Here is a 72,089-nt window from a genome sequence, read left to right as displayed (position 1 = left end):
AGGATTGTAGTTCTTCCCGCGGCGCGCTAAGGATTGTAGTTCTTCCCGCGGCGCGCTAAGGATTGTTCTGTCTGCCTTCGCCCTCGCGCACTCAAGCCTTCTCGCGCTTGACACTTAAGTCTTTTCTCCAGTTTAAGCCAGCCTGTATGCTTTTGAAATATCTTATCTTCTGTGCTATACCTGCCAAGGTATGGGCACAGTAGGCCAGATCTGACATCTGTCCGAAAAGTCACTTTCGGCGCAGCTTGCTTACCAACCCTCTTGGTTGTTAGAAAAAGTAACTGGCATAATCTTTTAAAATCTTCTTTTCCATGTCTTGAACAGTACTTTGACTGACCCCTCCCATGCTATGAACAGTAACCTGTCAGCCTTCCCCATCCCCTGCAGCTGCCACCATATCTCTTGCTTTTGATATCTTTTGCTTTGATTTGATAAGATCTTTTTCCCAATTCAAGGGATGTGTTCCCTAGGGTTTTCCTATAAATAAAACTAATTTCTTGGATAATTAAACACTACACTCAAACACTTAAACACTCCCCAAAATCTTTCTCCCTTACTCTCAGCCGAAGATCCTCAGCGACGCCTCCACTCCCCTCTTTGCAATCCGTCTTCTCTTCTTTTCTGCCCAGAAATCTCGGTAAATATATAATATATATTTTTTTTAATAATTTGTTTAAGTGACTTGCATATATTCAAGACATAAAAACCAATCGTTAAACCAATAACCTCTTATTTATAGGTTAACTTTCGCTTGTTTAAAAGTTGGTTCTTGCGTTATCTTTCAACGCACTTTTTACAAGTGAGTAATCTCGTACCTAATCCCCTTTTATTTTTAACGTTTTGGGATGTTCATGTGTTCGTACAACTTGAGTCTTAAACTTGTTTATGAAATTATGTGCGCAAAACCCATGTGATATGGACGTTTACTAGTGTTGTATATTTGTATGTGTTGATCATTAACCGCTTTGATCGGCCTATTCCGAAGTTTTCATGGATCCATTAGATAAACACGGGAGACCTATTGTTACGATTTTCTTGATTTGTTTGCACATACACGAATGATTATTTGTTTTTGCTCGATTTGGAGCACGCTATGAACTATGAGCTATGATCTATTTAGGCTTGATCACAATCTGTTTACACACTATGTTGAACACCAGTTATACACATGTTGCGCGCAGTGCTTTGTTATTATCTATTCATACTTATTAAACTTGATTTCTCACCGACACGCAAGTGTTGACGTTTTATTTTAACACATGTTCAGGTTTGCTGTAGCTGCTTTTGGAAACTCGAGGACACGTAGGATGTTTTCTTTTACTTTGGACCTAGTTCAAAATATAACAAGACAAATTTATGTATTTGAATATTATGAGTTATGATATGTGATTTGTTACTTTATGGTGTGTTATGCGCATGCGCAATGAAATGTATTTATCAAATATTGACACCCAAATAGTGTCACGAGTAATGAAACAATTCGTAGCGCCCCGATGTATAATCCGCCATCGGTCGGGGTGTTACAGAAACCCTTCACATACTTAGCACTCCGCAGGGAATTGAAACCAAGAAGGATCTTCTGGGCCATGCTTGCGGAAAGGGATATAACACCCTCGCATAGCGGGAACGTTGAGAACTAGATTGTTGGAAGCTCCAAGATGGAATTGGTTGTTTAACATAATTGATCACTATGTTTAAAACTACCAAAACCCCGTGGAAAATCTACACAAGTGAAACTCAACGCTCCCGACTTACAAGGAGGTTACACACATACCCGCATCATACCCAAAGATCAAGCAGAACAGTGGGAAATTCTGCACGTGACATTAGGAAACCCGCGGGAAGAATCCCCGCGGAGAACCTTAAAACTAAACCCTTTTCAAAACCCCTTGCTTAAAGTCCAAAAGTTCACCTCACTTATTAACAATTCATGAGAAAAACATTGGACTGGGGGGACTTGAAGAGGTAGGTCCCAGCAGAGCCCAGTTGGACCCGCAAGACTCACCTTCAAGAGGGACGTCTGCGCAAAGACTAAACTCGCAACTCACCTTGAAGAGAGACGTCTGCGCAAAAACCAACTGGATCCGCAGGACCCACCATGCTCAGAGACGTGACGTCCTTACGCGCAGTACGCAAGCTGTTCCCGCAGGAAAAGCCTCCCAATGGTCGACGTACTCCGCCTGTTCCCGCAGCAACGGATACTAGCCATCAGAGAAGGCTACCCGCGCAGCAAGGCTACACGCACAAGGCACTAACTCTTAAATAATTCAGCAATGTCACCTGAAGAAGGAGTGAGCAAGCCGGGAATACTCCCGCCCAAAGCCGGGAAAACTCCCGCCCAAATGAGCCAGTCCGTACGCTACTGGAGGATCTTTTGTACTGTACCTGCCAAGGTATGGACAAAAGATCTGACCAAAGCTGCGACAGCTCACTGACAACAGTACGACAAGCAGCACGCTCTACTACTTAATGTCACTATCAGCCGCTGCCTACTCACCAACCTGTCGTAGCACGTGCATAGCCTGCAGTTGGTGGAAAAGGAATAGTACACAGCCGGCCTGGTCATTATCAGCCGCTGCCTACCCACCAACCACCAGCATGGCACGTGCGTAGCCCACAGTTGGTAGAACAGGAATACTATTCAGCCGGCTGTACCTGCTTGGAAACCTACCTTCGGCTATAAATACTCCAACACCTTGGAACGGTATCATTATCTTCTCTCTAGCTATTTCTCTTAATATACACTTATATTCAAGAGCAATCTAGTCTGATTCTCACGCCGGAGGGTGGTCACAAGGAGGTACCCCCCCTTCTCAGTGACGAGCTCACGGTGTCTGTTTTGCAGGTCATCAGAACAACCATCTTTGCCGGAATTAACCCTCGTGGGAAACATCTATTTAACCCCCAGATTATCCGTAATCAGCCCGGGGTCGATTAGTGTTTCTTCAAATATCTATGAAATTAACTAATATAAGTCTATGGTCGGGATGTAATGGGTGTTTTTCTAACATTACAGGAAGTTCTGCACAAAATTTGTGCAATGAGATGTTACAAGCCTTACAGTAGTAGTAGCACTTGTGAAAAGACCAGATACGTTCCATACACATGTCGCATTCGCCACCATGTTGCTCATCCTCCACAAATTCATCTTTATCTTTATCTTCATCTTCATATTCGTCCTCGTCATTTTCTTTCTTGTAATTCGGCTGCATTTTCACAAGGCTGAACGGATGATCATGACTAAAGTGATGAAATTCGTCCTTAGCAACTACAACAATGAAAGATGTTTTGTTACAGTATGTTAAACTATGAAACATATATTTCTTGCAATTCAATATTTACTTTAGTTTATAATATTTCTTTGTGTGTTTTGTTTGAGGGCTGCATATAAAGTCTTGGGTTTGAGTAAAGAGTTACTGGACTACTAATATGGCCATAATAGCTTTGGAGGCTTAACAAATTGTTATAATAAAAGATGAGAGAGATGGATGAGTTTCTCTGCTGTAGTTTTTTTCAATTACAAAAAATAAAATGTTACGTACGAGTGTTCACAGCCCAGCTTTGACGGTTTTTATGTTAAACCTGTGAGCCAAGTTGTTAATTAGAGACAAATTTTTACATTGAAAATCGAAATTAAACCAATGAAAATTAAAACCGAAAGTTAAAGAGAAAATACAACTGTGAAACCTAACCATTGATCGGTAAAAACGGTTTTAAAGTTTCTAACCGAACCATAAACACACATAATTGTTATGCGATTATCAGACTATATTCAAACACCTGTTGTATCGCGTGAACACTCGTCTAGTCAATTAAATGTGTAAGAACTATAAGAAAGCAATATCACAAAGGAATTTGATTAAATTTAATTAATTGTAAAAGCATGTGGTGATGTAATAATTTGTCGAAATATGGTGGTGTAAAAGATATAAATGTTTTTGCAAAAAAGATTTTTTGTTTTGGGTGATATAATTGAAGTTGAGTCTCTTTGGAATCAGTCTCTTTATTCTCATAAATAGAGGTAAAGTCTGCCTACATCACATATTCCTCATACTATATTAATAGTTTTTGCTATTGGTGTGATTTAATGGGTAGATTTGTTATTATTGCATTGGGTGCTATAAGTTGTAACATGCGTATCAAACTTTGGACACGTGATGCCACAAAAATATTTATTTTGAAGTGTTTCTTTTTATATTATTTCCAACACCAATGTATAAAAAGTTTAACTGACTTGGCTAGCAGTCTGAGGAGGTAAATTAATATAATACGCAAGGAATTTGAAAATAACTCACTCCTGTTTTCTAATAATCTTATGGCAAAAGCTACTCTATTCGGGCCTATCAGTAACAATGAGGATCGTAATCAAGACCGACAATTCTTACATGACTCAAGAAATGATAGGAAAGTAAACATTTTTCATAGTTGGTTAACATTTCATGTTTTATTAACAATGTCAATTCAAACACGGCATGTTTAATAAATGACTTAATCTGAAAAACAACTGTATAGTAAAGAAAAATTGGATTTCAATTTCGTTACTAATAACAATCTTAGTTTATGATATTGCTAACTCCATTTATTTTATGATAATGTGGCATGTCATGCGGCAATTGTTTAAAGAAAGAACTATGATTTCGTTGGTAATAACCAAAGAGAATTCCTCAAAGAAAAAAAAGTAGAGAGGTCATACGAAAAAAAGGAAAAAGGAAAGACCGAAAGAGTTTTTATCTCTCATCGCGCCTAACACGGGAAGCATACATATTACCTCTCGATCGATCTGTTTTTTGATGTCTCACGTTTGAATTGAAAAACATACTATATAAAATAAAAGAGTAAAGGCGTACCAAGTGTCATATCCATGAAAGTAATTTCGTTCTCAGATCGATGAGCAAGTTGAATACCATGCAAATTACAAACATACTGATAACGTTTGAGAATCAATGCACCATTATAAAGGAATGAAAAAGAATATGTTTGATTACACGAAAGGAATTAACCATTCAACACTCACACTTTGATTCTTTCCTTCCTCAACATGCATGCTTTTATTATATTTCATTCTTGGATTGAATGGAAAGAAAAGTAAACTTAATATTATACACTTTAATAGTTCAATTATGATGCGTACAATAAAATAAAGCATGTAACTTTTCTAGTAAGATTCTTTATAGTAAATTAGTAATGTATTTTTATAATGTAAATATATATCTCTGGCATGCGCATGACCCTTAAGAATGGTAGGTCTAAAGTGCTGTCCCACTTGGTGTACTTAAAAGGATTCAAAGACTGTATCACCAATACTAACGTATGAACACATGTGACATCCAAACTATTCTTACACTTTTACAAGAAATAATACTAAAATAATGTATGATGTAGTTAAGAATATGAATACGCTAAGAGAATTCTCATCCAACCCCTTATATTATATGAGAGAGTGTTTTTTATAATGTAGAGAGTGATTTAAGGTGTTGTGAGTGAAAAGTTTTTATATTTTATAAAATGTAGTGATTTTTCTGTATATTTGAAAAGCTACTATTCACCCCATATAATTTTTTAATATATTTTCAAAGTGATTGTGAGTGAAGGAAGGAGAAATTATAATGATAAATGTATAAAAATATTATTTAATTAAAAAGAAGAGAAAAAATGTAATGTGTTTTAATGTAATTTTGGATTTAGAGATAGGGGGTTGGATGGGAATGCTCGACAAATGTAGTGTGTTTTAATGTAATTTTGGATTTAGAGATAGGGGGTTGGATGAGAATGCTCGAGCTCGAGCATTCTCATCCAACCCCCTATCCCTAAATTCAAAATTACACTAAAACACACTACATTTTTTCTCTTCTTTTTAATTAAATAATATTTTTTATACCTTTATCATTATAATTTCTCAATCCTTCACTCACTCACTTTGAAAATATATTAAAAAATTATAGGAGGTGAACAGTGGCTTTTCAAATATACAGCAAAATCACTACGTTTTCTAAAATATAAAAACTTTTCACTCACAACACCTTAAATCACTCTCTACACTATAAAAAACACTCTCTCACATAATATGAGGGGTTGGATGAGAATTCTTTAAGATTATTGTTTGCGAACCCTATCCCTATATATTATACTAGTTTTTATCCCACGTATTACAGGGGTTGTTTTAAATTATTTGTTCTAATATTTATTTATTTTTTGATTTATATTTTTTATTGTATAAAAGTTAATAATATACTTATAGTTTGGTGATAAATTGTTTTCACTAATAAATGAGATGTTATAACCCGATTTAAAAGCTATATGGTTTTGATGAGACCCAAGACCCGTTTATTTCTTTTACTATAAAATTGATTTTTTTAATTATGAATAATATTTATAAAGGTTAATAATATACTTATGGTTTGATGAGACCCAAAACCCGTTTATTTTTTTTACTATAAAATTGATTTTTTGAATTTAAATAATATATATATATATCTTTTTAAAAATAAATAAGATATTAATTTTAGTATATCCTATTTTATAGGATTTTTACATCAATAATATTGTGAGAGTAATTTTTAATTTAATGAGATGTTATAACCCGTTTAAGGGATATCTGGGTTTGGTAAGACCCATACCTATAAATTCGGGTCAAATACATGAGAAGCCTCCATTTACAAATCAAGCAAATCTGGTGACTCCAAAAAAAGGGGGAGCGACCACATCGCGACACAGAGGATTTTTATGTTTTCGTTTATATATATTATAGATTGTTATATTTATATTGTTTTTACTATTATTATTATTATTATTATTATTATTATTATTGTCATATATATTTAAAATTTACATCATGAGTGCATGCACATTTTTAATGAAACATGATCATTTCTTTATATAGACGTATGCCTTCGTACATCTATATGCTTTGACTCCTTCACACTTCACATAATCAAAATCCAATATTCACACACACACACACTTTGTCAAAATGAGTGTCAACGATGATTATGATCATCAAGAAGTATTAGATGCACTTGACACACTTTCCCTCACAGATTACCCCTTAACCGAAGATCCCTATTCCGGATATAATCAAAATCCACAATCCCCGCCCACATCCGAAGATTTATTTGAGTTCTGCAATGGGACATCCGATGTGCTTTCAGATACACACCGGATGTCCCATGCAGAAGACATGTTTTCTGGAGGAAAACTCGTACCAATCAACGATATTCAAATTACAACCCGTAAAAGAAGTAAAGTGAAACGTATTCGTCGTCGTCGGTCCGAGTCAATGCACGAGTTAAAGAGCACAAATAATAATATTGCAAGTGGTAAGAAACTTGTGAGAAACAGCTACTCTTTGGATTACAAGAAGCTCAACCGGAACTCAAGATTAAATCATGAACCGACCGCGAATAATTTGAGTAATAAAACATCTTCTTCAAGGTGGTCTGATCTTGTGTTTGGACCATTGAAAGGGCCATCAGAGATGGACCTCCAAGACATCAGGAACCGGCAGGTTGTTAATACTTCGAAAGCGGTTGAATCAAGTAATCGGTTTTCGGGTTATCATCGGAAAGCTTCATGGGAAGTGCTAGGGATTCTTAGTTGCAAAAGCTCTAGTAGTGTTGAAGTGAACATGCCATTGAGTTATGAGAGATTAAGTTTAAAGAATTGACACGTTGGTGTGCTTTATTTTCTAAAGAATACCATATGGGCACAAAGTGAATTATTGTATTAGATAATTTGGACCTTTTGTTGTTTGATGGTTGTATTGGTGTCAGTACAGTCACTCCATGCATAAAGGTATAACCCATGATGCAATTTCTTTATATTATAGTGGTTCAGAAGCCATTCTAAATTATTGAATGTGGTTATGATTTATGAAGTTGTAAGATGTAACATTTTGTTTTTTTTATTTAGATGTCTACAAATTTGTTCTAGAAAGACATAAGCATAAGAATGTAGTGTTAGTTATGTTATTTGATTAATTTCCAACTTGTTATTGAGTAGTAGTTTTCGACTTTTCTCATTACCATAGACAATGTGCGGAAATACCCAGAGAAAGTAAATGTCACGTCTTGTCAGCGTAGTAGGGGTGGTCCGGGGGGGGGGGGTGTAGAGTAAAGTGAAACTTTAGGAACTATTTTAGTGTTATCAAATGTTTTAAACGTATTTTTAATGTGTAATATACGAAGAATGACTTCGAATTATCAAACATATTCAAAGAGTGATCATTAGTTGAAAAAAAACCTGGGTTCTGTAGTGAACATGGCCACGTGGTAGATCTTGGACTACCGTAGGCTTTGTGTCTTAGTTCATGAAGCCTTTAGAGTCATCGCATACCTTGTTGATTCATTGGACAACGAGACTGTTTCCTATTAGAAAGTTATATTCACTCAACTAAATTTAACTTAGTCTAATATTTTGGTTTTATTCATAACGTGTTAAGGTCACGCCCATAACTTATTTGGTTGAAAACAGAAGGCGCCGTCTAGCTAGTCTATGTGTCTTTAAATTGGCTAGGTATAAGTGTATAACATAACGATACCCAATTTAGGGTTATAAATATTTTAGTTATATACATTGAATCTTATTTCATATGTGCATGCATATGGTTCTTAAGATAAAGCCATTGTAGACTTGTTTCTTTTAGGAATTAAGTTAGATTTACTTAACTAACTCAACTAGTCATACTATTCGGTTTTATTGCATAAAGTGTTAGGATCACGTGCATAACTTGTTTGGTCGAAAACAGAAGGCGCCGTCTAGCTAGTCTAGGTGTCGTAGGATTGGCTAGGTGCAACATTTCGATACCCGATATAGGGTTACGAATATATTAATTCTTAATCATTGGAATCTTATTCCATATGTGCATATAGTTCTTAAGATAAAGCCATTGTAGACAGGTCTCAAGTCTCTTTTCTTTCAGGGTGGTTGGATTGGATATTGGCTGCTAGCAAAAGCTTTTTATTCCATAAAAAGGTTGAAGGAGCAATGTGGTAATTATTTAATATTTTAATTGTTGAAGGTGTGGTGCTTGTGGTGTCGTAAATCACTATGGCCAATCTTTTTCTCTATATTTATTTTTTTAAAGTGATAAAGACGGTTTTGCCCTTGTCAAATGTTTTTGCTGACCGACAATTATTTTGAGAAAGTTAGTTACATTGCCACAATATTAATATATTATTTTAATTTTGTAATCGTGCAGCTATGCCGTAACTCAAAAGTTTCAGATTGGCTGAAAATGGTTTAGCTGGCAACTCAAAGGTGAAATAATCGTGTCCCCACATGTTCATGCTATGATCGCGACCCCAATCCGAAAGACCCTTCCTTTAACTTTCTTTTTACGTTAGTGTTTCTTATCTTGAAGAAGGGAATGTTAAGCTGGATGCAAAGCATGAACGCATGGAGCCAACTACGGTTCAGGTTAGATAACGAACGCAACTGAACTTATTTCTATTACGTCATCTACTTAAAACAAGTGTTTGAATTAAGATGAAGTGAAACGAGTAAAAGTACAGCGAACTAAGATTAAATGTGTCACTGTATAATTATTTATAAAACACTTTAAATATATCAAAATATAGACGGGTTTTTTTAATTTTCTTCGATGTTTTATGTTGTTAAATAGGCCTAATTCTTTTATTCAAATAGGAGTTTGTGTCATTGGGCTAATAGGTTTCATGGGTGTTATGAGGAGGAGAGCGGTTGAAACTATTATGTTGGTTGTGGTAAGACACCCGAGGGTATTCTGGTTAATTATAGAGGGACGTGTATATGAGATTATGGGATATGGAATAAAGGGGGAAATGGGAATTATGTGTAGCATTGCAAAATTACAAGTACAAAAGTAGCAGAAAATAAAAGCAAAGAACAAATTCAAAAGTGAATAACAAAGTGAGCTAAATGTTATGGTCAAACAGTCGGAGACTACTAATATGAAACCACGAGCTCGGCCCATGGTGTGATCTTTCATGACCTCTTATTCAATTTCGGTTGTGTTTTTAGGTGAATGAAAGCAAACAGTTTGTTGGTGTTGCTGAAATGATCGGGCTCGTGGATTATGAAAACAATATGGATTGTTGGCAACTCGACAAGTGGAACAATTTTCCCCACATTGTTAACGGTATTTCTTTTCCATTAAATGAATAATAAAAAGGTATGTATCTTTTATGTTTAATGATTATAAGACACAATTGACTTAACTAAAATTAGAAAGAAAATGAGGACATGTTATTATAACTTTGGGCCTTACATGGGAATCCAAGATCTTTGTGTAACTTAAAAATGTCAAATAAACAGCATTCATTACTAAAATATATGTCTCTGTTCTTTATTATTTATCTTGTTTTTAATTTGATAGGATTTAGTACTAACTAAATGCAAAGTTGTTATTGTATGATAGAACAAACAATTAAATGGTCATTTTAGGTTAAGCTTTCTTTAATTTTAATGGGTTTATAGTTAGCTTATAAAAAGGTTTTAAAAAAAGGTTCAAAAGTTTACTATTGTTCTACAGAGGAAACCGATCACATGATTGTTATAATAATATTATTTTTCATGTTAGTGTTAACTGTTGAAGTGTTGAGCAGCTTCTTGTGATCAAGTAATCAGCTTTATATCTGCCACCAAAAACTGAATTATGTGACCAGGATGTAAAGTTAGCTTAAATGTGTTCTTTGTGACATTTGATGCATATTAGTGTATGTTCATTGCACACAACTTTGATTATTTTTTTTATCTGGTGACTTGTTTTCTGTAACTTAGATTTACACTAAGCCTTTAGGTACTGGTTCGTTGCATGAAAAAGAGATTTTTTAAAAGCCCTTTGGACTCTTTTTTTTAGTTTTGCTGATTCGGATATGTACTTGTTGTTCACTTGCATAAAAGTGTCCTCTATCAATAACAAGTTGTTTTACAAATATTTTAAATGAATGTAAAATTATCATTTGTCTTGCCCGTTATAGATAAAAGCTAACCTGAATCTACCTGTTATGAGATAAAACCTCACCCGAATCTACCTGTTATGCGATAAAATTGTAAAAGTTATATTGTACTAATACTTATTTTTGTTGAAGTTTATATAGTTGGAAAATTTCATTGGTTAGAAATGGGTAAATTGGCTACAAATAAAGATGATGGAAGAGAGGGTCATACTGGTCATAACAAAATTATCGAATTGGAAAACAATCTGGGTAAAATTTAGTCTTGGGGCAAGTTTGACTTTATAAGATTCAAATTGTTTTCTGGGGATTATTAATTTTTTTATTCAACTTTCACTTTTTGTGCATGTTTGACCTTTTTCTTTGTTATATTGAACTGACTTTTTTTTTGTCAAACATGTGAGTATTATTTCTCTTTGTTTGACTTTCTTTTGGACAAAGGTAAAGCTATATTGGACTGTACATGCGTATTTGCTTATAAAGTCTAATTGATCTCTTTGAGTTTCATGTATATATTCATAGGATGTGTATAAATAGGGCATCGGTGTAAACAGATAGTCGTTTCATGTAACAATGTTTTTTGATTAATAGAGTTTGTGTTTCGGGTTAATCTCTTGTTATGTTCTTCTTTGTTATGAACTTGTTGTGTTATTAATAAGTGTAGGTACCTATGTCATTCATTTTAATGAGTAATGTTACTTGTGGCATATCGACAGAGTATTTGACATCATCGAATGTAATTGAATGCGGTTCGAATGGAAGGATCATTCCTTTCTTATTTTGACTTCCCGAGTTTGCAGAAGATAACTCAACGGCGGTGTCACTTTCATCATCTGTTGATACGTTGGCTTGAGTTTTTTTGAAAGTTGTAGAAGCAGAAAATAAACGTTACAAAATGGTAAGCTGTTTGGGTAGCGGGTCAAAACGGTTATGGTCAAACTGGGCGACTTTTGCTCAAAACCTTTAGCTTCTTTTATAAATTATTTGTGTGTGTATATGTTTACACAATTAATTTTATTTGAGTAGTAATCTTTTATTTTCAAGAGAATGATTTAGCATGCTATATTATTTACATATATATTTTCAAATAGTATGACTTCTGACCCGTTTGACTTGGCTGGCCCGTTTGACCGGTTTGACTTTGAGTTGAATGATTTATCTGGTTATATTATCGCATTTCTAAAAACGGTTTATGTGCAGCTCTTGGGGTTGGATATCTGTGCAGACACCATGGTAGGGGATCAAATGATAAGGGGAATATCGGGTGGACAAAAGAAGCGTGTGACGACGGGTGAATGATAGTGGGACCGTCAAAGGTTCTTCTTATGGACGAGATATCAACAGGGATGGATAGTTCCAAAACTTATCAGATTGTGAATTCACTTAAACAGTTTCTTCACATTCTCGAGGGTACTGCTGTCATTTCACTCCTTCAGCCCGCTCCAAAAACGTACGATTTGTTCGATGACATCTTACTCTTCAGGTTTTGCGCAGGCTTACCCAGTAGGATTAAATATTTTTGTATGAATAAAACAATGTCATTCCACATTATACCAATTTTCAGTTAAAGTGTTAGCCTAACAATAATATTGGTCTTAATTTTTTTAGTTTGTTACCAAAATCTATCAGACAGGTAGGCCAGTAATGGACAATCAGTTTTTGGGTAAAAATTATAGAAGGGCCATTTATTAGTGCTCGTTTTGGGCACTCGGAACTTCGGAGATGACCCGTCTCCTCCCCCCCCCCCCCCCCCTCATTGAAATTGATGATTTTAATGCCCTTCTTACGACACAAATATATATTGGTGAAACCGTGAAAACATTAGCAATAATAAAAATGATATGTTTCATGAACAGTTGTTTGATTTTCCAATCTTACCCTTTTCAAGAGTGACCATCAAGATTTTCTTAGGGATCTTGCTAGGTAATTCCTTCAAGCATTATCTGACTTATGACGTATGTAAATTTTTTAGTAGAAACTCATGATATATATTTAGTAAAAAATATGAATTAGTGTTGGTATTCTTTGTTTTCGCAGACAATGGAACGATCATTTAAGTTATTTATTCTTAGGATACTATGAATCTTTATGCATATTTTAATCTTTTTTTTGTACATTACAATAGTAATTATTTGTAGAAAATAATAGAAAAAATAGGTGTATGCAGTTTTACTGTTTTAGTATTCTAATATTCATTTTGTTTAGTCTTCAGAATTGCTTAAATGGCTTGATCTGCTATTTGCACAAGGTTCTCAACTTCACTTTGAAATGGTATGAGCCAACTTTACTTTCAATTATGTGCCCGGTTCTTATAGTTGATGGTCAAGTGAACCTTTTTTTTGTTTTATAATTTTTATTTTCTTAAAGCTTGATTAGAAATTTTCTATAGAGATATTTGAAGATCTGCAAATTTGGGTTCGTCATCATATTAAGGTGAAATGGTTATATATCAGTATGTTACCATTTGTTAAAGTGTAAATTAGATGTTTCCCATTTGATTTTCTTTTTCATTTTGGTTCACTTTCTATGCAACAGGGGTCATGGCGGGACAATTTTGGCATTGGCTTACCAAAGAAAGAGGACGAAATACTTTTGTTTCCCTCTTACGGGTTAGACTACAAGCATAAAAGAAGTGTTTACGCATATGCTTTAGTGTCTTTTAGTTTAGAGACTGTAGTGTCTTTTAGTTTAGAGATTGTAGGGAGATGGCACATACATAAATACTAACGTGCAAATTGTACTTACATTGGAGAACCATTCGCATGCACGATCCATGTTCTTGACGTTTAAGTTAAAGTATTTATTAAATTACTTTTTGACTTACTTCATTATCTATTTTGTTCGCCATTAAGAAACGCAAACATTAGACTCGCCATTTGGTATATTGAAAGTATCATTTTGGAACGTATAGACATTAATATATACAGATTTAATGTAAAGGTGATCACTTCCAACCTGACATGAACCGGACCTTGTAATGCTCATGTTTTGGGAATTTGGCACTATAATATTCATGTTTTGGATTATCATGTCGAAAGTAATTTAACACTTTGTAATATCATATGTTTGAATATACCTCTTTAATCCATTTTATTAAACAACTTACTTGTGGACTGACATGCAGTATTTATTATAAAATAATAAACATAAGCTTTTAAACATTCACCCATACTTAACTTTCTTTTTAATATATAAGTAAATAAAAAATAGTTATCTACATCAATTACCTAACAAACCGAACCCCTACTATCTGAATCTTTGTTGTTTCCAACGCGCGGGCACACATACTAGTACTAAATAAAGACTATTAAGTGAAAAAAATGAATTGTGGGACTAATATGTAAATAATAATAGTTAAAGGAAATTAGTAATTTAAACAAAAAGTTAGGAGCAAGGGTAAAAAATAAAAAGGGTGTGTTTAGAAATACTCATTTAAATATAAAAAATAACCCGTAAATTACATTTTCAAGTATAAAATTTATATTTGATAGTTCATTTTTCATAAAATTTATATAAAGTGCTAATAAAGTAAAGGGATCACACTATTATAGTTAGGGTTGTTTAATAGTATTTTAATGATTAATTATTATACTAAGAGACAATTATTTTTCAATTCATCAGAGATAGATAGAGTTTATTTGGTTATGCCTTTTAATGACTTATGAGACCTCATAACAGTTAAGTTTCAAGGACATAGTAAATGATTCATAGTCTACCTCCTAATCAATTATACATGTTTGGCTATGTGTAGTGAAGGAACTACAAAATATAGTGTTTGTATCATGTGACGCCCAGTCAGTAAATGGTAAGCTTTTGTTTAGGGGTGTAATAGTGTTGTAGTATCTCTCTCTCTCTCTATATATATATATATATATGTGTGTGTGTGTGAGAGAGAGAGAGAGAGAGACACATTTGAATATAATAATAATTTCCAAAACAACATGAGAGGCGACAAATACTCGTTCTCCAATATTTATTGCCTAGGGGGGGCGGTGTTCCAAAAATTTGTAACCCCTTATTGATTAGCTTAAGAGTACCAAATAACCCTACTTTTAAAAGCAATATAATATGAAACACAAATTAACTAAATCTAATTTATAAAAAAAAACACTTGGCCGCATATTTTTTCTATTTGTTAGATCTTTGAACCCCCCAAAGTTTGGAAGAGACTAATACGTTGTCGACCAACTTGACCCTTGGATATGTTCTGGAGCTGGTCGATGAATTAGGTGGCATATTATTCGTCTCATTTGTCCATGGTTGTTAAATAGGAATATTTTGATTCTCATTAAGTAGTAAGTAATTTATACCTTTTCCAAAAGTATTAACTCACATAAGCTAAAAATATGGTTACACCTCTTTGTCTCACGTTGCTATATTTAAATTATGTATCATTTAGAAAAGGTTATGTGCTGTAAAGGGTTACACGCAGAAGACATTTACCAGAAATAATTTCAATTTTAAAAACTTTTAAAATATAAATAAAATTGATTGAAATGCATTGTTTGTTCACCTTTTATAACATTCCAAAAAATATATAAACAAGTAGATCATGTATAGGAATGTATAAATTGCATGTATGCTTTCATTTGGTTTCTGGTTACCTTACGTACACTTGAGAAGAATCCATAAATGAATTCTTGTCTATATCAACCGGGGCCAGGCTACAACTTGAGAAGTGTTAGTATACACGATTCTGAGGCTTTTAGGAGGATATCAACTATTTTTGTGAATATATCACAACTTGGTGTCTGCTTGACTCGAACCCGGATTCGCTTGCATTCTTGACCAATGTCACATTTGTTCTTCAACTCCCCGTTGACACGAGGCTGTTGAAAGTGTCACCAAAAGCCGTAATAAACCGGACCAAGAGAGAGTTACAATGGCATGTGTGAGACATTTAATGTGATGGTGTCTATACTTTGATTTACAATTCCACAAAAGTGTTAAATCATTTTGTTTTTTTTGACTTACAAATGTTCAAGTTAAATTTTTTGTTCTTTTCTATTTGTGATAATATCTGTTAATTAGTTGATACATTAGGACAAAATGACAAATAATTCAGGTGGGCCGGATTTATTTTGTTTGAAGAACTTCACTTAATTGCTTGTATGTCCAATCCATCATGTACTTTGGGTTCATTGAATATGTTCAATCTCATAAAAGCCTAGTGTTTCAAAGCTATAATAAGTGTTGCTTATAGGGCCACCCTAGGTCTAGGACGGTCCAACTATTAAAATAATAATAGTAGGTTGATACTTGATACAACTATTCAATCTCAAAAGCCAGAATTAGGATTTGACTACGTTTGATTTCGCTATCGTTGTATGTTAAACTTTTTTCTCTTTAATCACTATTCACAAGTCACCCAATTGTTCTCAAACCCACATAGACTTAAAATCGTGTAACCTGGACACGATCCGTTTATCTCATTTATCTAAATCATCAAACAAGTTGGCGGTGGAGCATGTAATAATAAAGTTGTAAACGTGTTACAAAAATATGGATGAAACAGATAAACCTATCTGTTTAAACATGTTAACAAGATCATCATCCTTTTCTTCTAAACATGTTAAATATGTCAGCCCAAATTAATCCTGATTGTTTTAGTGTCATGTCATCCCAGTCGTAGCTTATGTCGCTGTAGTTATAGCGACATATCTATAACTATAATATATCTATAATATATGTATGAATAACTACTTTTCACCGTTTAAACTCATGTAAAATGTGAAAACAATTTGAGCTTTATGAGAAATGTCAACGGGCCCACATTTCATATATTTGATATGACTAAAAAGTAAAAACATCAAGAGTTAAATAATGTTTTGATTTGTTTGATGAACTAATTTAGATAGGAAAGTTTGAAAGGGACAGAAAGAACAATGACAAAAAGTTTGTAACTATGCTATTATTATAACTTATGCTTAGCCACCTCAACCACCCAATAAGGCTGAGGGGTGTGGGGGCTCTAACGGGGGCGCGAGTGGGGGCTCCAGCCAATAATATTGTGATGTGTGGCAGAGAGAGAAACTGGATAAGATGGGTGTTGGAGCCCCCACTGGAGCCCCTGGCCCTGGTGTGGAGGGGCTCCAGCAGGGGCTCCAGCGGATTTTTTTTTTATTTTTTTATAAATGTATTAAAAAACGTATTATTAAAAAAACTCATAAATTATTTAAAAAAACACACATTTTTTTTAAAATTCAAATTACAAAAAAAAACATACTAAAAATTAAACAAACAATAATACTTAATAATAACACTAATCTAATACAAGATCATCGGGTCGCCCCGCCCACAAATGTTCAACCAACTCATGTCGAAGATCCCTGTGTATCTCACGGCTCTTGATATTTGCTATGTTATGAAGTTTTTGTTGATCACTGATTGTGGACGGTTGTGGCGGAATGTCACCTTGGTAGTTTTGGCGGATAGCTTTGCCCTCGTCTTCTAACGTCATGTTGTGTAGGATCAGACACGTGTAGACGACGTCCGTTATCCTCTCCCGAGTTCAATAACGTATCGGGTTCGCCAGAACATAATATTGTTTTTTTATAGCTCCAAAAGCTCTTTCAATATCTTTTCTAGCAGACTCTTGCTTCTTCGTAAAATACTTCCGTTTGTCGGCGATCGGATCTGTAAAAGCTTGAACTAACAAAGCCCATTCGTTGTAAATACCATCGACCAGATAGTACCCATACTTGAAGAGTTCTCCATTTGCAACAAAAGATTGAGGTGGTTCAACCCCGTCGATAAGGTCGTTGATCAAATTTGACTGATCGATAACATTAAGGTCGTTATTTGACCCAGTAACACCAAAAAAAGCATACCAAAACCAAAGATCCTGTGACACCGCCGCCTCAAGTATAAGGGTCGGCCCTTCATGATCACCACGGTGGAACTGACCTCGCCAGGCCGTTGGACACATAGCCCATCCAACATGCGTACAATCGATGCTACCTAGCATCCCAGGAAAACCATGTTTTTCAGCGTGCACCTCATATATGCGTTGGATGTCATACATTGTAGGTTTACGCAGATATCTCCGAGCGTAAGTCGATATGACTCCTACGTATAATATATATTACAAAATGTAATAAATATTTAATAAAAAGTAAAATTAATGTTTTTTACCTTGGCAGAAAAAATGAAGGGATTCACGTGCAACCCTTTTCGACATCTGTAAATACTCATCCAAAGCGTCCGACGAGATGCCGTACGCTAATTGACGGATAGCAGCCGTGCATATTTTAGAGGGGTAAAACCGGGGAGACCCCTAGCATCCTCCCTTTGTTGAAAAAAGGGATACCGTGCCTCTAAATCACTTGCTATACGTATGAACAATTGTCTGCTCATTCGGAAACGAGTTCGAAAATACGACTCCCCATATACCGGTTGAGGGCTAAAATAATGCCTAAACAAAGTATCGTTAGCACCCGATCGATCACGATCACGAGGTGGTGCTCTAACCCTCGGGAGTCGAGGTTGATGGGCTTGATTTTGCAAGAGATCGACCACGGTTGCGGTCAAAACTCCCCCTACATGATCGACCACGGGAGTTTGGGTTTTTTTTTTTTTTAAATTATTGACCTCCAACGGCTCTTTCTCTCGAGCCCACCATCCTTTCCTCTCTCTTCTCCCGCGAACACACTCACGCCTTCATGGATTTCCGCGCTCGCGCCCCGCTCGCGCCCCGGCTCGCGCCACGGTGGTGTGGGGTTAGCGCCCCGAGGCGCGAGCGGAGGGGCTCTCGCGCCCAGGATTGCACCCCACACCCCTCAGCCTAACACTAGCTAAAACTGCAATTCCGTCTCACATTTATTTATTTATTTCTTATATTTTACAATATTCTACTTTATCAAAAAATAATAATAATATCTACCAGGTCCTCTCAATCGTACACAAATCATGTTTTTACGTGATGTTATGTGTCACATCCATGCACATGAACACAACGTGGGTTTCTAGTAGTTTTGGTTACATGCATTTTCTTTTGATAAATTAGTGTAGGTTATTTGTTTAGTTAGTGGATAGTTGTTAAGTAGTTGGTCGTTACTATGTAAGGTTATTTATAGCTTGTTAGCATTTGTTTTTTATTATGAATGAAAATTATGAAAGTCTAATATTCCCTCTAAATTGCTACTCTGGCTTCTCTATAATTATCTTTGAGATTGATCCGCTTAACGGGTTACCTATCCCATGTTCGACTCTACCTAACCGTGGGTACTTAACACGTGCATATGTATATTTTAAACCTTGATTATTCCATTAGGCATGGACAATAACAAGAAGGGAAACACAATTATTTACGTATTAGGGGTGTTCTTTGGGTTAGTTTTTCGGGTCGGGTTTTTCAGGTTTTAAAGTTTTAATCCAGACCTTAAACCCAACTCAAATATCTCACAGTTTCTTCGGGTTTTAGTTTTTTCGGGTTAGGTTAATCGGGTTTCGAGTATCATAGGAAAAAAAATTATATGTAATATATTATTCTTTACTCGTAATGTAAAAAAACCAATAACAAAACAAAAATAAACCGACAAACATCCTAAAAAGGTAAACTTACAAAGTTCAACTATAAGATACAAGATCGACATAATCGTTGCTTTTAAGGTGTTGGATTATAGTTGCTTTTAGTCATAAATTGAAATAGTAATAAACAATAAACAATCGATTCTTTATAGGTGGAATGTGAACAGTCAATTTAGACTAAATTTTGATAACGTTAGCAGCTAATGCTTAACCTATTATACCTAAAAAAATATATGGTTTTATAACTAAAAGTTTATTCGGGTTTTTCGGGTTGACCCGAAACCTAGAATTTGGATTCAATAACCAACCCGAATTACTTCAGTTCGGGTTAGCCTTTTCTATGGTTCGGGTTTCTCGAGTCAGGTACGGGTTTTCTCGGGTTGGTTTCGGGTAAAAGTGACAGCACTAAGTACTGGTACTACAATTAAAATTAGTTTTGTATTTAGCCGTTTAATATATATATATATATATATATATATATATATATATATAGAAAAGAGTTCAAATAAAAAACAATTGTTTTGTGAGAAGTGTGAAAAAATAGCTTTAAAATAAAACAAACCACCTAAATATGACACTATACAATGTAAATATGAAACAATACAATTATTTAGAAACTACCAATCTCAACCACTAGATCATAGATCCAAGGGACTAGATATATTCTTATTCTTCTCACAAAAATATTATTTTTTACACTAACCCTACCCTATATATATATATATCTATAATATATATAAACGAAGACATAAAAATTCTACGTGTCGCGATGTGGTCGCTCCCCCTTTTTCTGGATTCACCAGATTTGCTTGATTTTTAATTGGAGGCTTCTCATGCATTTGACCCGAATTCATGGGTATGGGTCTTACCAAACCCAGATACTCCCTAAACGGGTTATAACATCTCATTAAATTAAAAATTATTCTCACCAAATTATTTATGTAAAAATCCTATAAAATAGGATATAATAAAAAATAATATCTTATTTATTTTAAAAAAGATATATATATATATATATATATATATATATATATATATATATATATATATATTATTTAAATTACAAAACCAATTTGATAGTAAAAAAAATAAACGGGTCTCGGGTCTCATCAAACCATAAGTATATTATTAACTTTCATAAATATTATTTATAATTAAAAAACCAATTTCATAATAAAAAAAATAAACGGGTCTTGGGTCTCATCAAAACCATATAGCTTTTAAACCGGGTTATAACATCTCATTTATTTGTGAAACAATTTATTATCAAACCATAAGTATATTATTAACTTTCATACAATAAAAAAATATATAAATTAAAAAATAAATAAATATTAGAACAAACAATATAAAACAACCTCCGTAATACGGGGGGATAAAAACTAGTATATATATATAAACGAAAACATACAAATCCTACGTGTCGCGACATGGTTGCTCCCCTTTTTTAGAGTCACCAGATTTGCTTGATTTTTAAATTGAGGCTTCTCATACATTTGATACAAGTTCATAAAATTTCTATAAAGTAGGGATATACTAAAAATTAATATATGATTTATTTAAAAAATGATATATATAATTTATAATTAAAAAACCGATTTTATAGTAAAAAAATAAACGGGTCTTGGGTCTCATCAAACCCATATAGCTTTTAAACCGGGTTATAACATCATTTATTTGTGAAACACTTTATCATCAAACCATAAGCATATTATTAATTTTCATACAATAAAAAAAAAAATAAATATTAAAAACAAATAATATAAAATAACCCCCATAATATGGGGATAAAAACTAGTATATATATATATATATATATATATATATATATATATTAAACCGAGATTAGGAGAAAGCTTTTGAGCATGATTTAAAACAAAGACACCAAAATGGAAATAAAAAGTCCAAAATGAAAGAGAAGCTTTCCAACTCATAATCCGAAATCCAACAAACAAATTACGTCAAACTCTTATTATTTTTCTTTTAGGCTTCTGGAATCTAAATCTTCCTCTTTTTGCCTACATAAAATCAACAAATAATTTCATTATGTTTCCTCTTTTTGTTGTTTTTACGACACTACCCTTTCAATCTTATCCACTAGACATCTACATCTTTTGGAATGTGTCATCATGCCTCCATCTTATTATATAACACTCATTGACTTATTTAGTGGGATAGTTTGTTGAATAAGAAGCAAACTACAATTCAACCCCTTTTTATTTCAACTAATTGTATCCGCATATTTCGGCAAAATGGATTAAAGGCATTACATGTTTGAAAGCTACTATGCATTATGACAAGTATGTGACGGAAAGTCTGTCAGTATCGGTTTAATTCGTTACGATAAAAGTTTTGTAACAAAAGTTTTATTAACAAAGTTGAAGGGCCAAAATGTTAAGATGTAAGTTGAAAAGACAAAAGTTAATTTCGTTAACATTGCCAAAAAAATAAATATGTCAAACAAAAAGTTGAAGGCTAAAAGGTATATATGTGGAACTTGTGTGGCATGTTCGAAAGCTACAGTGCGTTGCGACGAGTACGCGGAGTGAAGTCGGTTGATTCATTATGGTAAAGTTTTGTGACAAAGGTTTCATTGCCAAAGTTGAAGGACCAAAAAAGTAAATATTTAAGTAAAGAGAATAAAAGTTTCATTACCAAAGTTGATTAGTCAAAAAATAAATATATGAAACAATAGTTGAGGTCTGAGGAGCCAAACACACACACACACACACATATATATATATATACATTTGTGTGTGTGTGTGATGGATATTGCGAGAAGTGATATTACAGCGAGAAGTGCGAGAAATGAATGTGTAACTACATTAATCCCTAATTTTTCACTCCCTTGCTTATGATGTTACCTACATGTATGTAAGTTGGTTGTATTTATGTCTTAATACACATTCAAACCTACCTACACACATACAAATGTACCGAGCCACATTGAAATCTACTTACCTACACACATACAAACATACATACACATATACAAACATACGTACCTACACACGTACATATGCACCTACACACATACATACGCACCTACACAACACACCTACACATAAGAAATTGAGTGAAATTAGGGATTAATAAAGTTACACATTCACTTCTCGTAGTTCTTGCTGTAAAAAAACTTCTGAAATAATCCAATACCTATATATAAAACTTGTAAAACAAAAGTTAACGTATATATACATGGTTTTAAAGTTAACAGGAAAAAAATTGTATATGTGCAAATTGATTCTATATAATATTATAATGTGTTTCGGTGGTGATAAGGTATAAATCGATTAATGACGAAGCTATTAGCTACGGACCACATTTGTAGCAAAAATGTATTGGCTATTAATTTAACCATCGTACACATGTTTTTTTCAGTGAAATATCATCATCATCATCGTACTCAGTATATCCCACTAATAGCAAAGTTATGGTAGGGTCTGAGCAGGGTAAGATGTAGACAGCCTTACCTCTATCCCATATGGATAGAGAGGCTACTTCCGGTGAGACCCCCGGCTCGATAGTAGTTTTGCATCAAGTCTTGGACATAAGGCACATAACACTCAATCATCGGGAAACCGGATGATCAGTGCATGTACCCTTGTCTTTCGGCTATCAACGCCACCACATGATGCCTGATTAACTTTCCGCCACTTTTAACGTTATTTTCACGAGATTAGTAAAATAACGTCAAAATTAGTGCAATTTCACTTTTGCCCACCCGAGGGTTCACACACATATACATTATATGCGCGCACCGCAAACATGGCGTATTTTTAGTGAAATATGAAGAATCAATTTTCAACCATACTTAACTCTAGAAAGTTTTTGAAGAAAATCATATATTTTTTAACTGATACAATTAAGTTAGAATTATTAAAATCTAATTTTTTAATATTTTCATTTAATTTGTTATATAAGTGTGTGAGTTGTTAGTTGTTACTATCATTTTTAATTTTTTTATGTAATTTTTGTTTTTTGACGGCAGTTGTTACTATCATTAATAAGTAATAAGTAACAAATAAATAATAGGAGGAAGTTTTTAAACACGCTTCTTGTGTTTACCACTACATACATTAAAAAGAGAATATTTTAAGAATTTGGCACAAGTTTTAATTCACCGATTATGCCTATAAAAAAAATTAAAATCTTTTTCAAGAAAGTTAGCTTTGCTACTTTTTAAACCATTAATTACTGGATATCAAATCATAAGAGTAATATTGTGTTACATTATGGAATGGCTAATGCTATAGTGTGTTTACATGCTATAAACACAAGTACACATGTGCCTAATCCTGATTATAACGTAGCATGTGACTTGTCTGATCATATATAACGTCCTATGATGAGTGAAAACTGTCAAGGATTTTAGGCCCGAATCTATATTATGTATAACTAACAGTCGAATTTATGTGGCTGGGTTTACAATTTTGTCATTGATAGTTACACAACCCTAATTCACACCTGAACCTCAAAGTGAGTTACGAGAATTTTCTTGGTGAAGAAAACATCATGTGCTCGCACACATTTTACCAGACATATTATTCATGTTCATGTGTGGATACCATTAAAGGACAATTAATTTGGTGTCCTCACATGCATATTCATATACTCTTATCAGTTGTGGTTGTATTACATACATCCTATGATGTGTTATATGTTCATTCTTACAACACTAATTGAATCTAGTTAGGGTTTTTTGATCAAATTTGATTTTGTTGGACTTTTACCTAGATACATCTTCCCTTGATCTTCGTAGTCCTTCCTATGACACTGCTACTACTACCTCTACCACCACCACCACTCCCGCTACGGCTACTGCTACGGACTCACATAACTTTCGTCATCCTAAGTTTGAAGTTCGATTTAACAAGAAACAACTCCAAAACTTAAAGGGAACACAAAAAAGTTTTTCTGTAAACTTTGACAAGATATTTTGATTTTTGATACATAAATACTTGATAAGATACTTTAAGAAATAAAAGAAATAGCGGTATAGGATTCCAATTTCAAAATTATAAAATATAAACGATCTAACACTCATTGGTAGCACCAATAGCTTATATGTTGATACTTCTATAAAATGATATAAATTTTGAAGATATAAATGTTTTTTTTTTAAACTTATTGGCAAACAATGTATGATATACAAATTTATAGAAAAATCAATCATTATATTTCACGATTATTTACTTCAATTAATCGCTTTATATATTATCATGGTTTAATAACTACTTCAAATATATATAAATAATTTGAAGTGTCACACATGTAATGTAATAGTTATCTACATACAAGAACGAATCTAGGATAGGTTGAGGGTAGCATAATTTGCGTCTCAACTTTCTTAACTTTTTCATACAATTTTTTTATTTGTTTAAACAAATACATTATTATCACGCTACCCCTCAATTTTTTCTTTTAGATCCGTCGCTGTAATCGTATAATATACACCAACAATTTTAAATTAACATTTTAAACATCAACTTTTTTGCCTTGTCAAGATCACACTTAAAGTACTTTTGTCAAAAGCATATAAAGGTGTGAATGTATGATTGGTTTGATGGAAGAGGAAGTAAGAATCTTTTGAGGTGCAATATGCACCGTTATTGCACATTGTCACCATGTGTTTTTTTCTTCAAATTTCAACATTTCTAATCAAAACAAACTACATCAAACACACTAGAGACTATAGAGGTTAGATATTTGATCATGTGATTGACATAAAAGAATATATATATATATATATATATATATATATATATATATGGTTAGTATCATTTAAGAACTGTAAAAAAATTACGAACTATTAGGAATTCTAAACAACCAAAAAATTTTTAACTTTTTTTACATATAACATTATTTAAGATTAGTTTTATCATATTTTATATAAAAAAATTTGATTACGTATATTAATTACAAGATCACACATGTGTAAATTTATGTACTAAAAAATTTACATTGGTGTAAAACAAAACATAGATATGCATAAAAACTAATTTTAAAAACTGTAATCTTAAACATAGATATAAAAAGTGATAAAGCTACACTCAAATAAACTTAACATACAAATTTTTTTTATAAAAATATTAGTTTTCAAGGGTTCGTTCAAGTTCTTAAATAATTTAATAGTTCTGTAATGATAGTCATCATATATATATATATTCGTTTTGCTTGGTTAAAATCAAACTACACCTAATGTATAATTTAGTGAAAAAAGATTTTCATTAAGATTGAGCAGGCCCGGCTATGGGGGAGGGCTGGGAGGGCTCAAGTCTCAGGCCCACTCCCTCTAATGGGCCCATAGACTTTAAAAGTTTTGTATTGGGTATATAGTTTTTGACCCATTTCATAATAGACTCAAGCTTATCTAGAGAGTAACACAAGTACAATTCATTTGGGCCTCTACTAAACATAATGACGGTATTAGGTCTTGTAATTCACAACTTTTATATTTTAAAAAAAATAAATTATAATAACAATAATCTGCTCACATGTACAAGACAATCAAAAGCTTCAATAGTTTGACTAGGTTAATATGTTTTGTTGTTTTAGAATTTAAACTTTAGTATCAAATTCTGAATTTTTATTATTTAGTTAGTAATAATTTAGTATTATCTATTATTCTATTAAATTTGTTTCACATAAATCAGTTATCTATAATATAAATAAGTTATCTATAATGTGTTTCTATGTTATGAATCATTAAAACAGTTATTATGTTATTTTTATTTTTTTATATCATACATCCTAAGCTTAAACACTTATCCGGTAGTCAAAAACGTAAATAGAAGAAATGAAAGAAGAATAAAGACACAAATCGAGGAGAATGCGATGATGCATACATTTATTCCATAAACAACCTCAAAATTCTAATGAAAAAGATGTCTATTTTGAGAACGATGTTTTAGAGACAACAGATAACAAAGAGTTAGTTGAGGGTTTCGCTTCTAAAAATGCTAGAAGACCATCATGATTTGGTTTTTTAGTTAGATTATTTTGCTAAAAAAAAACTTTTGTTTTGTTTTATTAGTTATCACATGTGTCTAGTAATATTCTAGGGCTTTTGTTTTTCATGTCCCATGCCTACTCATTTTTTTGTATTCTCAGAGACGGCCCTAAGATTGAGATATACATGTATATATGATCATGAATTATTGGGTTTGTATTCTCTTTAAACAGGACCGACTCAGGACAAGTGTGGGGTGTGTGAGCGAGTAAGCCCCTTTCCACTAGGGGTGTGCATGGGTCACTTTGGGGCGGTTTTAAGTCAAACCCATGACCATAACCGATATGTCAGTTAATGGATAACCATAACCTACCCGTAATGGCGGTTTTTGTTAATCGGTTTTGTAGGTTATAGTGAGTAAGTTATGGGTCGGTTAACTGTAACAAAAAAAATGTAACTGGCCCAGAATTTGGTACCAATTATTACAAAAAACAACATGCCATAATCTAATAAACTATATAATCCATAATATTAATACCAAATATTAAAAAAAAATGGCATTATATAATTCAACATTGAAATTCAACTTAATTTGATAACAAACATTGAACCTAAAACATCAAAATGATATAATCCAACAACATGTTTGGAGGAAGTTAATCCCAAACATATTAAACATATTGTTGATTAAATAAATGAGTTGGTTAGGTTATAGCGGTTTTGGATTTATCTTAACCAAAACCGACCCGTATTTGACGGTTTTTAAAAATTCATTAAACCGACCCACCGGTTATGTTGGTTATCGGTTAAAATCGGTTCTGTTATTTCAGTTATGGTTCGGTTTAACAGTTATGACAGTTAAGTTGCTCACCCCTACTTTCCACATAGCCCAAAACTTTTTAACTTTTTTAGAAATATATAATATAAAACTAATTTAAATAATTGTGTTTAAAATTTAAAATAAAATAACCTTTTTCAAACCTAATAGCCCATTTAAACCCAATGGCCAATGGCTAGTTCCAATTAAAAGTATAAACTTTTTTTAATAAATTAACAAATTTAATTTCAAATTAAGGATCCAATTACAATAAAGAGGCAGGTAAGCGGGCAACAAGCTGCGCCGTCAACCCCTTTTGAATGGCAAAAATGATCCTACTGAAAACAAAATTATCGTTCTTCGGAGTCGTTGAGTTACTGTGCACGACCCGCTGAACTCTTTTTAGAAGCGTAGCAGCATCGGGGACAAAAGACACAAATGTATCAAAAGCAAAATGAATGAAGGCGCGTTGATTCTCCACACACGCTTTCTCGTGCTTAGCAATTTTTCTTGCTTCTGCCTTTAGCACGACCTGCCTAGCAACAAACCCGACATCCCTAAGCCCGACAAGAGGGGATTGAGTTTGAAAAATGGTTATTGTCTTATTTGCTTTTTAAAAAAACCATTTTGAAAAGCAAGAATTTAGGGCTTTTGGAAAATTGTTTTTTAATCATTTCAACAAACTAAAATAAGAAAGTTTTTTGTTATTACCAAAAACATTTATACTTTTTGGCTTTTTAAAAACATTAATAAGACAATAAATATTTTTCAAATTCAATCCGAAACACGCTCTTAGTGTTTTCTATTGTTAGCATTTGAACATAACATAACAATTAGGATTAGCGAACATAACATTTGAACGACAGTGGAGAGGGATTTTTAAATATTCGAATTCAATATGGTGGGATCAAGGCATCGAAATTTCGGTATGTTTAATTTTTAAACATTCAAACTTAGACCATCCTTCGTAGGGCGCGAAAGGAAGGGCACTGACCCCCACACAGACATGGTTAACCATGACATACCGCCCTCGGTGCTAGCGCGATGGGGGTGCAAACAATAGGATTTGAGAAAGGTAGTGGGCACGAGAAAAGGTTTATTTATTTTTATATTTCTATTTATTAATTAACAATATAAACCAATAAATTATCTCCACGTCAACCGTTTCACATCACCGCAACAAGTCTTAACTAGGTGTGACATGTGAAAACCCTCGATCACTGTCTATGTCGCATATTTGGCGAACTCACATTTCACCCTTATCACGAACGATGGCCTTATTATCTGCTTAATATAACCTTTAAATAACTAGCAAATCACAAAATATTACACTATTATAAAAATAACAATCCGCATTATACATTTGTATCATTTATTTGTTTTTCTTGAATGCTTGATTTAGCCTACTTTAGATTGTTATTTGTTAAAGCATGCCTATGACCCGAACACATAATGTTAGACAACTCTTATTTTTACAACAAAGAAGATACATGATAAACAATACACAAACGTATTATAGTCGCAAAAATTCATACAAATTGCATATGATTTACCCTACTTTGATAGAATCGTGTTCATCACAAGCCCTCACCTATTTTTCTTCTTCTCATTTTGTCTTCCATTTTTGTTTATATCTTTCATGATATTTATTTAGATTTAATGTCATTGATATATGTCATATTGCCCCCTATTGTATGTGTACATCATCATCATCATCATCATCATCATCATCATCATCATCAAGACTTTAACTTCATGAACTTAGATAAAGAACATGCTACTCTTCATTGTTAGAATCAATTTGTACAATGAGAAGTGACATGCCATGTACAATTTTAATTAATCTTTCTCTATTTGTGTTTCCTTGCACTTTATAATTTGAAGTAGCAACATGCCAAATCTCCACAAGCATCTTGTGGTTCCTGGTTAGAATATATGGTCACATGAAAGCCTTCAACTCATGTTAGTATCCATATTTGCTTGCATCACCTGATTTGCTTGTAATACTATTAATATGGTCCACATCATAATAAGGGTGTACGCAAGTACCAATGTACCATACCCTCAAAACTTGTTCATTGTCACTTCCTTTGCTACAAGTCTACAACAAATAATGAACCAACGAACGATGGGTTAGATTGCTCCGGATCTTAATAGCTTAAACAATTCATGCTAAGACGAAAGAACAACTAGCTCACCACATGAGGAGGTCTCTTGCAATTAACATCCACGTGAGAACAAGTCAATATGTTTTTTGAAGGTGATTATAAGAGAAGAGAGTCGAGAGTAATTAAGTATGAATGAAAGAGGGAATGAATTAGCCGGGATGCTAAGGCACTATACATAATGGGAGATTTTGTTCAAGCTGAGTTGTGGCCTATGAAGCTATGCCAGCTCAATTGCTCGAACGAGCATGGCTTATCCCTTCTTAGTTCCGAGTTGCAGAATTTGACCATTGCCTTTATGGTGAAAGCGGCTAATTAGCTATCAGCCTTTACCAACACACACATCACATTTATTCACATGCAAGTCGCCTCCCTTTTTAGATAAAGGGAGTTGACATTTCTGATGGTTACTGTTTACGTCACATTAGGAGGCTTCTAAGTGTTTAACTGTTTAACCTCGAAGCTGGCAAGGTGATGTATTTACTTGCTTTTGCTTCGGTGGTTCGTCTACCCCCATGATCGACTTCTATAGGGTATGCATAAAGTTCATTCGTAATGGTAGCAAATAAAAAGATTCTGGTCCACCAATGACTATTACACGATAGTTATCTTCAAGCCAAGTCTTTAATATATGTGTCACATCTACGTTTTAATCTTTCATGTAATCATCACTCATTCAACATGATCACAATGCATATAATAAGATGGAACAATGTTTATTTGTTTTTGGTCTAACCAAACCTTAAAATCATCTCTTCTTGGTTATGATTATTAAATGTAAACTCTCTTTTGTGTAATAATATATCATCGATCATTTCTTTTTACAATATAATTATGTTATGTTGATATCTTATGGCATGCAAATGATGTTTTGGATACAAACTAACATGTTTTTATGTTAAAGATTTGGTAACTTAAATTAATAGTTACAACATGACATCTGAAACACACATATGTGTTCATGATACCTTCGGCTATGACTATTTAAGAAATAATCACTCAACTAAAGACATTTCAATATACTTCTCTTCGGGGTCAGAGTAAGAATAGTTCAGGGCAAGTTATCTGGCTCGACTTCTTAGTTTCATCATTAAAGCATCCGAATGTGTTTGTATCGCATCTCATCTATGTTTATTTTGGTTGCGGCTATCATGGAACGGGTTATGGTAAGTTAGTTTCAACGTTCAAGTCCTATTTCACAAATTCACTTGCAAGCTATGTTTTCATCTTTCTATTAACAACATAAGAAGCTAGAAGTTGTTCATCCAATCTTTAAAAGATGAATTATTGGTTGCTTAAATGCATTACAATCAACATTATAACACTTGCTAGACAAATGTTAGCAGCCCATTGTCACATAAATCATTATACTTTTGAAAATAATAACAATTATTAGATTCTCAAAACAACTTTAATTATGCAAAGAGATTGGACATTTTCTTAGTGTCTTAAGTCTTAGCCAATAATATTCCTCCATATGTTCCCGAAATATACTTAAAATTGTTTTTGAAATATACTTAAAATTGTTTTTGAACCATGGAGTTCACAGAGAATCTAAACTTTATGAATAAATATAACTAGAAAGTATGTCTATAGTTATTTAACATGAAAGTACGCCCAAAACATTATGAATATTAATATATATGCAAATTTGAAATAAATAAATTTACCTTTTATGCATTGACCGATAATAGTTTCATATTTAAAAATTATTATTAATGGCCCAACATTTCAACTATTTTTGTCTCAATAGACGTCCGTTAAAAAACACTTAGTGTCATTAATTTTTTTTTTCCGAATTCAAACTTATGTTTTAGGGATTTTGATTGACAAAAATGATACGAGTCGAATGATGTAAAATGTATCTCAAAACGTTGTTTTTTAACGGATGTCCTTTGAAACAGTAATATATGTAACAAGTTGTATTGTTCATAAGTACTAGTGGTTGACTAATTAAAAGATTGAATAAAATAAAGCTTAAATGAGACTGTGTTTGAAATATAACTAGCTCTTTAATAAACGAGCTTAACCCAATATTATGTGTTGAGTTTTACTAAGTTTGTGAGCCTATAAATAAACCAAATACTTATACAAGCATAATGATTATAAATTATGTAATAAATAAATATAATGACATGTACCCTTACATTCCATTGATAATTTAATTAAAGATAGAAATAATTACATGTAAATAAGATAACGAAATAATAATAGATGATAAATTAAACGAGCTCGAGTTTAACACTTTTCATGAGTCAAACTCGACTATTGCATGCCCCAAACAAGCCTAGTTCGGGCTGTGTAAAGTAAAAAGAACCAAGCTTTAGTTTATACTAGCGCAAGCTTAACTCAACTCGTTTACGATCGCTTCATAATTTATAAGATTTATAATATAAATAAATAATAATTAAAGTTTTATGTATTAAGTAAATAAAATATTGAAAAAGAGAGGAGCAAATACAGGACGCACATGGAGATCAGATCAAGATCAACTAAGCTCATATTGTACAGTCGATAATAATATTTTATGGTCATTATTTCAATAAACGACTAAACTACTTTATTAGATCACTTAAATAATACAAATTTGATCATCATATCAAAGTTCCTCCTGATAATTAAAATATTACTACATGCTATTAATAAATAATTAGTTTTTAGTTTACATTTAAAATACCACGTAAAATAATGATATGAAGTCCCCCAACGTAAGAAAACCCTAGCTCCGAAAATCTTGGGCGATCCACGGCGGCATGGATTCAGAAGAATGGGAACAACCACGTAATCGGAAAGGGAAACGGAATGATCATAGGCTCAAGGTAATAACAAGGTTTTATCGAAGTTTTTTGTCTCAAATCTTCCTCCAAAGTGTTCTTCGCAAGACTTAAAAGATGTTATGGGTAGCTTTGGTCGTTACGAAGGTTCCTATATAGCTAGGAAGCTGGATAAATGGGGCAAGAGGTTTGCTTTCGTATCGTTTTCCGAGGTGAAAGATGTCAAACGGTTGGGAGATGAGTTATCAGATGTATGGATCGGTTCGTATAAGTTGTTTATTGCGATTGCTCGGTTTGTGGATGGTGAGAATATAGATAGACCCGATTCTGGTAATAGGAGGAAGACGGCTTCTGTTCCTGTTAATAGCCATGCAAAACCTAGTGGTCATGCAAACCTTAGTTCCGAAGGATCCGATAGGAATGGGGTTCTTTATGCATCAGTTGGTAATGGGCGTTCCTTTGCTGATTCTTTGTTAAATCGGAACAAAGTAGATGAGATTAAGGTGGATGATTCGGTGGAACGGTTTTCTCATTGGAAGGGATGTGCTCTTACGGGGAGGGTGGTGAATCTTCACACGTTAACTTCTTTGAAAAAGTTGGTTCGGAAGCATGGTTGGAGATCATTAGATATTAAGTATCTGGGAGGGCTTTCAGTGGTGTTGGTATTCTACGTTAGTGGGGATAGGGATGCCTTCCTGAATGACAAAGACAAATGGTCAGACTGGTTTGAGTTTTTAGAACCTTGGTCTGATAGAACTAGTTTGGAGGAGGGTCGGATCGCTTGGCTCCAAGTTCATGGGGTTCCGGCTCAGTTGGTGTTAGACGAGGTATTCGATTTGATTGGAAGCATATTTGGCAAGGTGGTTCAATCGGCTTCCTTATCAGCTGAAGAGATAAGTTCTTATCGTATACTCTCATCGATGTGTTGAGTAAAGAGTGCAAACGGATTGTGGATCGGGTGGACATTAATTGGAGGGGAAAAATTTTTAAAGTGTGGGTGGATGAAGATGTTGGGGAATGGATACCGGAATGTGTAGTAGAGTTTGAAGAGGATGATGGTTCCGTTTTACCGGAGGAGGATAAGTGTGATGATAATATTGTGCAGGATGAGTTTCATAATGTGCATCGTGAAGAGGGCGAATGTTCTCAAGCTAATGAAGTTTCTGTCAGGGAACATGTTGTTAATGGGTTGGATGGTTGTGTGAACGATAATTCTAACGTGATGGTCGGTGAGTTTTCGAACTCTTATGAACATTCTAATGAGGAGGCGGTCGAGAATGGTAATGTTGATAGTACAAATGTTTCTGCGTTGAAAGGCAAGGGACATAAGAAGTTCAGACGGAAGTCTTTATTTTCTAATCGGAGTGGGGGTAGTGGTTCTAGGGAGCGTCCTAAGAAGAGACCAAGGGAGGATATAGATATGTTTGATCTTGATAGGTTTATCGGTATTATGCACTTGCCTTCGGATGTTACTAGGGGTATCGAGACAGGTGTTGAAGGAGTGTTCTTAACACCGGATCTTAACAAAGGGCAGTCTACTAATACGGAGGTGGTTCGAGACATCGAGGGAGAGACTGCGGAGCCCTCGATGATTGGTAAAGGTATTGATCCGGTGCAACACCAAGGTCCGATTGAGGTGGAGTTGGAGAAGACTATTGAGTTGAGTAAGGCGTTAGGTGTTAAGAATTTGCAAGATTTTGTTTCTAATGTTAAAGAGGTTCTTGTTTCCGAAGGCTATCAAGAAGGTGTTCAATGAATGTTTTTTCTCTGAACATTCGTGGGTTAGGGAGTTCTAGCAAAGCCGATTGGATTCGAGGTCTTCGAGTCCATCATGAGGTTAGTTTTATTGTTTTACAAGAGTCGCAATTTGTTTCCTTGGATTCTGTGGATGTGGGACGGTTTTGGGGTTATGGTGAGTATTCATTTGATTGGGTTCCTTCGTCTGGAAGGTCGGGTGGGTTATTATCGATCTGGGATTCCCAAGTCTTTCGTATGGAAAGGGTGGTCAAGAATAATAATTGGCTTCTAGTTTCGGGCACTGTGAAAGGAAAGAGTAGCTTGTTTCATATTCTCAATGTTTATTCTCCTCAAAATCTAGTTACTAAACGAGCACTTTGGAGGGAAATTCGTGATTTAATCGGGGAGGGTAATGGGAGGTGGATTGTGGCAGGAGATTTTAACTCGGTTCGGTGTGCCGAGGATAGGCGGAATTCTTTGTTTAATGTGGGTGAGGCCAATGAGTTTAACGATTTCATTGATGATTCGAACCTTCACGAGTACTCCTTGAAAGGGAGGCGTTTTACTTTTGTTGTAGGAAATAAATTAAGCCGTATTGACAGAATCTTCGTTAATTGGGATTTCTTTATGGAATGGCCGTGTGCGGAGTATATTGCTCTCGAAAGGAATAAGCCGGATCATAGTCCGTTGGTTTTGAAAATTGGTTCTTCCAAGAACTATGGTCCCAAACCGTTTAGGTTTTTCAATTCATGGCTTGGTAGAGAGGATTTTGGGACGTTGGTTAAGAAGACGCTTGTTGATGGCTCGTTTCATGGTTCTCCGGACGCGAGATTGTTGTATAAATTTAAAGCTTTGCGTGATGCTATCTCTAGATGAGCGATCGATTGTAAAGCCAAAGAAAAGGAGGAAAGGGTTTTATTGGAGCAAAAGTTGCGTGATTTGGACCAAACCATGGAGGTTCGGGATTTGTTGGAAGAAGAGACTTGGTCTTTAAGCGAAATTAAAAGACGGCTAGGCGAGTTGGATAATCATTATTACCGGGACTTGAAGCAAAAGGCTCGGTGTAATTGGGCGATTCATGGAGACGAAAATTCTCGATTTTTTCACGGTTTTATTAATAAACGTAAAGCTTCAAATTATTTTTCGGGTTTGGAAGTGAATGGGGCGTGGGAAACAAACCCGGTTCTCATTAAAAAGGAAGTTTTGCGTTTCTTTGCTGGTAAGTTTAAAGAATCTATTACACATCGGCCTCGGTTGATTGGATATGGGTTTTCGGTCTTGTCTTCGGTGGAGGCGGATTTTTTGATCAGTGATTTTTCCGTGCATGAGATCAAGAAGACGGTTTTTGAATGCGGTAGTGACAAAGCTCCTGGGCCGGATGGTTTTAATTTTAGGTTCATTCGGTTTTTTTGGGAGTTGTTCGAGAAGGATTTTGCGGATATTCTTGATCATTTTCATAGTGTTAAAAGTTTTTGCTCGGGGGTTGGATCGTCTTTTATCACCTTAATTCCTAAGGTAAACAATCCGTCATCTTTGGGGGATTTTAGACCGATAAGTCTCATTGGTTGTATTTTAAAGACTGTGTCGAAGGTGTTAGTGAATCGACTCAAAACGGTTATGAATAAGATTGTCTCAGAGCATCAGTCGGCTTTCTTATCCGGGAGATATATTCTTGATGGCCCTTTGGTGGCTAATGAGGTTATTGCTTGGGCTAAGAAGAGGGAGAGAAGAATTTTTATGTTCAAGATTGACTTCGATAAAGCCTATGATAATGTGAATTGGGAGTTCTTGTTGTCGGTTCTTTCTCAGATGGGTTTTCCTTCGGTCTGGTGTGATTGGATTAGTGGTATTTTGTTGGCAACCAGATCATCTGTTCTTGTTAATGGATCTCCTACATTCGAATTTGGGTGTCATAAAGGCATTCGTCAAGGTGACCCGCTATCGCCTTTTCTTTTTATTATTCTGATGGAGGCTTTTTCAGGTATGTTGAAACAAGCCTGTGATATAGATGCGTTTCATGTTATTACTCTTCCTAATGAAGGTCCTACTTTATCCCATCTTTTTTATGCGGATGATGCTATGATTATGGGAGAGTGGTCTTCTTTTAATTTTGATAACTTGAAACGTATTCTTCGCATATTTTACTTGTGTTCGGGACTAAAGATTAATCTCCATAAATCAGTGTTATTTGGAGTAGGTGTAGAAGATGGTGAGATCGATATCCAAGCTGGTTTCATGGGTTGTAAGCCGGCTAGAATCCCGTTTTCTTATCTAGGGATTATGGTGGGTGCTAACATGAATAGGGTGGTTAATTGGGAACCGGTTGTGTCCAAGTTCAAGAAGAGGCTTTCTAAATGGAAAGTTAATTCGTTATCTATTGCCGGTCGGGTACCCCTTATTAAATCGGTGCTGGATAGTCTTCCCACTTATTATTTTTCGCTTTTTAAGGCACCCAAGAAGGTTATCAATGATTTAGAAGCTTTGATGAGAAGGTTCTTATGCGGTGGTTCGGATGAAGTGAGGAAGATTTCATGGGTGGCTTGGGAGGTAGTCACCAAACCTATAAAAGAAGGGGGTTTAGGTATCGCTCGTTTAGAGGTTAATAATCAAGCGCTGATTACTAAATGGCTTGGGAGATTTCTAAACGATCATCACGCAATGTGGAGAAGAGTAGTGTTGTGTATTCACGGGTCCTCGCGCTGTTGGGGGCTTGCTCGGGTTAATAATGGGGTTCCCGGGGTTTGGAAGAATTGTGTTATGTTTTGGAACAAATTTAAGGTTGATGGTGTGGGTTTTAATAGAGTGATCCGGGCCACAGTTGGGAATGGTCGCCAAGTTCGGTTTTGGATAGATTTGTGGTTGGGTTCGGCGCCGATTATGGACAAGTATCCGTCCTTATATGCGGTAGAAAAACATAAAAATGTCTTGTTAGCAGATCGGTTGGTGGTCACTGGATCCTCTCGTCGCATTGTGTGGGATTGGCTTAGAGCTCCTTGCTCCCAACAGGAGGTGATCGAGAAGCAAGAGTTGGAAGATCTCCTTCAAGGGGTGGTGATGGCTGACCGTGAAGATTCATGGTCTTGGGCGGTTGGTAGCTGCAAAGAGTTCGAGGTTTCGACGATTAAAAGATGGATGGTGCGGTCCGTTGTGGATGCTGGGAGTTTCGGTTTTCAATGGAGCGATTGGGTCCCGAAAAAATGTAATATTTTTATGTGGAGGGCCGTTCTGGATTGTTTTCCAACCAAGGAGGCTTTAGCTAGACGTCATTTGCATTGTGATGATCATAGTTGCGCTTTATGTGAGAGTAATGAGGAATCGCTCGAGCACTTGTTAACCGGGTGTTTCATTTCTATGGCCGTTTGGAATGCGATTGGTTCATGGTGCAACATCCCTAGATCTTTTGTTTTCCATGTCAATGATTTGGTGGAACTGCATAAGGTTAGTGGTGCGACGGGGAACAAGAGATTGAATATTCATGGCATTGTCATCATTACTTGTTGGAGGATTTGGCGGGCTAGGAATGAAAAGATTTTTTCGGGCAAGAACACTAAGGTGGTAGAAATGGTTGCGGATATAAAATCTTTGGGTTTTCTTTGGTACAAAAATAGATCTAAGATAGGGGTAGTGGATTGGAAAAGATGGTGTTTATTTGATGTAACGTGATTGTTGTTTTTGGTTTTTGGCTTTCGGCGTCTTTCTCCGTCTTGGTGATAGTCGTTGGTTGTGTTTGTTTTTAATGAAAGTCAATTTTCAAAAAAAAAAAATTTAAAATACCACGTAACCCTACACAGTGCTAGTCCAACCATTTTAACGAACCTATGCGAATAAAAATTCAAGGCCTTATAATACAATAACTAGATTCGTACTTTTTAAAATTTTGCTATTTTGCTTCGTATATAATTAACAAATTAATAAGTTAAATATAAAATCAAAATAGTTTTGTTAACTAAATTTTATAACATATGCTTGGCAATGTTTGACTTTTTTCTGTCAAATGAACAAACCAAAATGTAAATATGTTGGAGTAGGACACCAAATTAACTTAATTGGAGATATTAAATATGGACATTTTCAAATATAATGTTCATATAGTATCTAATTTTGAGAAATAATGAATGTCTTAACTGATATAATGTTGATTTTAATCTTTTAAACTTGTTTTTTTTTTTTTGCTACAATTGGAAAACATATTCAGCTTATTGATTTAATATTTTTTTAAGATAAATGAATTATGCTTCAGCCTTCAAGCACTACAAAATAACTACAAATCAATACTCTTTTAACACTACATCAGAGTAGGATTATTTGTAAACATAATCAACTTAATAATTATTAAATGGCATATATTTTTTTAATAAAAATTGAGGCTCAAAATATTTAAAAACCCAAAGCACTGGCTTTGGTTTGTTATACAAATAGGCCGGCATTGATTTGCACCTTCCAACTTTAACGTCTAATACTAAAAAGATATAATAACTAATGTATAGAAGGATATATAACATTTTTTATGTTTGATAAGTCGTTATAACTTATAGATCAAGTTGTTAACACTAGTAGTATTAACTCGACCAAAATGATACTCCAGTACACATTATATATAGTATCAGATACTTGTTTTTAAACACATATGTATTCGATCCTCGACTGACACCAACTTAATGCACATTTTTATTTTCCTGAAAGAGACACTAGTTTGGTTGATCGAACCAAGAGACTAAGTGACAATTTATGTAATTTGTACTATAACACTATAAAGAAAAAATATTGCACATATTGAAAGCCAAACATGTATTTTCTTTTCTTTTTTTTTTAATTCTTTCAATTTCCAATATTTAATCCCTACTGGACCCCACCAAAATTCCAATGTCCCAAAACCCCTGTCCAAACAGGATTAATTAATCAAACCCAAACTTACAAAAACAATAGGTGATTAATTAATTAATTATTAAACTAAAATTTCATTAATCAATTAATTAACCCCATAATCCTCATCTTCATTTTTCCCACTTTTCTCACAACTCACATCCACGTCATCATCACCACCATTCGCCACATCACCAACTTCTTTCGGACTATCCAACGCCCTCTTCTCCTCCTCCTCCTCTGGCAACGCCACCACCCGCCGCGGCCGGTTCGACTTTTTTCGAAACCCGAGCCCTCAACGCTTGTAAAAGCTCCTTAACCGCGCGATCATTATCGCGCCGCAATATCCTCACTAATATCTGCGGGAATCATTTCCGCCTCGTCGATCACTTCCGCAATATCCTCCATAACCGAATTCGCAATGTCTCCGTCGTCACAACCCAAGTAATTCTTTAACAATATTTTCAAGGATGGAAATGAACAGTAGCTCATGAAAATATGCATATCCATTCGCCCGCTCCATAACAATGCGGGATCAAGCTTTTCGATATGATTAGTCGTGAATACGAAGATCCTTTCGGATCCGCAACACGACCATAATCCATCAGTGAAGTTGAGTAATCCTGACAACGTTATTAAGTTGTTGCCAGCATTATTGTCAGGATCCAACCCTGTTGGGCCAGGCCAGAGCCAGAGCTAGACCCTGGCCCACCAGGACTAGATCTGGTATCTGAACCCACAGTGCTTTTCTTATGATTTGTGAGATTAACCGAACAGTCGATATCTTCGATTACAATTATCGATTTCGAACTCGTTTTCATGAGCAACTTCCGCAATTCGGAGTTTGTATTCACTTCGGTTAGTTCGAGATCGTAAATATCGTACCCGAGGAAATTCGCCATTGCGGCGATCATACTCGATTTACCCGTCCCGGGCGGGCCGTACAAAAGGTAACCGCGTTTCCACGCACGGCCCGTCCTTTTATAAAACTCTTGCCCGTCCGCGAAATCGCGGAGATCGGACATTATTTCCGCTTTTTTACCCGGGTCCATCGCAAGCGTTTTGAATGTACTTGGGTGCTTAAACGGCACAGACTCCCACGGATGCCGGCGGGAATTGAGAGATCCCCCACGGGAATTCGTGTACAGGAGTCTGTCCTGATTCTTCCTCCTGATCTCATTAGCCTTTTCGCTAATGTGATCAAGATAATCCTGGATAATAAGCGGCTTATCCCGCTTATTAATGCTTAGCGTGAACCCACGCTTCTCTTCTGGCAACGGCCGCCGGGAGAACGTCTGCGACTGCCGCGGCGTGACGTTGTGCTCCCACACAACGTTGACGCCGTTGAACACATCCGACAGCCTGTCGTTGTTCGCGAGCCCGAACGTGATGGCAGACGCGTTCAGCCCGCGTGTCAACGACAGGCGGTTAGCAGCCGCAGCCGTACTGCTGGCGGAAGAAGCAGAAGCCGAAGAAGAAAGATACAGTTGCACGGCGTTAAACAGCTCGTTTGTATTAACTCCGTCAATCTCTGTTATTTCATAATAACAATACGACGAAAAACAGGTGAAGAGACGCAGAAAGACGAACCGGAGCTCGGGTGGGACGACGGTGTGAAGAAGGGTTTGGAAGAAGGCTAAAACGCCCATTAAAGAGGCCATGGTTGTCCAGAGCTCCTTCATTGTGATGGTGAAGGAACCTTTGATGTTTTTAAAGGCTACTAACTATATATTTTTATTTTGTATAATCAAATAATTTTTGAAAACAAATTTAAATTTTATATTTAGTATATATTTAAATATTCTAGAATATAAAATCAAATAATTAAATAATCTCAACGGCAAGTTTTTAAATTCTAAAGTTAAGTAAAATACTGAACTAAAATTAAATGATCATAAAGGCTCGTTTTTTAATTCAAAAATAAAAAATTAAAGTCATAAAACAACTATTTTTTTCAAAATTAAAGTTAAATAATTAAACAATCATAACGACTAGTTTTTTCAAAACTAGAGTTAAAGAATCATAACGTACATTTTTAAATTCAAGATTCAAAAATTTAATAATCATAACCCGGCTAGTTATTTCAAAATTAAAAATTAAATAATCATAATAGCTAGTCTTCCTTTTTAATTGTTGAGCGTCATTGTAGGGGCGCCCTCTCCCTTGGGCTGTATCGATGTTCGACGTCCCAATCTTGGTGAAATGGAGCTCGATAGCGCATGTAACACTCGTTATTATCATTGATAAATAACTAATAGGATAAAGTTTTCTATCAAGCTTGCTTCGTGTGTTTACTTGCATTCAGGTGTTAATATTTTATGAGAACTAGATACAAGTTTTAATTCACCAAGTATGCCAAAAAAAGTTAGTTTTTTAATTATGTCATTTTTATTTTTAGAAGTGTAGTGTAATTTTATTTTTAGAAGTGTAATATATGTACTTTTTTTTATTTATTTAAATTATGTAATTTTTTTATGGTGTTAGGAAAACACCATGAAAATAATTTAACTAGTTTTATGTTGTTTTATTTTATTTTGTTTATATATAAAAACTAATAGAAAAAGAAAAGGCTAACAGAGTTAATGCGGAGAAAATGATTATAAAGGTAAAATTTATGGATTTACATGAAAAATATTTTACCTTTAAAAGAGTTAAATATCAAAGCATAGGGATGGAAATTGTTCTCAACTCTAAATTTTATTGTATAATATCTAAAGTTTCTTTATCAATCAATCTATTATTATTATTATTATTATTATTATTATTATTATTCTTTTGAACTAAATTACGAATTTTATGATAGATCGATCTAGACAAATCAAAATCAATATGAATAAACTCTAGAAGACTCTAAGACAAGAAAAACAAAAGACTCTTGTATACTTCCGATTTTGCACATCCCTTTTGTGTATAACATTTAACACACCATTCACCTAAATGCCTAATCATATCATAGAGATCGTAATATATATGTGTTTTTTTAGTACTGGATATTTTTCTTCCGTGATTGTATCATAAGATATATAGTTTAGACTTTAAAATCTTTTAAATTGTTAAGAAAGTAAGTCATACTTTACAACCGAACAAATGCCTTTGACGGGTAGAGCGACTATTGACTTGCTTCTGGCTTAATTTTGATCCGTTGATATGATCTTTGCCTTTATCTGAAGTGACAAATCTCTGTAATAGTCAATGCGAAATTATTAATTTGGATTTCCCAATTGATAAGCAGTATGTAACATTCACTTGTAGTTTTATTTAGTTGATTTGAAGGTTCGGTACGTCTAATTACATATAGAAAGAACTCTTGAAATGACCATAAGGTTAGTATGACAAACAAAGTAAGCTTATGCTGCACTAACTCATAATACTTTGAATAATATACGGTCCATATGGTTGGTGTAAGTGACTCCAACCCTTAGTGAAATTTGTTAAGTTGATTCATATGTGAGCATACTTCGCATACAAAACTAGGTATCCACCCAGCCAAGGCTGTAATGGTTGTCATTTCACTTACCTACCTATTGCTAATATAATAATTGTCTAAATTTTAAGTGTTGGATCAAAGATCAAGTCTGTAGACGAACGAACACATAAGGAATGTCAGTGTTGTCGGTTGAAGTTTTTGAACATTAAGTTATATAGTGTAGATATAACATGATCTTAGTGTTAATTTCATTTAAAACGACTTGTAAAATAACTAGGTTGATTTGTGTTAAGTGTGATTTCGTGTACGTGATTAATTTTTTAGATGTAAGCAAGAAATGAATGATTTGGAACCATTTTTGAACAAACAAATCATGGAGTCTTTTATGAAATATAGGGTCTTATCGGTTATGCCTAAGCTTTTAGAACTTGTATCATTTGAGGAGACCCACACGTTTTATTTTCCAGTCAAGAATTGATGATTGATTTTGATATAAGTTGTTCAGGTTCGTTTGGTGAATTGGTGATTAGCGTGTGGGACAGTGGCATCCCTTGAATCATTTTCTTCTTTCTTGACCGTGGTTTCATGATCAATCAGTCGAACAAACAAACATGTGTATGTACTATAAACCGGAATTGCAATGGTAAATAATATGTGATATTGAGGAAGAACATAATGACTAAAGAAAAGGTTGTTGTCTACAAATGGTAATCGGGTTATATAGAGATGAAAGGGCATTCAAGGATCATCGTGTTTGTTGAAACACGTCGATTGGAAGCAAAACGTCGCCCCTTCTTTCCGCGAGTTCATTCTATACGACCAATTAATTAAACATAATATTAATGCATACGAACCTATTTACTGATTGTTCTTATGGCTCAAAAACAATTACAAGTCATGACCCAATAACATAATGTTTTAAACACAAACAATAAACAAACTATAAAAACAACAGCCCAATGCCCCAATATACTGAAGAAATCACGATTCACGAACAACAGAATATAAAAGGCCCATAAGAAAAAGCCTATTTAGGTTTTAAATATAGTTACAAAATACAATTAGCCCATAAAAGATCTAAAATGGCTCGCCTTCGGTAGTTCGGTACACTATTAAAAGGGTGTGTTTGGGATTCCTTATTTAAGTCCAAAAGTACTTTATGTGAAAAGGAATTATAAACTTATAATTTTTTGAGAAAGAGTTTGTATAAAAGTGTTTGGATTAACTTATGTTAATAAGTTGTTTTTTAAGGAGTGTTTGGGAATATTATACCCTTTAAGTTAATAAGTTAGAAAATCATAACTTTTCAAAACCCTCTTATTTTGCCTTGGCCATAAGTTAAAAACCATAAGTCCTTATGGTTTTTAACACCATTTACACATTATTAACTTTTCAAAAAGTTTATAAGTTATAAGTTGGTGTAAATAAGGAATCCCAAACACCCCCAAAATCCTAAATTGACCTTACTGGATTGTATTTAGTTTGTCACATTATATTTTTGAGTTTTTTGTTTAAGGGTTTGAAAAAGAAAATATAAAAAAAATTCTTTTTCATTCTTGAGTTTATTTTTTAAGAGAAAAGAAAGAGTATGGAAAAGAAAGTTAAACCTTTTTTCCTCTAAAACTTTCTTGCAAAATATGGCCTGATTGTGAAGGAAAAATTTATAGCTTATTACAATATTACTAATTTATCATATCTCAATTCTATTTTTCATGTTGTTATGAGGACATAATTGTAAAGTTACAAATTATTTTCCTATCTTTTACTTCTGATCTAACTCAAGAATGTAATTAATACATTATTTTCTTTTATTTTATTTTAACTCAAAAATGTCTTTTAAGTAATAATTTTTTTTCTTTTCTTCCTCTATCCAACCTTATCATTTCTTTTCCTTATATTTTAAACCCGGGAATGCTTTTTAAATGTTTTCTTTTTAGTGTCTAATTGATATTTGATTATAAACTACTAGTTTACTCTAACCGTAGATCACCTTATGGTGACCTTAGAGTTGGATGGCACGGTGGTGGTAACGACAACAAGGTTGTGTCGGGGGTGGAGGTGGCAGCAATGGCGGTGGAGACAGAGGTGATGGTGGTGTTGTAGTGGGTGATGCTAAATTATTTGGACCCTTTTTAAGTTTAACATGCCTAATGTACTTCCCATTTTAATCTGTTGACTAATTTGTGGTAACCTAATGTACTTCCCATTTTAATCTGTTGACTAATTTGTGGTAACCAAATAAACGTATTTACCACTTATTTTCCCCTAATTAATTTATTCTTTATTAATGGAACTAGAAAGGCTATGTGAACCAAACCAAACCAAACCAGTGAGATGTCCTTTTCTTGATCCGGGTTAAAAAACATTGAATACATGTGAGTATTTATTGTTAAAAGAAGAAAATTAGCGTTTTTTTTTTTTTTTTGTATAACTAATGTTCAAAATACTTTGTATTGCTATACCGACATGAAAATAAAAATCTAAATCAATAAGACATTAATGTATTGTTGGCTAGGAACACTAAAATCGACTTGTACCAAACTTCGTACCGGTGCTATCAATTTAAAATCTAGGTTTTAAAAAAATCTAACATTTCGAGTGCGACTAATAAACCTCCATGCAATACGGTCGGTTGCCCCCATCGACCCATGGTTTGATTTATCGTTTTCGAGCTACAATTTAATGGTTTTATCTTTTGTTAAAGTTAGAGAATAGACCAATGAACCCACTAGTTGATATTGAACTCCCACAAGTTGTGTTGCTAAGTTAAGAATAGGCTCTAGTATCCATGAGATGTCACATCGACATCTTTGTCCTATGAACCAAACATTTAAATCATCGGTAGAAGAAGAATTAATGGTGACATGATTGCATTCCGAATTCAGTCATTCCAATTTAATGAACTTTATGCAGTGCAAAAGGACATGAAACAACCCAAAGAGAAATAGTTAGTTATGACAATTTAAAGATATTAATATCTCATAGATAGTTAAAAGATTACCATAGCATTCTCCCAATATAAAGATAACATTATAACTTATTGAGAACATCAATGAGTTTTAGGGCGTCTTTAAGCCCATTTGGCGTCCCTAACAATTGTGGATTTGTGGGTGCCACGTCCATCTGTTATCCCTCTCATCTTCGCCTTCTTGATCCAAGACTTGCTTAAGATTCATGAGTCATGCAAGTTCAGTAGAAAGAAAACAAGGTGCTTGCTTTATGGGATCATTTTTATAATATGTCGGTGTATTTGGAAAACAATAAATGAAGTTATCTTCCAAAGCAAGCTAGGTAGAAAGAAAAACAAGGTGCTTTATTGGATCATTTTTACGACATGTCGATGTATTTGGAAGACAATAAATGAAGTTATCTTCCATAGCAAGATGGCTAACTACTCCAAAACGATGGAAGACATAAGACTGGCCTCTCAACTTTTTCATATAAAGAATCGTTCTTCTTTTATAAAGTTGTTATGAAAATATCGGTGTAGCTTTTCTTTGTAACTTCCTCGTTGTTTGGTGATGCTACCGTCTTGCTAAGCGTTTAATAAAATTCACCGTTCAAAAAAGAAGAAGGTGATGTCAACTATAAGAGGAGCTCGGGTAGGTGAGTGTGACTGATGTTTTTAGGCTTTTCGTTGAAAAAGGGTTATTGGTGCTAAAAAAATTAAATTGATAATAACTTATATAAAATACCAAAAAAAAACTCTTAATTAAATTTTTTTAACCATATCTAGAGTCATATGATATAAAATACTTGATACGAATTTAAGTTTGAATAAATTGGCCAAAAGTTAATTTGGTAGATACAGTGACATTTTCATCGTTTTAAAATTTCTATATCTTATTCATACACTCTTTAAATTATCAGAAATTTTATCATTTTATAACTTTTGTGTAAGTAATTAATTTGTAAAATAAACTGAAATAAAATAAATAAGATATATATTGTGTCACATGTCATATTGAAAACTTGGTGATTTATAATACGCTATATATAATAGTTAAACATGTGTTATGTTTGTAAAATTAGTATTGTGTAACAACTCGGGTTTTCAAACTTTTAATCTTATCCGACTCGGCTCTATGTTCGGGTTATTTTTAAATATAATTGACGTTTATCAAGCAAAATTGATTATTATATTAACATATAATTATTTATAATTAAACCTTTAAAGTTTGTACACTTTTAGCCCAAAATATATATTCTTACCTCTTATATATCCAACGTCAAACTCCAAGGACTAGATTGTAACTTTATGTAATAACCCATACTACAATTCGGATATCCATTTATCAAATCCGACCCGTATGTAATTTTCTTGTACCCGAAGCTATTAATCACCAAATTATGTTAGGAAATATCGTTTATTCGATGTTTTGATCTAGGAAATCATTCATTTATACCTATCGCGGCCTAACCGACACCATAATCAAGTTAATAATTTCATTGATGATCCATTCTTCCATATTAAGCAAACCGACGTCTCAATAATCTTGTAGGACACGATATCGGTGATTATATTTCAATTAAATGAATAGATACGATCTCTAAGCTATATCCGACTTAACCCCTATATATAATTGATCTATCGTTCACGTTTATATCTCGTTCTTCAACCCCTTTGCGCCGGCCCTGTTTTGATCTCATTAATCCTCGTCCGATCATCGTTACAGGTAATTGAATACATGGTTTCATTCGCGTTCACATGTAGATCAGTAGCCCTAAGTTTACTTTGATTAATTTCAAACAGATTATTCAATTTGATTTCCTAGGGTTCTTGATCAATTGGGTTCAGAACCTGTATGTTTATTAATTAACGGACTGGTCCCATGATGCATATCGCTGTTAGGTCAGCTGGTTAATACGAAGGTTTTGGGGCAGGGGTCGTGTGTTCGATCCCTTTGCACCTCGTTTTCATATATATTTTTGGTAATTTTTTTTTAAATCATACATTAATCAATAATAAGTACAAGAATAACTAAATAAACTATTTTTCTAAAAACCGATTATATAATTCTTGTGTTCTCGTGTCTATTGTCCGTATATGTATATGTAAACAAACTAATAAATATTTCAACAAACTTATTAAATGTTTCAACAAACTAATAAATACTTTTATAGATGTAATTTACTTAAATAATATTTTTACATAATAAAATATTAGTATTTTTCTTATAATTTAACAAACTAATAATTGTTTTCATATAATATCTTTATATATAATAAAATATTATTTTAAGTATGATTAAAAAGAATATAATACGTCTTAATAGCTTTATAAATATCGAATTGGCTTATCCGATCTAGTTTATTAACACAGATTATCTGCATTCTATTAGGCCTTATCGTCAACGCGTGTGATCTGCTTTCGTCATTCTTATTGTTATTTATTCACTCTTGTTCGTCCATCGAGGTGAGTACTACATTTCACTATTTTACTTGTTTCTCACGTTTTGGGGATATATGCGAAAATATACATTCTCATATATACTTATATTCAAAACTACAATTATTGTCTTATGTGTTAACAACTTATACCTTACTTGTTTATGTGCTTATTTGCTTTGTATGCTTTCCCATTTGGAGAGGTCCAACATAATCTCAGTCTATTATGATCATACGCCAGTCGTTAGCCTTTGTGCTTCTCGACATCTCAGTTATACTTGCTCATTTGGTTATTTTGTTATTCTCATATGACTTGTTGCAGCTACGTATTTTGTAATATATACTATATGTACAACTAAACTGGTGTGTTACTCACTCAACATGTGTTGTTGACAAAACTTTATTTTATACGCATATGCAGGTTGGTGAAGACTTAGTGAAGAATTTAGTTAGAAGAATTATTTAATCAAGAAATATAAAATTTGTATTGTTGTATGAATTATGTACTTGTTTGTATTTGATTTATTTGATAATTGAATTCAATTAATAGATAGTGTCATTTAAATATTGTGCATGATAGTAACCTTGAGAGCAGTGACAATCAGTTCGCGTCCCGGCATTTCCGCCGTAGGTTGGGGTGTGACAGATTGGTATCAGAGCCGAAGGTTTAAGATAGGTCGTTAGAAATTGCCTTAGACACATGTTTAGGAACCCTATACGTGCCTATCTGTTTACCTTTATATGTTCAAATTAAACTGTTTGCATCTTTCTTAGATAATTATTTATTTATTATCTATTATATCGTTATGCACACACACACAAACTCCGAGGCTATGCCTCAACATTCAAAGAAAACTTTTCGAAATTAGATTGCTTTTATTTACGGGAAATTCCTTAAGAATTCCCACCTGTTGTTTTCACTCGTACACCTTAAGGCTAGGTTATGTGGCATGTCCCTACGATAAATGAAAAGGGAAGAGAAACTGTGAGTTGGGCACTGGCAAAACGGTTCCAAGAACCAAAGATAAGACGCTATTCCTTACCTGGGTGATAACCTGACCACAATACTCAACCCTATGGCATATATGTCAAACCTGACCAGCAAACAAATAAGTGTTTTATCTCAGTATAACTCTATACTAGTCAGTAAATAAACAATAACTCACCATCCCCAAGTAACCGTTGTTGTAATTTCACCTTAGATGTTTCATCCACAATAATATTCCTGCCATAAAAAAGAAATACACATACATAATAAGCATTTACCCTCCTTATAGAGATATCCAATATCTTGCTTAAATACAACAGGCATGTAACACGTTAATATCATCGAAATGAAAGCAAGATTTAGTAATTGACTATGGTAGACATTAGCTAAAATGATACTCTACAAAAGTAACATCAAGCAAACAAAACAAACTATTACAGGTGAAAACAGTTATGCTGATGTCACCAGAAACTTCAATTACCATAACTTTTATTGAAAAAATATATATATCCCGATTAATCGCTAGTCGGTACCCCACCGCCCAACTAGCGCCTGCTAGGCGAGTTTTACAACATTGATTATACACTTATACATGAGCTGGCTGCTTCTTGAATTCACCAATTAGTCATTTGCCATCACAAGTAAGCATATGATTCTAAAATCTACATCTAGCATACACTTTTATCTCATAACATAACCAATGCAAAGAAAACTAGTAAACCAATACACACTACAAACGCATCCAAAAATGCCGCATACCAGAAGCAATACACGGCTCTATTCCATCACAACTACACATATAATCCTAAAAATCCTCATCTAGCATACATTCCTATCTCACAATTTATCCAATACACACTACAAACACATAATCAGATCAATAACCAAAAACGCCGAAAATCAACTGCATACCAGAACCGAAACCGAGGCGAAAGCAAACAGAACTCGAGAACCGCATCCTTCCGGCTTCCAATGCCAATAACTTCCACAATTCCAGTTTCTTCCAATATATTTCCCTCTCGGCGAAGGCGAAGAGTACCGGTTACCGAAACTCGATTCGATTAGACGCGGTCGTTTTGAATTGCCGCGGATTGTTAATCGTTTTCAAGGAATGTGGCGGATGAAGTTGTAATTGGCGTCAAGTGAACAGTTAGGGCACAGTGAAGATGAAGATAATGTGGTGCGTGAGATGTTAATGGAAGCTCCGTTGAGTTCTATACACGGAGAGAAAAGAAAGAGTTTAAAAGGAAAAGGAGGAAAGTGGGAGAAATGAAACCCTGGAAATCCAATTCTCCTCTTTTTTTAGAGAAACAAAATCAGAGAAATGGAAATTGTTTATTTCCATTTCTCACATCTTTCTTTCATAAACAAACAAGAGAATTCTTTCCAATTCCATTTCTCACCCCTCAATTCCCTCTACCAAACACCCCCTTAGTCTTTCAACTGTGCACAACAGTTTTACAATAAAAACTTTTACTTTCAACCCTTGACACAAAATTTTTAGAAACTTTTATATTTTCAACTTTGGCTACAAACCTTTTGCCTATAATAAAGCGAACCAATACCGACTAATTTCCCGTCCTGTCCATGTAGCAATGTGTGTTAGCTTTTGAACATGTAATGCATTTAAGGCTTCGCTGCAACGCATGGGTGGAAGCGACCTATAGGTCAATAGCGATGGTGTGCATTAGCGACCTACAGAAGTCATTGCTAGACACGTCGCACATAGTGACTCAAGACTGTCGCATATCCGTCACATTTTGAAACGGTATAATTCCATTGCAAATTTCCTTTACATTTTTCCGATTTTTTGTTAGTTAAAAACCTTTCCTTTCGTTAATTATTCTCCAACACGTACTTAACAAAACTCGATTACAAAAGTTTGAAACATAAATTAAGGCACGTAACAATTAGTTATGCACTCACCAAATTATGAAATGAAGTATTCCACAACTTAATTTACTTGATTTAATTTCCTAGAATTAGGAAAATGCATTGATCACAATACAAATCAAGATGGAAAATAACATCCAAATATTCATAATACTAAAAGTTAGTTGCTCAAAGTCTAAGAGACAAATCAAGCTGGCCAAAATCTTCATCAACACTCTCATCCTTAAAACTATAACCACTAGAACTAAACCTTCCACCATGTTCTTGATGGTTAATCCCAGTCACAACCAGCGGTTGCACTTGCACTTGTCTACCATGGCTCGAGCCACCAGAACCCGATCTTGATATGGGTTGTAGTTGGTTGAAATACGCTGAATGAGTTTCAACACTAGAAACGACTTCACGGCTCTTCTTAGCTAAGTTTCTTTCTATTTTATGAGCATTTTGGTGGCCTCCAAGTGCTTGTGAGCTATAGAATTTTCTTCGGCAGTAGTTGCAAGGGAAAACTCGTTGTTCGGAGTTGTTTAGAGGGGAAAAATTAGTCGATAACGAAGGCGAATTGAGATCGTTTTCGGGTAAGTTTAGGTTGAAGAAACTCATGGCTTGAAATCTTGAATATATATGTTATAAGGTGAGTTTGAAAATGGTTTGTTTAAGTACATGAAAAGGGTGTTTATGTTACGTTATATATAAGGTGTTAAATGGTGAGTGTTGGTTAATATTAATATAAAATTGTGGATAGAGATATCTGGGAGAATGAGTGGGAAACGAAGAGTTGTCGCCTCTAGTAGTGGCAACCATGGAGTCTCTTGTCGGTCACAGTTTCTTATTTCATAACATGCACCAGAATATGATCATATATGGATTAATGGATAGAGACTAATGTTAGTTTTTTCAATGCTTCCTGCGGATGTTCTTGTGTTTGGCTGAGCAGGGGGTAAGCATGCGTGTGTTGATCTCACTGGGGTGTCCCCGTTGGTGGGGCTGAGAGACAGTGGTTTCGTACCGGGACAGACGGTTTTGAGAGCGGAGTCTAGGAAGGTTGCTAAGTATGAGACATCGTGTTTGGAGAATCAGCACGTGTTCATTCCATTTGCCTTCGACACTTTTGGATCCCTAGCTCCCGAGGCGGTTCGCTTCTTGGAGTGGGTGCAGAAGGTGGTCCACAGTGACTCGCAGAGCCCGAGGAACCAAGGATTTATATTTAGTAGAATAGGCTTTGCGATTCAAAAGGGGATAGCGGCGCAGCTTGTTGCTCGCTTACCCATTATCCAGATTTAGTTCGGTTTGTGTTATATATAAAAGGATCAATATTCGTTTGACCATGCAAAAAAAAAATGTTTTACTATAATCATTCAAAGTTTTTTTTTTCTATGTTCATTAGTTATTTTAGTCTATAAAATTTTCCAATATATATTAAAATTATGAAAGTAAGTAATCAATATGAGTAGTATTGATTATCGTTTGGTCAAATTTAAAGAAATGTAACAAAAAGAATTGTTAGAAAGTGCATAAAGAAAAATCTTGTATATCATTTAATTACAACGGACGGTGAGTATGGTAAGGATAAGGCTATGGGACATACAGTGTTGGCGTGTGGGACAACGAAAACAAGTTAGAACTTTAGGTCCATACTTATTTAAGGTCTTGAAGTTCAAAAGAAACATTATATATAGATATATTATAATGGGTAAAGTAAACTTAACGTAATATGTTGATGTGTTAATTACTAACGAATAGGTTGAGTTCAAAACTTGTAATAATTATATTTTTTTTCTTAACATTAGTCATGAAAATGTCACAAAATCTTGTTTCGATTTAGGCCTCCATATTCGTTGAGCCCGCCCTGAGGATATACCTTAACGTTTAGGGCATTAAAACTTAGTTGACAAGAGTTAACAAGTGACATATCACTCATTTCATAGGTTAAGGTACGTTAAATATAATGTAAGTTAAAATGTTAACGAACTTTAAAATTTTCTACACACAATAATTTAAATATTAATTTTACATTAGAGAGAGAGAGATGATATATGGCACATAAGCATTTCACGTACTCAAGTAGTCATGTCAGCATGAACTAATGAAGTTAGACTCTGTTATTAAAAATGTCATGAATCAATTATGTCAGCGGGTTGATCAAAATTTAGACTATAAAAATCTAATATTCTTGTTAAAAATAAACCAAATAGAAGGAATGTAAAAAAACAATTTAATAATAATAATAATAACTATTATTATTATTATTATTATTATTATTATATGACCAAATCTCTTCCATCAAGATGACTTCAAATCTTGCATTGATTTCAGAAATTGAGTACAAAATGGTGATGGGAATATAGTTTCAGTTTAATATAATAAGCAACATTTTGTCTTCAATTAAACCAGCAAGAATGATTCCTTTACAAAACAAACGAGTATATGATATGTTTGAATATATACTATATATGTTTGAATATATACTATATATGACGCCCTTCAAAGCAAAAGGTAAATAAATGTTACCAGATACTTTGTACTAATTATTAGTTTAGTCACTCAAGTATATTCTTTTAACATTAAAATGAGAAAATTAATACATAATTTTTTTCTTTTAACTATTAGTTTAAATTGACACCCATATTTGCAATAGTTGGAAAGATATATGTGTGGGGGGAGGAAGAGAGTTGATATCGTGAGGCCTAATCCATCTATTGATGTTTTAGCCAAGAGTTGGATCATGATGCCAAACAAAAGAACATTGGATAAAACTTCTGAGTTCTGACCACCCTATCAAAATGGCGTTCTTGTTTCTATTATATCTCTATCAAAATGGCGTTCTTGTTTCTATTATATCTCTTATGTTTGCCTTTTTGGTTAAAAGTTGTCTTATTAACTATTTCGTAAAAAGAACTTGGAAGTTATAAATAGGGTCGTCTAAACCGCTCGTCGCTCGAACTCGCTCGGAAAATGCTCGCTCATTTTTTCGCTCTATTGAAAATGAGCCGCTCTGCTTGGTTCGATTTGTAAACGAGCCAAGCAACGAGCAAAGGCCTGCTCGGTTCGGTTCGGCTCGAATATTTTTAATTTATTTTATATATAATTTTATATGAAAAAATATATAAATATATAAACAAAACACATAAATATAAGCTTACAATTATTTTTACCCATTTAAAATTTTCATATTCCGTCAACTTTATTGTTTTATTTGTTCGATTCAAGTTTTTTGAATACTAGAAGTTTGTTTATATTATCATTATATCTCACTTCAAACTTATTTTTAATAAAAATTTACAACATATTACACGTTTTCTAAAAAGTACTAATTTATTCATAAAATATATTGTTTACAACCTTCAAATTTGTTTATTATTGAAAATTTTAAAGTGAAAAAGAAATAAATAATGCTCGAAATCGCTCGATGTTCGATCGAAAAATGCTCGATTCGATTTTGGCTCGTTTCAGTTTTCGCTCGGTTTGAATTTCAACTGTTCGGTTCGGTTCGATTGGAAACGAGCCAAGCAACGAGCAAGCCTTCGCTCGGTTCGGCTCGGCTCGTGAACAGCCCTAGTTATAAAGTGGTTAGGATTTACATATATTTCATAAAAAAAGGAAAGAAAAAACTATATATCTTATATAACAAAATAAAATAATTTGTCATTTCCAATGTTGTGCAGTGGTAGGAAGTCCAGGTTTTTCAATGGAGGCTTAGCCGCTCAAGTTCAACCCTCACAGACAACTCTTTGGGGGACATATGTGGCTCAAAGAAGAAAGACCGAGATCTTTGTGATCTCCGGTTCGATCCTGAAGGTGTCCGGGTTTAACACCATTGAACCTTCGGACGTGTATGTTTTCGCCAGAATCGGAGATAACTTTTAGGCATTGTAGCGAAGGTCCCAGTTTTTTTTTGTAGTAGTGTAAATTTACTCGTTTCCGTCCGAAAGTTTTTATATGTAGCGTAAATTTAGCCGTTTGGCCGAAACTTTGAGTTCGCCCCCCTCCCCTCGTTTGCGAAATCCTGTATACATTTTGAGCCCTTCCCCCCCCCCCCCCGGGTGTCTTAGTCTAAGCTTCGCTGCTGGTTTGAGGGCTCCGTATGACTGGGTAGAGCTAATCAGTGGCCTTTTGCTATTGGATCATTATATACGGAATACCTAGGCAATTCTCTCTTTGTTTGCTGTTAAAAAAATAACTTAAAAACAATTATTAATTCCTATACACAGAAGTCCATAGTACGTGTATTTAATGCATGGATTCGTATGTTTAGTGATATAATCTAATTATAATGAAGAGGGAGGCACGCACATGGGGATAAGGGGAAATGTTCTCCAATCGTCAAAAGCGATGCAAATGAAAAATAATTAATTGACATTAATATTAGATTATAATATACTAAGAAAATAATTGTACCATGATTAATTAACATGATACGATGATCTTCTCTGTCGGCTATGTTTGCGGTGAGTTTGGTTCTCTAATCTACAGACATAACGCAGTGAGGAGGAGAGATAATCTTAAAATGTTGTTGCCTTCTTGCAAACCATAGGTCCATAACTTATAATTTGTAGATGTTCTATGTTAATTGTTTTGTCTTTGTAATATTCTTTAAAATATAGTAAAAGTAGGAACAGTTTTTGTATTTCTTGAATATTGGCAAGCAGTGAAATAATTTTAAATGACTTTGAGCTCGAGTTAAGAGAAATATAAGTGTAAGCTTGAGAACGTATCTCTTCAGGTTTTGAACAATTTTTAGTTTATTTGTTTTGAGCTAACGAAATATCTCTAGTTAATCTCTAGTTAAAGCGTTACATCAGCACCACCTAGTTAGGAAGCCGTTGACTAACCACACTTTAACTAATAAATTCAAGTAACTAAAAATTAAATAAATAAGAAACAAAGTTGAATTGTTACATGGGGAGTGGACCCCACTTAACATCTCTTTTTTTTTCTTTAACAACCAGCTAAGTAACGTCGGGTACTCCGTACCCGGCCCCCATTGGCTAAAGGTAGCCCAGGCCACTAGTCCGGACGGACGGAGCCCCTAGTAGTCCACCTGTTGAGGGATTCACCGGATAAAACCCGACCCCCACACCCGCCAAACCGCACGACAACGAGGAGCCGGTAAAACCAGGTGAGATCGAGACTCGAACCCTGGCAAGCCAGGGTCATCCTTCATATCTCCCATATAAATTGGTAATAGTGAGGTTTAAACTCCCTACCTCTCACTAGTAGCAACATCCAATTTATCCCACTTAACGTCTCTACTTTGTTAAATAGGAGAGATCCAAGTGTTGTAAGCAATTTTAAGATGTGATTTTTAACAAACATTTTTATTAAGACCATTAATACCGGTCTAGTAGCTCATATATCACTCTCTACCTTATTAAGATCCATTTTTTTTGTTTTGAACTTGATTACACTAATAATAACATTAATTAAAGCAATTTCTTAAGAGCAAACTCAACTACTCAAGTCCAATAACCTACTCCTAATTTACACCATGTAGTTCCCAATTATAGAACTTGAATAACCTACGTACTCCTAATTTACACCATGTAGTTCATAATAGAACTTGAACCCTCACCATTTAAAAGGATTCTAGTCTTCTACCATATCACCCCACACATTGATATATGCCATTGAGCATTTAGCTACAAGTTCTTTTACTTACAAAATAATAAGTTAAGTGGAACTTTTAAATGTTAGCTAAACGTTTAATAGAATGTAAACCAGCTTTTCGTTTATATATGTGTTAACCAATAAAGTGTTATAACCTTCATGAAATGATAACGTTACTTGCCATTTGTAAAGTTTAGTCATTATTTGTTGTGGGTAACTCATAGATAGTACCTACCAATTATATGTAAGCTACCCTCTTTCCTCTTGGTCCAGATAATTGCATGACAAGTGCATGCGTTGCTTCCGTTCAAAAATCACCGTAAAAACGACAGATAACTAAGGGCGTAAACGATCCGAACCCAGCTGAGCCAAGTCTGAGCTCAATTAGGCTTGAGCTCAGCTCGTTTTGACTTAAGAGGGCTCGAGTTCGAGCTTGGCTCGTTTCAAGCTCTTTTCCAAAAGTTTAAGCTCTCCTCCCGCGAGTTGTTTTTATAAGCTTAGGCTTGGCTCGGGCTCGACTCGTTTATTATCTATTAATTAAGTTATATGCATTTTCTTTATTTTGAGAAAAAAGCTTAGAAGAGCCTAAGCTCGACTCAAGCTCGTCTGTGAAGTGTGAACTTAATACATAAAAATCCAAAAGACGGCAAACTTAAAAATACACAAGGCTCGTTAAGACTCAACGAGCTAAACGTTCCATACAAGGCTCGATTTCGGGTTCGGTAACTAAACGAGCTTTATTTGAGGCTCAGGCTCAGCTCAAACTTGAAAAATCTTGGCTCATTTCGAGCTTTTTATCATGTAATGTTTTGAGTAGCTCGGCTTATTTGCACCCCTACATGTAGCAATGACTTATATCGCTTGCATAACTCCATGACTTTGCCAGGGAAGCAGCATGGATAATGTCTAAAGGTAACAAGGGTCAGTATGCCTTTTCAACACCTTCTAAGTAACAATTGCTTAGAGATCACATATGGTGCTCTCTTCATCATTATTTTGTTCTCTCTCATGTAATGTCTTTGATCATGAAAACATGATAGCTTGGTGGTTGATTAAAACCCAATGTACCTTAGGTTATTTTAAGGAAAATCAAAAGTTTAATCGGTTTAGAAACTTATTTATGGAAGTCTTTGTCGTGATCTCTAGTCATTTCATGTACCTAGCTTGACCACATAAAATGGCTCTCTATAGTTAGAAAATCATGTGGTTATCATTGTTTTGAGGTTTCATTCTAGTTACTATGATATGCCCATGTAGGAGACATTCCAACCACATGAATCAATTAGTCTCGATACATATATATTCTCTTGTTTCTTCATCGAACTTAAACCTATGACATACCAAACATGAATAGTTTCATCACTAACTTAGTGTTCCACTCATATTTCCTTTCTTAATTTCTCCATGTATACATTTAAGAAAGCCTATGAGTTAAAATCATACTTGATAAGGTGAAACCATTGATGCTAACTCTTTGATTTTATGTTTGGCTATTGGTAATTTTTTGGAAACTAGACCTTGTAAATGTATAAATAGGTTATAAAACTAGATCCCATGATCTAGGTGATTAATATAAAACCTATGGTTTATCTATAGTTCAAGAAAGATAAATAGTTTCCATAAAGGAATTGTCATTTCAAGAACCATTACAAGGTGAATATGTTTAACTCTTATAAAACTCTTATAAAACCCTGAAAATGTTTTTGATTTCCTTAAAATGGTTAGAACGTTTTGAATACCATGTGATGCATAAGGTAGTCTGGCTAGACAGCATTCAGACCATAAGCGCGCGCATATAGTTTGATCCAAGGTATTCACATTTTACAGATGAAAAGCTAAAACAGTCTAGTAAGAACGGACTTTGCATAATAATGCATAACTCATCGAAGCATGCATGTATGCATGCTCCAAGCTTTATTTTATTATTTTTTTTTCTATTTTTAACTACATTTCCATGAAACCAAACCTTACACTTATAACATCCCGTCGTATAATAACCAGCTTCATGGCAAAGCACTGCCTACCAACCTTGTTATACAAAAACTTATATAAATTTTAGTATATACATTAGTGATTCCCATATAAGTAGTACATTATAAGAGTTTTTACAATAGTGAGTCTAAAAAACGTGATCGCATAAGCATGTGTTCACTATATGTCAAAAATTTGTTTCTCAAAAAGTAAATTTGGTTTCGAAAACACCCCAATAGTAACCCTTCTCTTTTCCACCCCTATGACATGATCCAACTTTGACTTTCTTTCACAAAAAACGTCTATTCCCTCTTCTCCTCCACATCTTTTCATCTCTCCTTATTAATACCCAAAACTGGTCTATTCCGCATATATACTATAAAATACTCTAATGATATTCCTAGAAAATACAAAGATGGACAGTACTTCGGAAATGGATAGAATCGATGTAAGTCAAATTTGCAATATTGGAATAGTGCTTCCATATATTTGTGGGCAAGGCCCATTTTTGTTGGTTTAAAACATTATGATCCTCAAAACTTAGGAAAACGAAATGACAAATGATAGTGAAATATCATCACATGTGGGGTTTAGGTCATCCAATCAATTGTGGAGGTACATAGTAAAGATCATGTTTGATCGTATGTACAAGATTTCAGAACTTTATAAGAGTATTTATTTGTTACTCTTTTCATGAAAAAATATGATGTAATTTTAAAAAGAATAATAAGGTACATGTTTTCTTTTTGAATCTTTGTGATTAATCATTTATGCCGCATGCACATTAATTTTAAGAACTTCCTATTGTGTAAGCTACTATTTGATTCAATGATGTAAAAGTAGGTTTCTAAGGTCGAGTACTCACTGAGTACTCGCTACAAGCTATGTCGCCGAGACGATTTTCTTTAGTTCCGCATAGTTGCTAAGAACTGATTAAAGATGGTCAACCTCAATTAGAATCGCATCTAGTCAGTGAGCATGAGCCGATTTTGGCTTAAAAAATAAAGCACAACTCGTATATCTTTAATATAAAAGAATAAATATCATTTTTTACTGAATGACTAACAATTTTTAAAATAATTTATATTTTAAAAATGTATTTCTCTTATTTATATTGATTTTTACTTATTTTATTATCAATATTAGTAAATTTATGATATTTGACACACATATATATATATATATATATATATATATATAATATCCAAAAATTAGTTTTATTTATGTTTACCATGTCCGAGTACTCTCCGAGTACTCCCCGAAGTACTCCGAGTACACCCAACTCCTCAGTCGGCCGCTTAGGGTTCGCCTAGCGACTTTTGCAACCTTGATTTGATTAAATAGATTTGTCGCATATTCGTCAGTGAAGATAGACCGGAACTTTCGATAAGCCATCCATAGCGTTTAGTTAGAAAACCGAATATGGGTAAAAAACTGATGAATCACTAACTTATATGCAAACAAGTAGGCTAGAAACTTTTGTATTATACATGTTGAATAAAGAAAATATTAAATTAAAATTAAATATTTAGTAATAGAGATTTAGAAATGAAGTATAGAAGCAATAATAATATATGATAGATCGAATAAGAGAAGCGGAAAAAGTAAATGATAATTTAAAGTTAAGAAAGAGAATCGAAAACAAACTTAAAAGGTAAACAAGGCCTAAAAAAATTATGACAAGTGGAACTTTCATATGCTTATTTACTATACAGATTTGTCAAAAATCTATATTAAGATAAGATAATGATTAATTCAAGTGGAGTTGTAACTTTTTATGAGGGTGTCATTTTAGTTGAATAAAAACTGAAGTGTGATTTCGTCACAATATTCGTTTGTGAAAAAAAAAATAAAAAGCAGAAGTTGACATTTTTGAAATAGACAAATGGATAGTGGAAGCAAGTGTTGTCACCACTTCCATTGGGACACTTTGATTCATTCTTCCATTCTCATCCATGATCTCATCTCCTTCTTACCATAAGTAAATCCATTTCTTGTTTGTCCATTTTTAATTGTTCGGGCACAGTAAATTTATTATTCCTTACTTTCTAAAACAAAGTATTTTCATTCTATTTCGTTTTAACCATAACTTTCTCCACCCTTAGAGTTGTTAGTCGTTTTTAGTATGCGGAATAACAAGTGGAATGGAATTGATCATTATGAGGAAAAATAAAGAAAAAAAGTGTTTGGCTTGTCGATGAATTAATGAAATCAATGATTACACAAGAAATCCCATTCCTTTCCAGCCCCTTCTTTTTCATTCCATTCCCCTTTCGCCTTATTTTCTCGACACCACCCCCAATGCCACTATTATTATAGTTTTATTATTATTATTATTATTATTATTATTATTATTATTATTTCAAATGTTATATAACGCCTTGTATACTGATTTTTTTTCCTTCAATGAGGGCTTAGTTTTGGGCCAGTATATACCTAAAAAGGTGCAATTTCAGGCCATAGTTTTGGGCCAAAATATTTAGGGCTTAGGCCTCTTAAAAATTAATTCAGTAATCTTTTTTTCAATATAAATATGTGAGATCTCATAAAAACTATGATGATCAGCTCAGCTGGTAGGAGGTAGGAGGGTTTACCCACTGTCCGTGGGGTTCCCGCTTGGGTCACGGTTTCGAGTCCCAGCTAGCTCATGCAAAGGGGATCATGCTGCCTCTGCATGCACGCAGTGTCGAACTCGGGAGGGTCGCGCCTTGGCGCACTTAGCGTGTCCGGAATAACCACTTGGAACAACTTCAAAAAAAATAAAAGATAATATATTAATAATTAATCACAAGGTATTTTTTCACTATAGTAATGTATTTTTTTTGTGTTCTACGGTTCTCTCAAATGAAATATATATGTTTTTTTAATCTTTTTATGAACATGGAATTAAAACATAGTTTTAGGTTAGTTGAGCCATCTCCAATATAGGTACTAACATTTAATGGTTAGCATAATATCTATCTAAACTATGTATAAAAGAATAAAAAAAAATCTGATGTGACGCTCTCTGATTGTTCTCCACTTCCTTTTTTGCTGACATGGTATTACCATATTCGGTTTTTGCTTAATGGTGAACTCCTAGACATTTAAACCGTTTAAGCTTCAAATTTTGCGAATCAAAAGATCCGTTAGATTCACCAAACCCGAATAATCCTTAAATGGTTCATAGCTAGATGTTCAGTTATTAAACGGATTCATCAAACCCACTACATGCCGCAATTTGCTGCCGTTATTAACTAAATGTTTATCTGTTTTAGGGTACTTCCATGAGTGTAACAATATACACAATTACTTAGGCATATTGTTAGACGCAAGAACAAAGGTAATGTATAACAAATAAAAAAGTTTGTTGATTCTAATGTTAAAAGTATTCTAGCTCCTTTTTTATATATTTGATTTGCATATTTTGATTGTGTGTAGGTAGCATGATACCAATGTGCATCTAAGGTTTCAATTTTTGGCTTCTTATAGATTCTACAAAGCAATAAACTAGAGATGAAACGCGAAGCCATCAAACGAGTAAGTTTTAAATATGTTAATGACCGATAAGTGAAAATAGAATAAGTAGTACTTAGTAAGAGGTTGATATTTGTTTGCTATATACCCGTGTAGTACATAATGTCGCCACCATTTACAAATGTTAACGCACCTTAGTCTTCACGGAAAATGTCCCGTCCATGCTCAAAATATGATATGTATGTTATGAATTTGGGGTTTGCATCGTTTGGTTTGTAGCGTTAACCAAAATCGAGCTGAATTTAAACTTTAAAAAATAAGTTGTTCTTTCCCTTAAACGGACTTGAGCAGACTACCCTGGCCTGTTGTTTTTAAACATGATGCATATAACAATTTTTAAATGTGCAAAATTTCCTTTTCATGAGTTGTTCTTTGTTGTTTAATTGACTTCACCAAATTGCCCCTGACCTGTTTGTTTTCTTAACGTACAAGCTTGCATACCCACAAGGTTACAGTTTAAATATGTTAATAACCACAAACTGTTGTTGTTTGCGGTTATTAACATATTTAAACTACGAGTATAAATTGAACGCATATCATAAACAGTACACAATAAAAAGGAATGAACAAAGCAATATTAATATAATATGTTTCATTCAACTATGATATAAATTTGATACATAATATATTTTTAATAACGTTGACAAACCTCTTGCCCTTTCATACGCATATCTTGTCTTATTATGTATTTTACTCACTCCAACCTACTTGTAAGACTAAACAAAATAATGGAATTAATTCGTTTAAAGTTTAAACATTAAACACATTTCAACTTTTATAACTTTAAAATCATTCGAAAACTATAAAATTCTTTTTATAAATTGATATAGTTAAAAAAAACTTAAATAAAACATGACTATAGCTATTATTATCAAGTTTAAGTGAAATAAGTCAAATTAGTTATAACGTATGAAATAAGTTTAGGTAACACTAGACATTTATATATCATGGATAAAAACATCCAAACAATTTACAATGAAGTGGCAGGTAAGCAGGCAACAAGTTGCGCTGCCACCCTTTTTGGATAGCAAACCTCATCCTACTAAAAACAAAGTTTCGGTTCTTATGGGCCGATAAGTTACTATGCACAACTTTCTGAACTCTGTTCAAAATGTCCACGGCATCCGGAGCTAAGAAACCAAAAGGGTCAAAGACAAAGGGGATAAACACATGTTGATTCTCCAAACATGCAAGCTCTCTCGTGTTTAGCAACCTTGCCCGATGCCGCCTTCAATGCTGCCTGACCTGCTACAAAATTTAGGTAACTAATTTTTTTTCATAAGTCTCTGCTAAAATTAATTAGACTATTCTTAACAAAATATTAATTTGTTATACCAAAAATATTCCAATAATATAATGAAAAGCGGCTATATTTCAACCCTTTTATACCCTATAAAATACAAAATGTAAAACAAAATGGTAATCATTATCGAACATGGGTGCCACCTTCATTTGCGCCTTAAATTCTCCAAACCCAACTACCATATACTTTATTTCATCTTAAATTTTTAATAATATTCGACATAAATCCAACACTTATATACCAACCCAAATGAAACCTCAAACTCAATCCCACAATGTCTCAAAAACCACCTCTAATTATTTTGTTTATTATCCTCTATATTTTCCTCACTTCAAACTACTCTACCAATGCACTCACACCACCAAAACAAAAAACTAAACCACAAACCAATGTCATCAACCAATTCTTAACTCTTCAAAACAAGGCTCGAGCCGCCCTACGAATGTCACCACTTGTGTGGGACGTCGGGCTAGCACGATATGCTGACATGTACGCTAGAAAAAGGCGTCAAGATTGCTTGTTAAAGCATTCGAATGGACCGTATGGGGAGAATATATTTTGGGGTAGTGGTGATGGGTGGACACCGGCTCAAGCAGCATTGGTGTGGGTCGCGGAGCAACGATGGTATAGCTACGGCTCGAATAAGTGTAATGGAGGAAGGGAGTGTGGACATTATACACAAATTGTGTGGAAAAAGACTAAGAGGATTGGGTGTGCTAGAGTTACATGTTTTGGTGGTAGAGGTGTTTTCATGACATGTAATTATTATCCTCCTGGTAATTATATTGGTGAGAAACCTTACTAAGTTGTTGTATTTTTGGTAGACAGCATGCCAATAAATCAAAATGTGTCTTATCATGTATCAAAAAACATTAAAGACAGTTCAGAGACAGATTAATGTTATGTGAAATAAATTATGTGAGTGTACATGTCTTTGAGTCTAATAGATAAAAATGATTATTCGGCTTCTTTGTACTTTTCTAAGTCTTACAAATAATGCACATGCATGAATGTGATCAATGTGTATAGGCATAAAATAGAGTTACAAATTCGGTGAATTACATAGTGTAAACTCGCATAAAATATAGACCGATGTGATAGTCCAATAATTTATTTTGAACATTTATTGTACAGTATTTTTATTTAACTATCAATTTTAATTGCTAGTTGTTTAAAAACAAACTTTCAATTTAAGTCTAAGCAGTTAACGTCATCTAACAACCGTTACATATGTGAGTTTCAATGAAAAAAAAATTGTAGAGTTTTCACCTAAAAGTAAAAAAAGCAACAACGTTTTACAAAAGCAACACATATTAAAGTTCATAAGAGCAGAAAAAATGTTAAAAGAATGACCTAAAATCTCAACATATACTCTTATTGGATCAATATGTTGCCAATAATTGCTTACCATCCATAGATTAACGTTCATAGTGCGAAGGAACCTAAATTATAAATCGTTAATGATGAACTCTACCGTTTTGATTAAAAGTTGGTTGAGCGATGGAACGTTGAAGCATCGGCTATTAGGTTAAATGATTTGAAATTGAAATATGCAGACAAATTGGCGAAATATGTTAAGAATTCAGTCGTTTTGTTTAAAAAAAAAACCTCTACTGTTAATATATTAAGCTAAAATTGATAGTTAAATGAAAGTATTTTTCCATAAAAACTTAAATAAATTATTGAACTAAATTTGATATTAAGAAACCACGTGAACTAAACTTTAATTTTTATTTTTTTTTTTTTGCACAACATGATTTTTGAAAACAAAAAAAGGAAAGGACAAAAAACGAGTGCTAGCAAGAGGCTAGAAAGCTAAGAGAAATAAATACAAATAATTAAGAACCAAAAAGAAAAGAAAATTCGGCTAACAAAAGAGTTAGCATTATTGTAAAGAACACTGGTAATTGCTCAATTAATTCAAAATTCTTCACCTTTGATCCTGATCTACACATAATAAAGGTATAAAGCCTATATATCTTCAATGGATCATAAAATAGAAACATATTTGGTGTCAAAACATATATGCAATACATTTTTACTATTTTTTTTTTTAATTTCAAGGAAGTTAGACAAGGAAAAGGATTTAATACGTGTGTCCCTTCCTGACAGTATATGTAATACATTTTCACTACTTTTTTAATTTTAAAAATCGTTAGTACATGTAATATAGTTTTTCACCTAAAACATATATGTAAAGATTTAATAATCATAAATTGATACTTCAACCTCGTGTGATACATATGTTATACATGGTGTAAACAGTTTTGCTTAAAAAAGACAGAAAAACTCTATTTTTACATGAAAATCAGCATTGCATTAAAAGAATACAAAATTATCTATAAGGTTTATAAAAGAAAAAAAAAGTCAAATTTATAGGTGAGTTATTGGCAAGTGGGCTCCCAAAACCACAAACTAAAGCCCTCAAAAGATAATATCAGGGCCCTCAATTCCTCAAAATTAAAATGCCTAAATTGGCATAAATTACAAAATCAAATTTCTTTGTTTTTTTTCGTTACCAAATGAATCTTAGATTCCTAGGGGATGCCTGAATAAAAGCTTTATGTATGCCCTGCTTTCATATTTGAACTCCTCTCGGCACCATACTTTGAAGCGAGTACTCGGAGAGTACCCGGCCTTATAGACCTACTTTTACAACATTGGTTAATATATTTATGTCTTTTGTTTTCGACAGCTAAACTACATCTAGATTCACCTTACCTGCATACGCGGATTTAAACCATTGACCTCCAAAGTAAAGGGAGTACCTACCAAACACCTGAATATAGTTGGCCCAAATGCATATTCGTCGTATTTTGTAATTACATGGTGAGAATATAACTTTAATTAGGGTTGTTCAAAAAGCTCGGGCTCGTGGCTCGTTCAATAAAAGCTCAAATAAAACTAACTAAAAAAATCTTGATTTGAAACATCCTGAGCTGAGTTGGCTCATTTTTGTTATCAAGCCAAAATTGACCTAGGCTCGGCTCGATCATGGCTCGGATCGTTGGCTCAATCTAAATCTCGTTTAACTTCAAAATCGAGCTAGAGCCTTAGTTGAGTTGCTCCCTTTAGTTTCGAGTCTGAGCTCGAAACCACCCTCGCTCGACTCGGGCTCAACTCGTGACCAGCCCTACTTTTAACAAGAAGTATCTATTATCTAATAAAAGAGCCGCAGAATATGGACCGGCCCAGTTTACATCTAAACTTTAGAAAACACTTTTTAAAACATGGGCTGGACCAGTTGAGGCCCAAATAAAAAAATAACTAGAAACCTGGCCACTCTAGTGGTCTGCTAAACAATAAGCATCGACAAACAAGGCTTATCACATGAGAGAGAAATCAACGTTAGTGTGGCCACTGGCCAGCCCAATCAACTTGATCCATTAACACAAAACTATTTTATTCCTAACAAAATAATTAATAATCACATTTCTATAGCAAATACCATTAATAAAAATTAAAGTTAATTTGGGTTACTTAAAGATGATCCTATAAGTTTCGAACCTGAGGGGCTGGATGGTCATTTTACTCGATGGAGTATGTTAATTAAACGCTAACGTCTGAGACTTAGTAGTTGATTAGGATGTTCATAGTCCTCAAGGTGTGATCCCCTCGTTTGTTTCTCTCGAATGTGATCATCTTTCTATGTTTTCTATCTATGGTTTCGTCTCACCGGTGATTCTTATTTGTTCTTTGTTTATTCTTGTTGTCGTTTCTGTTTTATATCATCTATTGTCAATCCGAGTTCTTATCGATTGTTGTATTTGTCCGTTCTTGTATTTGTCATTCGGTAAACACTTCTGATTTGGGATTAATAAGATGAGATTCACCATTTCTGACACAATCCTATTTATTCAATTAGTTAAAAAAAATATTACTTTATCAATTTGATTTGATGTAAACATATTACAAACTAAATGATTAAACACAATATTTTTGATCCGTTTCTTTTAACAATATTTTTGTTAATGTTCGGTACTGTTTAACAAGATTTTTATAACAACACATTTTGTAGCCACAAGTATGTGACAAGAATTAGGCAAAGTCTAAATTCTAGTGGTTCTAATCCACTTTCATAATTTTGTTTTAGATTTTGATTAAGGAAAATTAAGGTCAAAGTTTTGGTTTGCACATGAATAAAGATATTATTTGAACTTGCACACCAAGTTATATGATAATATTTGTATTATTTCATACCTTACATTTGTTGGTCTAAACTAAGATAAAAACCTCCAATTTTTGCCAAGTTTTTGTTGAGATAAAGCTCGACCATCCTAACATATGTTAGCTTTGGTAAAGGATTATGAAATGCCATGTGTGTGTCCATAGCATTTAAAGCCAATGCAGGAAATATTTCTCCATTTGATAGGTTGATTTCAATTAATAACTTTCATGTTCTTTTATATTACTTAAAACTTAAAAAAGTTAAATAAATAATATCACTCAAACTTTCATTATACGTTTGGAGCAGTAGATATCGCCGATATATCACCGATATATCAGTGATATATCGGTTATCGGTCCTTTGGCGATATGTAAATCAGAATATCGTAACCAATAATATCAACGATATTGACCGATATTTGACTAAAATTTGACCAATATATCACCGGTATTCCCGATATCAGTGTTTTAAGTCTTAATTATCAACTTTTAGTGTTCAATGTTATTGTTTGAAGTCTTAATTATCAACTTTTAGTGTTCAATGTTAGGGTTTTAAGTCTTAATATGTTCTACTTGTTACGATTGTTAGTGTTTTGCATTTGCAAATGGTTAATTTGTTAATGTTGGGAGGTTATACTGAATTGTTATTGTTAAATAGCTATATATATGATTTTTACATGATAATTAAATTACCGATATCTCACTGCAATAGACGATGTCTCAGATATCGGTCCTTGACCGATATCCGATATTTTTTCGCATTAACTGCTTAGCGTTAAGGATATACCATAAAAACCAACATACTTTTTCTCAAACTTTCAAGATTGTGTTTTGTAATTCAAAATAGCGTAGGGGGCGCAACTTTTTGTCCGTCTGCCTTCTGTTTTGATGTAAACATTGGTTTTTAAATATTATGAGTAATAAAGATGGTTTCGATCTTAATAATCAAGCCCTTTCGTTTATCCTTTTATGGCTACCGTATCTAACAAGTGAGATTGGATTGGATGTGAATGGAAATTAGATATCAATTCAAGCTCAATAATATCAATAATATCTTGAGGTTGACCTACTGTCCCTCCACTCACGAGGATATGTCCCTTAATATCATGGGCATTAAGTACTAGGTTTGTGTAAGGCTCTGGAAACAAGTGCGGTGTGATTGAGATGTATTCATATTATGTGTCATATACTCATATGCCTTAGTGTTAACATAATACAAGATTATACAACCAAGTATACCAATACAATTTAGATGTAAATTTATTATTTATGATTTATAAATTTAAAATACTCGAAATGTAAGAAGGTGGGTGATGTGCGAAGGGTGGGCGTGGCTTTCTACTCGCCACACTCGAGTTCAACAAGCTTCATAGCACATCGCCCTGTATTGATCGAGTTAGGAGTTTAAGTAACTTTTGGGAGCTTTACCACTCGAAAGATATTTAAGGGTGAGTGATGTAAAAAGCTATGTGAATTGGGTTGATTACGTCGCTTATACCAGTTTGTGTAGTCATGGGTTAAAACTTGTGGCATGTGAAGTGGGTTTGTTACATCGATTGTACCAATTTGGGTTGTTATGGGTTAAAACACGTGACACGATAATATTGACGGTTTAAGTCCCCCCCCCCCCCCCCCCCAACCCTAAACATGCAAGTTTGTAGGCCATGTCACCTAATATTTACTCTTACCTTGTCGAGACAACTCTCTCATAGAACAACCATTACTAGTAAAACTATTGAGCATAATCAAGATCCAAAGTTCTTGATTGTTCAGTATTTCGCTTGGAGGGCCCACATAAATTAACTTAAACCATCACATATTTTAATATTTATATGCTTTACAAACATTATAATAAAGATTAAAGGTATTTTATACATCATACACATAACGTTTTTTAATAATATAGTTATTAACAATGAGAAGAAACCATAAATACAAAGAATTAGAGAAAGAATAATTATTTGGTCCAATAAAAGAAAATCTTAATGCAACGAGATTAAACTTAGAATTAGAGCACTAGGAATTTAGAAGTTAGGATTGAGGCCCCCACCATTAAGTTTGTTACTTCTTAAGTATGTTTGTTTGTTTGTTTTTTTTAATTACTTTATATAGAAATATGTTAATTATTTAATTCAATTTTATATTTGAACTAGCTTTAGTATATGTATTTATTATTATTAAATTTGATGTGTATTATTATAAATGAAAAGGGTCAAAGTTTTATACGCTCGCAAAGAAGGTCCTAGAATGATCACATTTTCTAACGAAGCTTATTAATAAGTTAAAATGATTAAAGTATTACAAGAGTTAATAAGAAAACTAAATTAGTGAAAGTTCTTTTCATAACTACTTTAAATATTTAAATTGATTTTAAAATGTTTCCCACACCCTAGGGGCGTTCTTAAAGTATTTTTCGGATTTTAAGTTGTTCTGGTTTGAGTTCAAAATAAATTTACCCAAGAACCGACCTGAATAAGTTTGGATTCGGGTTAAATGGATTGGGTTTCAGGTTTAACAAGTTAAAGAATATAATTTCATCCACGTTTAACAATATCTTAAATTAAAAAAACCATATTCCAAATTTCATAAAACCATAACTAATTCAAGTTTAACATACAACCAAATTCAACAATAACATAATCCGAAACCTTCGTATATATTTAGCAAAGAATGAAATGTAATATACAAGCATCCATAAGACGGGTTTGAACATGATAGCAAGTTTATGAGTGTTGTGGATTAATACTTGAGGTTGGATTGAACAAATATACTCAATACATATTAGTTTAAATACTATTACCATTTTATGGTTACGAATTGAAGATACATACTCAATTGATTTGCATCATGATAATTAATACATGCATCAATACATTATTGACAAGAGTCTTGAGAACAGCCGAACAAGCATACATAAGATCTCCCCGTTACTTCATGCTCTAAATTATCCTGTAAAAATTTGGGATACATGCCTCTGGTTATTCGGTCAACCCGAGTTTGTGTTTCAATCCAAAAACCGACCTGACTTATTTATCTCATGTTCGGATTAGAAGTTTAATCTGGTCGGGTTATCTGGTCCGCTTCGGGTCGGGTATGGTTAAAAACACCCCCCCCCCCCCCTCCCCCATTAACTCTAGTACTACTAAACTATAGTTGTTGAAATCCCAAAATTAACAATCTATGTTGTAGTTCCTATTATTTACTAATAATATGAAAACTTTATGAAAGTTTAAAATGATAAAAGAGATACAACTTAGATTATATGAATTTAAATTATAAACTTTTTTCATATTTCATAATAATCTAATAATTAGTTTTGTAAACAAACCAAACCCTGTCATTATTGACACGTACTGCTACACATGTATTAAAAAATGGTTCCATATAAGATCGAACCACCGACCACCGGCTTATTTTATAATTTGATATTTGCCGGCCATTTATATACGTCATGTGGTGCGTAATCACCATGCAAACTCATTTATATGCATCTTTTACCCAATTGACCAATTATGTATTTTTTTAATGAACAACGATTCATTGGACACTGGTTAAATTCATCGTATCAGGATATATTTGTATGTTGATTTAAGAAAAACTATCACCACGCCTGAAGACACGATGATATAGTGAGATAAAACTCGTTCAATTCAAGGATCCAACTAGTGAACGCCAAATACTCGCCTAGTCTCCCGCCATCACCCTAGTGCCACTTAATCTAAATGCTAGTAGCAGGAATCGAACCTTGTCACATAAAGCGTCAAGTCTTTTCCTTATCATTTCATCATCAGCTTATGGTCAATTGTTATTTACTTTTCAGTTTCGGATATATACGTTAGTTGTTAAAAAGTAAAGAATATATGTTAGGACCATTACCTAAATATAAGAAAATTCTTAAAATAACGCAAAAGAAAAATCTTAACATGTATAGTTCGGTAAATGAGTATGAATTTTTCTGGCAATTAGACCGAGTATATATATATATAACCTAATATCATACTCATCGTATTCATGTGAGTTTTAGCTAAAACACAAATACTTACATTTTTATAATTCAAAACATTTATATAGTTTATTATTTAAATTAAAATAAAACATAAAATCTAGAATTTTAAGCTTTATTAAATCATAATACACCATTGATTACAACGGTGTATCTAAACTATTTAAACCAACAAATTTAAGTTGTCCAAATACAACAATATGCTAACTATTTGCAAAAGCGTACTTTATCAATTACAACAATGTGTAAAATGAATTATAACATGCGGGGCGAAATTATCTACGTCTAGTGCACAAACGAATTGTACGTAGGATTACTATGGTGCGTCTAAAACAACTTTAAATTCAACGAACACATCTAATCTCGTTCTAAACTACAAGTCAGTTATGTTTTTCCCTACTATCATAAGAATATTCTTTATTTTTTAAAATTTGTAATGGAATTTTCTAGGTGCTTGTTTGTTTCTAAATACAGGACCACTTCGTAGTTTTAGAATAAAAAATTTATATGATAAAATTTATCACGTCTATATAGACCATATAAATAATTAAACACGTGTTTCCAGTTTTATTTTATCTTGCTATACTTTTAAAGTAAACAACAATTTTTATATGACATTATTCTAAAGTTTTCACCTAGATGTCAACTAGATATCATGTCATATGTTTTTTATCTTACTAATTGTCAACTCACGTCATTCGTATTATATAAACCTTAACAGGAAAACTGTTTATTATATATTTTTTAGAGTTTACCTGTTCAATTTGCATATGATATAATGGATTGGATGTTCAAACGAATTTGGTGTTTATGAACCCCATTGGTGTAGATGTCTCTACTGAAATCGTATTGAACACAATGGTGGTCGTAAAAGGTTTAGAGTTCATGACTGCGCAGAGTTTTTTCATCTAAATGGCCTCCAAATCGATTTTCATTGTTTTCTCGAGTACAACAGGAACACTCATGCGCTAATATGGTTGATATATTTGAATAGCTTTAAAATAAGGTTGACCGTTATGAATGTTGAATGATAATTATGGTTTTGTTGTTTCTTTAGTTGT

At 33.7% G+C, this 72,089-nt stretch overlaps 2 protein-coding genes and 2 pseudogenes across 2 annotated transcripts; 2 read left to right on the top strand and 2 right to left on the bottom strand.

Annotated features, from left to right (window-relative positions):
* Positions 1-6,970: 6,970 nt before the first annotated feature.
* On the top strand, positions 6,971-7,663 carry LOC143544899 (uncharacterized). Its single transcript, XM_077036881.1, has one exon. The coding sequence runs from the start codon at positions 6,971-6,973 to the stop codon at positions 7,661-7,663; it is 693 nt and encodes a 230-aa protein (XP_076892996.1).
* A 31,049-nt stretch (positions 7,664-38,712) lies between these two features.
* LOC143544914 (AAA-ATPase At5g57480-like) lies at positions 38,713-40,450 on the bottom strand (annotated as a pseudogene).
* A 10,182-nt stretch (positions 40,451-50,632) lies between these two features.
* On the bottom strand, positions 50,633-51,064 carry LOC143544898 (zinc finger protein 2-like). Its single transcript, XM_077036880.1, has one exon. It carries the CDS (start codon positions 51,062-51,064, stop codon positions 50,633-50,635), a length of 432 nt encoding a protein of 143 aa, XP_076892995.1.
* A 12,053-nt stretch (positions 51,065-63,117) lies between these two features.
* LOC143544913 (pathogenesis-related protein PR-1 pseudogene) lies at positions 63,118-63,672 on the top strand (annotated as a pseudogene).
* Positions 63,673-72,089: the final 8,417 nt, after the last annotated feature.

Source organism: Bidens hawaiensis, unplaced genomic scaffold (genome assembly GCF_021521415.1).
Source record: "Bidens hawaiensis isolate Kalapana, Puna unplaced genomic scaffold, B.hawaiensis_p1.1 tig00013803_1, whole genome shotgun sequence".
Classification (NCBI taxonomy): domain Eukaryota; kingdom Viridiplantae; phylum Streptophyta; class Magnoliopsida; order Asterales; family Asteraceae; genus Bidens; species Bidens hawaiensis.
This window is presented reverse-complemented; position numbering and strand designations above follow the sequence as displayed.

Excerpts from the sequence above, each read along its gene's own strand:
- LOC143544899 (XM_077036881.1), top strand. The coding sequence starts at position 6,971 with ATGAGTGTCAACGATGATTATGATCATCAAGAAGTATTAGATGCACTT.
- LOC143544898 (XM_077036880.1), bottom strand. The coding sequence starts at position 51,064 with ATGAGTTTCTTCAACCTAAACTTACCCGAAAACGATCTCAATTCGCCT.